We start from the raw sequence: 72,089 nt of genomic DNA on the forward strand, positions 1-72,089 counted from the left end.
GACTTTTTCTCCTCCTACTCCAGCCGAAACCTCTCCCCCTCTTTGTTTTATTTTTCTGTTTTAGGGTTTTATTTTCAGCTTTTATTTCTCTTGTAAGGTGAGCCAAATTCAGAGAGAGACTTAGAGAGAGGGTGGCGTGACAAGTGAGAGGGAAGGACCACCTGCTGCCGCAAGCCCAAGCTCACCTTGCCGTGAGCCAATTGCTTGTGTTAGGTGCCTCCTTCTTCCTCTCTCCTTGCCGCAGCCCCCATGTGCTTGCACCTCTGATTTTTGTTTTCTTTTTCATTCTAGTTTCAGATTTAATGTTGGATATTGGTTTCTGAATTTATTTAATTTAAGTTTCTGAATTTAATTAGTTTATAGCTTTGGTTCTGATTTTAGTTAGTTGTTATTTAATCTTTGCAATCTGATTTTATTTAGTTATCTCTTTATTGCTTTCAATTCATGTTGCTGAGTTCCATTTGTTTATGCTTTTAATTTCTTTAATTTTGCGTTTCTGATTTCCGTTAACAAGCATGAATTGGGATTTTATTTATTTGTTAGTTTCTGTTTTTATTTGTTTTATTTAATTATGTAGGTTAGTTATTCTATCTTGCATGTTAGTCGTAGGTCGATTAATGGATTCGTATGCTTTAACAAATCGTTTATCCGTCTCTTGGTCTGTTAGTTTGATGTTTGCGCATATTAAATTTCCACTATCTATTAGAACCCCCGTCACTAGTTGTTTGCATCCTTTGACTGGCCACCTTAGGGTAATTGCATCTAGTTTATCTGTTAGGTTTAGCTGTGAAATAGTCAAAGACACTAAACCACAAGTAACAAGGGAATAAGGGATTATTCTTGGTAGTGGGGTTGGGCGACCTCTATAAGGAAATAGTCAAAGCTTATATGTTGTGCATGTTTGACGTTCTCATAAAACTTAATGACTCCTGCATGGGTAACAGCTGCCTTAGCTTGAACTAGGAACATGTAGGTTAACTAGCTAAGGAAGGCCCAAGAAGCTCTTAGTTTATGCATTAGGAGAACAATGGCGAGAAAGTAACTAGCCAAACCTTTTTAACTGTCAAACTTTAATATGTTGTGTTCAAATTAACTGTCATTAGCCTTGGATGGTTATTGCATGCTTATCTGATTTGAAACTGAAAATTAACATTGCAAGATAGAATAAAGTGTGTGTGCGTGTGGTGATGTGTGCGTGTGTTTCCATCTTTCAAAACCCCCCATTTAGTTATTCTAGTGATTATTTGCACTGATTTGTTGTATATTAACCATTCCCTGTGGGATCGACCTCGTGCTTGTACGCTTTGCTACTGATGCGATTCGTGCACTTGCGAGTAAACTTAGAATGAGGTAATTGTTTATTTTGTTCTAAGAAAACACATCAACACTGACACACTACCAGAAGAAGAAGTTTTTGCATGATGTCAGACAATATGTGTGGGATGATCCTTTTTTGTTCAAATATGGGTCAGATCAGTTGATAAGACGGTGTGTATCGAAAATGGAGCAGAGGAATGTCATTGAGATGTGCCATTCTAAAGAATGTGGAGGCCATGGCGGAGGAACTAAGACCGCTTACAAGATCCTTCAAGCAGGTTTCTTTTGGCCCACTATTTTTCATGATTGTCATCAGTTTTATCTCACATGCGATAGATGTCAGAAGATGGGAAATATTTCTGCTCGTGATCAGATGCCGCTGAACTTCATGTTGGAAGTTGAGATCTTTGATGTTTGGGGTATAGATTTCATGGGGCCATTTCCATCTTCTTTTGGATACGAGTACATTCTGGTGGGAGTTGATTATGTGTCTAAATGGGTGGAAGCTGTTGCTTGTAGGACTAATGATGCTCGAGTGGTCTTGAATTTTCTTAAGACCAATATTTTTGCACGATTTGGTACCCCGAGAGCAATCATTAGTGATAGGGGGTCGCATTTTGATGAGTGTGCATTTTGCATCACTTTATGATACTAATTCCTTAACCTAGAGTATTAGAACTCGATATTTTGTGTTTCTTATCTTGTTTTTGTATTTTCAGGTCAAATGAAGCAGAAATGAGAAAAAGAAGAAAATGGAGCCATTTTAGGACATTTCCTGGTCAAACCAGGAAAACGAGTGAAATCCTGGTCAAACCAGGAAAAGTGCAGAAATCCTAGTCAAATGAGGATTCCTAGTCACACTAGGAAACATCAAGTCCAGAACCATTATTGCGGAGCCAGAAATGTGAAATCCTGATTCAAACAGGAAATCCTGGTTGAACTAGGAAACCTAACCCAACTAGGGAAAGGAGTCCTAATGACACTAGGAGACCCCAGGGGCAATATGGTCATTACGAGAAGTCGAAATGGATAAGGAATCTCTCATTTTCAAGGAATCCTAGTTGCACCAGGAAATGTTAGTCAAGGTTCCAGAAGCTTCCAGAAGGTGGTGGACATCCATGGAAATGAATGGAGGGAAGAAATGAATTTGATTCAAATGAAAATGAGGGGCAAAATGGGAAGTCAAAAGTGGAGGGCCCATGGGCCCTAGGGTTGCCGAACCAAGATGGGCCATGCATGCACATGCATGGGCCCAAACCCTAGCAGCCCAAAGGCCATGCGCAAGGAGGAAGATGGCAGCCCATGCATGCGCATGCATGCCATGCAAACTTTAGCAGCCAAGGGGGCCCATGCACAAGCCCAAGATGCAAGCCCAAGGTGGAAGCCCATGAAGTGAAACCCTAGCCCATCTTGTGCAAGCCACCTCAGCCCAACACATGTGAGCCCAAAGCACATCAAGGTCCAAGACCAGCAGCCCATGCGCCAAGGAGGGGGCCCTAGCTGACTTGCATGCGCCACTTAAGCCCAAAAGGAGCAGCCGCAAGTTTTCTCCTCCTTGCGTCTCAAGGAATGCACTTCTATATATACCCCTTTCATTCAGAACCCTAGGAATCACTTTTTCTCACCTCCTACTCCAGCCGAAATTCTCTTTTGTTCTCTAGTTTTATTTTTGCTGTTCTAGGTTAGTTTTAGTTTAATTCTTGTGAGGGCTAGCCGAAGGTAGAGAGAGAGAGAGGAGTGGCGTGGCTGCAAGGAAGGACACCCCTAAGCTGCAAGCCCTAGCTCACCATAGCCGTGAGCCAAATTGCTTGTGCAAGGTGCCTTCTCTTCCTTGTCTTGCCACAGCCCCTTCCCCTTCTTTTGATTTTCGTTCTAGTTTCTATTTTAATTGTTGGTTTATGCTACTGAAGTTAATTAGTTTATGATTCTGAATTTATTTAATGCATGGTTCTGATTTCATTTAGTTGTTTATGTTTATGCAATTTAATTTATGCAATTTAATTTAGTTGTTTAGTTGTGCCTTTAATTTTGCGTTTCTGATTTTCTTAAGCAAGCATGAATTGGGATTTTGTTTATTTGTTAGTTTCTGTTTTTATTTATTTCATTTAATTATGTAGGTTAGTTATTCTATCTTGCATGTTAGTTGTAGGTCGATTAATGGATATGCATGTTCTAACAAATCGTTTATCCGTCTCTTGGTCTGTTAGTTTGATGTTTACACGTATTAAATTTCCACTATCTATTAGAACCCCCGTCACTAGTTGTTTGCATCCTTTCACTGGCCACCTTTGGGTAATTGCATCTAGTTTATCTGTTAGGTTTAGCTGTGAAATAGTCAAAGACACTAAACCACAAGTAACAAGGGAATAAGGGATTATTCTTGGTAGTGGGGTTGGGCGACCTCTATAAGGAAATAGTCAAAGCTTATGTGTTGTGCATGTTTTACGTTCTCATAAAACTTAATGACTCCTGCATGGGTAACAGCTGCCTTAGCTTGAACTAGGGAACATGTAGGTTAACTGGCTAAGGAAGGCCCAAGAAGCTCTTAGTTTATGCATTAGGAGAACAATGGCGGGAAACTAACTAGCCAAACCTTTTTAGCTGTCAAACTTTAATATGTTGTGTTCAAATTAACTGTCATTAGCCTTGGATGGTTATTGCATGCTTATCTGATTTGAAACTGAAAACTTAACATTGCAAGATAGAATAAAGTGTGTGTGCGTGTGTTTCCATCTTCCAAAACCCCCCATTTAGTTATTCTAGTGATTAATTGCATTGATTTATTGTATATTAACCACTCCCTGTGGGATCGACCTCGTGCTTGTACGCTTTGCTACTGATGCGATTCGTGCACTTGCGAGTAAACTTAGAATGAGATAATTGTTTATTTTGTTCTAAGAAAACACATCAACAAGTTTTTGGCGCCGTTGCCGGGGAATGGTGTCTAATATCAATGAATTGGTGTAATTAGTCATTAGAATTAGGTTATATTAGCTAGATTTCAGTTTTTGTTAATTTTTAGTTTTTAATAAATGCCATGCCTTAATTTGCATTCTTTCTACTGATTGTGTGTTTTTCTCTTGATTAGGTGTGTTTTATGAACCCTGAACTTGTTGCTAGGTTGGAGAGGCTCAAGAACGAAGCTTTAGGTACATCAGAAGTCAGCCCGCAACCTAGTGCATCAGATTCGAGTAGTGAAGAGACTGAGAGTGTCGACATGGCTGAGACAAATGAGATTGTGCCGCAGCCCCTGAGCCATTTTTCAGCACCTTCGCTGCCCACTCAACCATCTTGTATTCGGTATGCCACCATAGACACTGATTTCGAAATCAAGAGTGGTCAGATACACTTGTTGCCGAGCTACCATGGACTGAATGGGGAGGATCCGATCCACTTTTTGAAGGAGTTTTCCGGGGTTTGTGAAGCCGCACAGTTGAGGGGCCTGAATGCCGATCAGTACCGTTTGAGGATGTTCCCTTTTGCGCTTAAGGACAAGGCAAAGAGGTGGTTGTATTCGCTGCCCAGTGGTTCCATTTCGACATGGGATGATCTTTCAAGCAAGTTCCTGAACAAGTTCTATTCCATTTCCAAGACAAATTCTATTCGGAAGGAGATCCTTGGATTTGTGCAGAAAGCGGACGAGCCATTCCATGAGACTTGGGACAGATTCAATGAGTTACTTACTAGCTGCCCACACCATAACCTATCTCCTTGGTATGTGATTTGTTGTTTTTATCAGGGATTATTGGAGAGAGACCAAGCCAAGGTGGATTCGGCATGTGGTGGTGCGTTTATGTCAAAAACGGAGGATGAGGCTACAGATTTGTTTGAGTCGCTCTCTTTGAGTTCTCAACAATGGGATTCCAATCGTGCAAGAGGAGGACCAAAGAGAGGATTGTATGAGGTAGCTGATGTGCCAAACACCATGGAGGGACAGATTTTGGAAATCAAGACTATGGTGCAGAAGTTATCTTTGGCTCAAGAGAAGATGATGGGTATGCAAGAACAAGGAGGTGATGTGGAACACGTGAATCAGGTTGGGAGTTATCCTAGGGTGCCATATGATCCATTTTCTAACACTTATAACCCTGGATGGAAGAACAACCCTAATTTCAGGTGGAGCAACAATAATGGACAGCAAGCTAGTGGGAGCACCAACAAGCCGTATGTGCACCCTAATGCCGAGAGGTCTAGTTTGGAGGACAAGATTGCTCAGATTGCTCAAAGCACCACTTCCCTTGCTCAGAGTACCAATGCCTTCATGAACCGTACCGAGCAGCAGATGCAAGCCAATTCGAAGGCTATTGCACATTTGGAGAGTCAAATGGGTCAGATTGCCACTACTTTGGGTTAGAGAGAGAAGGGGAAAGCCCATCGTCAACCCGAAGAATGAGGAGCATGTAAATGCTATTTTGAGGACTACTCCAAGAAAGAGAGTTAGAGTGGTAAAGACTAAGGAGGTGATTGAGATCATGGATAGTGAGGAAGAGGAGGATCCAGAAATGATAGAGGAGAAAGCTGATACACGTGTGATTCCCCTCATTCCGGACATTGACATCACCAAATTTCCAGCAACCATGAGGGAGTTGAAGTCTATTGAGAAGAAGGTTGAGGAGCAGCGGCATAGTCACAACGTTCCTAGGGAGATTTGTGGTTATCTCTTTGCATCTTTTCCAAGCAAGAAGAGGGATCCGGGCTCGTTGGTCATACCATGCAGCATAGGGGAGTATGAGATCGCCAATGCCTTAGTTGACAATGGCTCAGCTATCAATGTCATGCCGCTGGTTGTGTTCGAGAGGCTTGGATTTGTGGAGGCTGATTTGCAACCGTTTGATTTGGACATTCGCTTCGCCAACTCTTCAGTTGAGAAAGCCCGTGGTATGCTTGTGGATGTTTTGGTCGTAAATAATTAATTCCCTCTGATTTCATAGTGCTAGATGTGCCGAGACTTCCGGGTGACGTTTCGATTATTCTTGGGAGACCATTTTTGTGCACCTCTAACATGGAGTACAAAGCATTGGAGAGTACCATGAAGATTCGGCACTACACCAAGCAAGAGGTGTATTTGCTCACTTCCGAGATGCCAGAAAACGAGGAGATCACTTTTTATGGAGAGGAGAAGTCAGAGATGGAGAGCTTCTTCAGTTCGTTCTTAGGGAGTGCCGAGAGTAGCAATGGCAAGAGGAAGAGGAAAGGACGCAAGTAAAGGAGAAGGCAATGTCATGCTGAAGACAGAAAAACAAGCGCTTATTGGGAGGCAACCCAAGTTTTTGTTTCGAATAATGGAGGAGGAGTCATCGAGGACCAAGGAGGCCACGCCTACCCTTGGAGTGTCCACGATTGCGTACGCAAGTAAATAGTTTCTTTATTTCGCTTCATAAGACAATTTTTCATTTTGGTGTGTTTATTTGGTTTTGGATATTTGCAATTTCCCGTTTCGCTTAATTTGATCATGCTTGCATTTATTTCATATACTGATGAGTGTGCATTTTGCATCACTTTATGATACTAATTCCTTAACCTAGAGTGTTAGAACTCGCTATTTTGTGTTTCTTGTCTTGTTTTTGTATTTTCAGGTCAAATGAAGCAGAAATGAGAAAAAGAAGCAAATGGAGCCATTTTGGGACAATTCCTGGTCAAACCAGGAAAACGAGTGAAATCCTGGTCAAACTAGGAAAAGTGCAGAAATCCTAGTCGAATGAGGATTCCTAGTCACACTAGGAAACATCAAGTCCAACCATCATTGCGGAGCCAGAAATGTGAAATCCTGATTCGAACAGGAATTCCTGGTCGAACTAGGAAACCTAACCAAACTAGGGAAAGGAGTCCTGGTGACACTAGGAGACCCCAGGGGCAATATGGTCATTACGAGAAGTCGAAATGGATAAGGAATCTCTCATTTTCAAGAAATCCTAGTTGCACCAGGAAATGTTTTTCAAGGTTCCAGAAGCTTCCAGAAGGTGGTGGACATCCATGGAAATGAATGGAGGGAAGAAATGAATTTGAATTCAAATGGAAATGAGGGGCAAAATGGGAAGTCAAAAGTGGAGGGCCCATGGGCCCTAGGGATGCCGAACCAAGTGGGCCATGCATGCACATGCATGGGCCCAAACCCTAGCAGCCCAAAAGCCACACGCAAGGAGGTAGATGGCAGCCATGCATGCGCATGCATGCCATGCAAACCCTAGCAAGACAAGGGGCCATGCGCAAGCCCAAAGGTGACAAGCCCAAGATGGAAGCCCATGGAGTGAAACCCTAGCCCATTTTGTGCAAGCAACTGAAGCCCAACATGGAAGCCCAACATGCAAGCCCAAAGCCCAAGACTACCAGCCCATGCGCCAAGGAGGGACCCTAGCTAGGCTAGGCTTGAGCCACTTAAGCCCAAAGGGAGCAGCCCATCCCGCCAAGGCCTGATCAGCTAGCCCTAGCTGAAGCCGCATGCAACTAGGAGATGTAAACCCTAGCCAGCCGCAAGTTGCTTTTCCTTGCCTCTCAAGGAAGGCTTCTCCTATATAAATCCCTCTCATTCAGACTTTGAGAAGACTTTTTCTCCTCCTACTCCAGCCGAAACCTCTCCCCCTCTTAGTTTTATTTTTCTGTTTTAGGGTTCTAGTTTCAGACTTTTATTTTTGTAAGGTGAGCCGAATTCAGAGAGAGGTTTAGAGAGAGGGTGGCGTGACAAGTGAGAGGGAAGTACCACCTGCTGCCGCAAGCCCAAGCTCACCTTGCCGTGAGCCAATTGTTTGTGTTAGGTGCCTCCTTCTTCCTCTCTCCTTGCCGCAGCCCCCATTTGTTGCACCTCTGATTTTTGTTTTCCTTTTCCTTCTAGTTTCTATTCTTATTGTTGGATTATGTTACTGATTTTATTTAATTAATTTGCTGTTTTATTTAGTTGTCTCTTTATTTCTTTTATAGCTTTGGTTCTGAATTTATTTAGTTATTTATGTTTATGCAATTTAATTTATGTAATCTAATTTAATTGTGTAGTTGTTTCAGTTGCTTTATGTTTCTGATTTTTAATTAGTGCATGCGTTTAATCTTGTGTGTCTTGCGTTTCTGATTTCATTTAGTTTATGAACTTTAAATTAGTTGTTTAGTTTATGCTTCTAAGTTTGTTTAATTTGCGTTTCTGATTTCCGTTAACAATCATGAATTGGGATTTCATTTATTTGTTGCTGTTTTGTTTCTTTTATTTGTTTTATTTAATTATGTAGGTTAGTTATTCTATCTTGCATGTTAGTCGTAGGTCGATTAATGGATTCGTATGCTTTAACAAATCGTTTATCCGTCTCTTGGTCTGTTAGTTTGATGTTTGCGCATATTAAATTTCCACTATCTATTAGAACCCCCGTCACTAGTTGTTTGCATCCTTTGACTGGCCACCTTAGGGTAATTGCATCTAGTTTATCTGTTAGGTTTAGCTGTGAAATAGTCAAAGACACTAAACCACAAGTAACAAGGGAATAAGGGATTATTCTTGGTAGTGGGGTTTGTTGTATGTTTTCCTAGAGCAAATTAAGTAACCTTTTCTGAGCTCTAGGTTAACTCGCAAGTGCACGAATACGAGGTCGATCCCACAGGGAATTGTACTAGTGTACGATTACTAACTCAATTAAATTCAATTAACCCAACTCTGACTCACACACGCAAATGGGGGGTTTTGATTGGTTTTAAGGCTACACTAAACAAACAGAGAAATAACAAACTTTAAAATGAAAACTGAAAGATTTCGGGTAAAACAGTAATAAAGAAACACTAGGGGTCGGAATCCACCACTAACAGACCATTCACTTCACTATGGATATTAGCAATCAATAAATAAACATGTTGACAAAGTTCGTCTACTAAAAGGTTTGGCTAGTCACTTTTAGCAATTACTCCCCTTACTGTGCATAAACTAAGAGCTTCTTGGGCCTTCCTTAGCCAGTTAACTTGCATGTTCCCTAGTTCTAAGCTAAGGCAGCTGTTACCCATGCAAGAGTCGTTACGATCTGTGAGAGTGACAAACATATAGCGCATGGCTCCAAATTAATGTACTGTATGTCATCTATGATCTCTTTTCTCATGAATATTATCTTAGGATATCCACTTGTTGCCTATTGAAACTATCATCCTTTCGAGCTTATTTAGTTTCACAACAAATATCTAGATGCATGCAACCTAAGGTGATCAGTCAAAGATGCGAAACAAATAGATTCAATTTAAACAGAGATCCAAGATTTGTCAACATGTAAATAATTAAAAATCAATAATCCATAGTGAGAGTAAACAGCATTGCTAGGGGTTCATCCTAGCCCTAGCCCAATATTCAGCTACACATAATTAAATTCACAAATAAATAATGCATAATTAAAACAATGAAAATAAAAGAAAGGGAGAGAGATCAAGCCGGGGCAGCAAGGTGGAGGTGCGGCTGCAATGGTGGTGCGTAATGGGGCTGCTCGGCCTTGGGCTCCACGGCGAGGAGGCTGAGGTGCTCGGCAAGGTGGCAGCAAGGTGGTGATGGCGTGGCTGCTGGAGGTGGCTGCGGCTTGGTGGCGCAACTTGGTGGTGGTGGCTGCGGCTTCACTTGATCCTCCTTCTTCAGTTCAGCACAAAATAAAAGAAAGCACACAAGAAAAGGTGGCTGCTAGGTTCGGCCACAAAAGAAAAGAAGAAGAATAAAAAGGAAGGGAGAGAAGGTGGCTGCGGCACAAGAAAAACAGGGGAGAGGGAAGCTGCTAGGGTTTGCGGCAAGAGGAGAGGAGAGAGGCTGCTAGGGCTACGAAAATTAAAAGAAATAGAAGAGAACTTCAGAACAGAACCCCTTTTCTGATTTTTAGAGATTTATAGAGGGAAGTGGGGTTGAGATTTCTCTTTCTCTTCAATGTGGGATAAGTGCATTCCTTGCACACCAAGGCTTATAATTTTCGGCCAAGCATGGGCCTTGGGCTGATTTGGGCTCTTTTTGGGCGTAACTCCTTTTTCAGCTCGCGGAACTGCTGCGCTACCTCCACTAAAATGACCATATCTTGAGTTAGAAAACTCGGAATCGAAATCCATAAAATTCCCTGCGAAGCTAACATCCGTATCTTTCCAACCATATATGGCATGCTACCTGATTCATTCTGGAGAAGTACAGAATTGCTGTCGAAATTGGTGCTCTGTTTTCCAGGGTTTTGACTTTTTTTTTTCAGCTAAGATTCCTTGGGAGGCAAGAACAAGAAAGTGCAGCAGCAGCTAGGGTTAGGAGAGCATTGGGCTTGCGGCAAGGGCTTTGGCTTTGGGCTTAAGTGCCACACGCCAGCCCCCCTAGGGTTTCACTTCATGGCTGCCACCTTCAAGCTTGCGCATTGGGCTTCATCTTGGGCTGATGCATGCATGCATGCATGGCCCCTCAGATTTCGGCATTTGCATAGGCCCATGGCCCATTTGACTTGTTGACTTTTCATAGTTGACCCTTGACCATTAACTTTGACTTCCCATTTTGCCCCTCATTTCCATTTGAATTCGAATTCATTTCTTCCCTCCATTTATTCCCATGGATGTCCACCACCTTCTAGAAGCTTCTGGAACCTTGACTTTGTAGAGTTGACTTTGACCAACATTTCCTAGTGTGACTAGGATTTCTTGTAAATGAAGGATTCCTTATCCATTTCGACTTCTCGTAATGACCATAATGCCCCTGGGGTCTCCTAGTGTGACTAGGACTCCTTTCCTTAGTTGGGTTAGGTTTCCTAGTTCAACCAGGATTTCCTGTTCCAATCGGGATTTCTCATTTCTGGCTCCGCAATGATGGTTCTGAACTTGATGTTTCCTAGTGTGACTAGGAATCCTCATTTGACTAGGATTTCGGCCCCTTTCCTGGTTTGACCAGGATTTCTCTCGTTTTCCTAGTTTGACTAGGAAATGTCTAAAAATGGTCCTTTTGGCTCCTTTTCTCTTCTTTGCTCATTTTATCCTATAAGAACAAAAACAAACTAACAACACACAAAATATCGAGTTCTTGCACTCTGAGTTAGGGAGTTAGTATCATAAAATAGTGTAAAATGAGCACTCAACACACCTCCAAACTTAGATTTTGCTAGTCCTCGAGCAAAAAGAACAAAGAAAAGACTCAAGACAGCCTCAAAACATCCCAACACATGATTTCATAAGCACAGCCATAAATAGCATAGTCAAGCAGATACATATAGAATTTATTCCTCAATCTCTAACAATGCTTCAATTAACATACCTTACTCCTCCATGAAATATATAGACCATCCTTGACACAAACTCAAGTGGTTAGACAAACAAGACTAAATCAGCATACACAAAATAGATTCAACTTCAATTCTCACTAAGGCATACTCTCAATAATAAAACGCTCAGATATTTGGTCAATACGTGCACTCAAGTATATGTGAGAGATGATATGATAAACGAATACAAAAAGCTCACATAATAATCATGAAAGAAAGGCACAATGGAACAAAAACACTGATCTCAATAGAAGGAATTAAAATACTTGGAGCAGAATCAGTAACCATAAGCTTCCCTTTTGTCTAGACTCCACATAATGAACCACATTTCTCCCAAGATCAAATAGGACTTTTATGCGGGTTGTAATGGAGGCTTAGGTTAGGACAAGGTATTGAAATGAAAGGGATAACAAAGGGCTACAGACTATGGATTTGCACAAGGAAATCAATAGAGGCACTCTTTGCATAATTTGTACTCATAGCTCAAATTCGAACACCTTTCCACTTCCATCTTTTGAAATCGTCCCTTCCCTTTGATTTTTGATTTTTGATTTTTGATTTTTGATTTTTTTTTTAAGGGAATGACAAACACTCTTAAGCACAATTCATTTTCCTTTTTCATCAAGCTACGCATAGACATTTATTTTCAACCTCACATTTTCACCAACTCCATGCAAATTCATAGGTAAGGTAAACGGGTAGAGGAGTGAAACACCCCCAAACTTAGGGTTTGGTATAAGGGTAAACAAAGAAAAGGTCATTAGGCTCAAACTGTTTGACTAGGGTTATAACATAGGGTAGGCTTTAGGCTATGGGTTAAAAACAAACAAGGCCTAATATCATCTCCTAAGATTCATGTAGTTATATCCATGCTTTGAATAGATTAAGAGAGAAGTTCTAGCTCATTGATTCACAATTATACTCCAAGTACTTAATCAAAAGAAAGAATAATGAGATCACAACGACTTTATATGACCAGAAAATATTAGAGTAATGTCAACACTCAAGAATTGAAGTACAGGGCTCAAAAGCTCACTTAGGTCATACAAGTATACTCTATTAAGTATATGCATCTCTAAGCATGCAAGTCATCACTTAAGCTCATGAAAACAAGGCCACAAGTCCATAGAGTTGTAAAGCATGTTACGAAACAATACTAGATAAAGAAAAATACATACTATATATACAGGCTAGACATGCTCAAAATAACCATACATAATGAAATCAATTAGTTGGGGACTCAAGACTTAAAACAAACAAAAAGACTAAAAAAAAATTTTTTTTTTTTTTTTTTTACACACTAAAAACGAAAAATGCGCTGCATTCCCCACCCCCAAACTTAAAAGAAACATTGTCCTCAATGTTTAAATGAATGACAAATGTAATGCACAATGTAATGAAAAGAGGAAGGGAAAAACATCAAATAAAACAAAACTAATGAACGGAGCAAAGAGAGGGTGAAAACGTACCTTGGCTGATGTGAAAATGGCTCGCCCACGCATATGTACAAAATCACCTCCTCGTCGTCATCCATCCCTTGGGTTGCCTCCCAAGAAGCGCTAAGTTTCACGTCTTCAGCCAGACCTAGTCTTGTACTAGAAATCAATTTTCTCTTGGTTCAACTCAAAATCAGGTTCAAGGAAAGGTTTCACACGATGACCATTGACCTTAAATATGTTCCCATTCTTCGGGTTCTTGAGTTCAACTGTACCATAGGGAAACACTCTAATCACCTCATAAGGTCCGGTCCATCTCGAACGCAACTTGCCTGGGAAGAGACGTAATCTTGTATCATATAATAACACCTTCCCTCCAACAAAGAATTCTCTTGGGCGTAGCTTCTTATCATGGTACCTCTTGGTCCTTTCCTTGTACAACTTAGCATTCTCATATGCGAAATGTCGTATTTCCTCCAGCTCACTAAGTTGCAACTTCCTTTTCTCACCAGCGGCATGAATATCAAAATTGAACTTCTTAATCGCCCAATATGCCTTATGCTCAAGCTCAACTGGTAAATGACAAGCTTTCCCATAGATCAGTCGAAACGGAGACATTCCAATGGGCGTCTTGTAAGCAGTGCGATAAGCCCATAATGCATCATTAAGCTTGGTAGACCAATCCTTCCTATTGGCGAGCACTGTTCTTTCCAAAATGAACTTGATCTCACGATTCGATATTTCCACTTGCCCACTCGTCTGAGGATGGTAGGGAGTAGCCACTTTATGCCTTATTCCATATTTCTTCATCACGGCCTCAAACAGCTTATTGCAAAAATGCGACCCCCCATCACTAATGATTGCTCTCGGGGTACCAAATCGTGCAAAGATATTCGTCTTAAGGAAATTCAAGACCACCCGAGCATCATTAGTCCTACAAGCGACAGCTTCCACCCACTTAGACACATAATCAACTCCAACCAGAATGTACTCGTATCCAAAAGAAGATGGAAATGGCCCCATGAAATCTATACCCCAAACATCAAAGATCTCAACTTCCAACATAAAGTTCAGCGGCATCTGATCACGAGCAGAAATATTTCCCATCTTCTGACATCTGTCACATGTGAGATAAAACTGATGACAATCATGAAAAATAGTGGGCCAAAAGAAACCTGCTTGAAGAATCTTGTAAGCGGTCTTAGTTCCTCCACCATGGCCTCCACATTCTTTAGAATGGCACATCTCAATGACATTCCTCTGCTCTATTTCCGGTACACATCGTCTAATCAACTGATCTGACCCATATTTGAACAAATAAGGATCATCCCACACATATTGTCTGACATCATGCAAAAACTTCTTCCTTTGGTAGTGTGTCAGATCATTGGGCAACACTCCACTTGCTAAATAATTCGCTATGTCAGCATACCATGGAGTAGTCAAAATGGCGAAAAGCTGCTCATCCGGGAATGACTCTCGTAACGGTAGTGTGTCCTCTTCAGACTGTTCCTCATTGACGAGTCTACTCAAATGGTCTGCTACCACATTCTCACAACCTTTTTTATCCCTGATCTCAATATCAAATTCCTGTAGCAACAGAGTCCATCTAATCAACCTCGGCTTGGCGTCTTTCTTATTCAGCAGATACTTGAGAGCGGCATGATCCGTGTAGATGATAATCTTAGACCCAATCAAATAACTTCTAAATTTCTCCAAGGCAAAGATCACAGCAAGCAACTCCTTCTCTGTAGTAGAATAGTTCAACTGCGCATCATTCAGAGTCCTGCTTGCATAATAGATCACATGTGGCAGCTTCTCAACTCTCTGACCCAAAACAGCTCCAATAGCATAGTCACTTGCATCACACATAAGCTCAAACGGCAAGTTCCAATCGGGTGGCATGATGATCGGAGCGGAAGTGAGTAGCTTCTTCAATTTGTTAAAGGCAACCAAGCAATCCTCATTAAACTCGAAATTCACCTCTTTTTGCAATAAGGTACACAAAGGCCTGGAAATCTTGGAAAAATCCTTGATGAATCTCCTATAAAACCCAGCATGGCCTAGGAAACTTCTTACTTCCTTAACGCTCGATGGAGGCGGCAATCTCTGTATCACATCAATCTTGGCCTTATCAACTTGTATGCCCTCTTTTGAAATCACATGACCCAATACTATCCCTTGTTGAACCATGAAGTGACATTTCTCCCAATTAAGCACTAGATTGGCTTCTTGACATCTTTTCAGAACTAAAGACAAGTTATCCAGACATGCATCAAAAGACGAACCAAAAACAGAGAAATCATCCATAAATACCTCAATGATTCTTTCTACCATGTCGGAGAAGATAGACATCATGCATCTCTGAAATGTTGCGGGCGCATTGCACAATCCGAATGGCATCCTCCTATAAGCAAATGTACCAAATGGACATGTGAACGTGGTCTTCTCTTGATCCTCGGGCGCAATAGCAATCTGATTGTACCCACTATAACCATCCAAAAAGCAATAGTGACTATGGCCAGCCAACCTTTCCAACATCTGGTCAATAAATGGCAAAGGAAAATGATCTTTCCTTGTCGCGGTGTTCAGCTTCCGATAGTCAATACAAACACGCCAACCGGTTTGTGTCCTTTGGGGAACCAACTCATTATGCTCATTCTTCACCACAGTAATACCACTTTTCTTCGGCACCACTTGAACAGGACTAACCCACTTCGAATCACTGATAGGATAAATAATACCAACATCCAACAATTTGATTACCTTATTACGCACAACTTCCTTCAGAGTTGGATTCAGTCTTCTTTGGGCATCACGAGTAGGCTTGGATTCCTCCTCAAGTAAAACTCTGTGCATACACACTGTGGGTGAGATCCCCTTGATATCGGCTATGGTCCATCCCAATGCTAACCGATTTTCCTTCAGAACTCTCAAAAGTCTTTCTTCCTCGCCTGCACTCAAATTAGCTGCAATAATCACAGGCAAAGTCTCATTTTCTCCCAAAAATGCATATTTCAAGTGCTCCGGTAATGGTTTCAGCTCCAACTTAGGTGCTTGCTCAATAGAAGGAAGTGTCTTTTGATTCGTAGGCACTAACATTTCAAACTGGTTGAACCACTTATTTCTGAGAGGTCGGGTGCCTTCCAAACGTGTAGGAGTTGTTTCCATGATTTCATCTAATTCACTGGACTCTGGTGTTCCCAAAGCAACCTCCAATGTATCTTCTGCAAGGCTAGTTTCGCACACTTCCTCAACCAATGGGTCCAAACTATCAATCCTCAAGCAATCATCCTCCTCCTTTGGATACCTCATTGCACCAAAAACATCAAACTCAACTGTTTCACCAAGTACAGACATTGTCAACTTCCCATTACTCACATCAATCTTGGTGTTCGCTGTGGCCATGAACGGTCTTCCCAATATGATCGGTAGCTCATTCCCTCTAATTGGGGTATCCTCCATTTCAAGAATGATAAAATCAGCGGGCATGATCAAATCTGCAACCCGAACCAGCACATCTTGTTGAGTGCTCATTTTACACTATTTTATGATACTAACTCCCTAACTCAGAGTGCAAGAACTCGATATTTTGTGTGTTGTTAGTTTGTTTTTGTTTTTATAGGATAAAATGAGCAAAGAAGTGAAAAGGAGCCAAAAGAGCCATTTTTAGACGTTTCCTAGTCAAACTAGGAAAAGTGGAGAAATCCTGGTCAAACCAGGAAAGGGGCCGAAATCCTAGTCGAATGAGGATTCCTAGTCACACTAGGAAACATCAAGTCCAGAACCATCATTGCGGAGCCAGAAATGAGAAATCCTGATTGAAACAGGAAATCCTGGTTGAACTAGGAAACCTAACCCAACTAGGGAAAGGAGTCCTAATGACACTAGGAGACCCCAGGGGCAATATGGTCATTACGAGAAGTCGAAATGGATAAGGAATCCTTCATTTACAAGAAATCCTAGTCACACTAGGAAATGTTGGTCAAAGTCAACTCTACAAAGTCAAGGTTCTAGAAGCTTCTAGAAGGTGGTGGACATCCATGGGAATAAATGGAGGGAAGAAATGAATTCGAATTCAAATGGAAATGAGGGACAAAATGGGAAGTCAAAGTGAATGGTCAAGGGTCAACTATGAAAAGTCAACAAGTCAAATGGGCCATGGGCCTATGCAATGCCGAAATCTGAAGGGGCCATGCATGCATGCATGCGCCAGCCCAAGAGGAAGTCCATGCGCAAGCCCAAGCCTATCAGCCATGCGCAAAACCCTAGGGGGCTGGTGTGTGTCACTTAAGCCCAAGTCATGCAGCCCACAAGCCAAAGCCCAAGAAATCCTAGCTGAAAAAGAAGTCAAAACCCTGGAAAATAGAGCACCAATTTCGACAGCAATTCTGTAATTCTCCAGAATGAATCAGGTAGCATGCCATATATGGTTGGAAAGATACGGATGTTAGCTTCGCAGGGAATTTTACGGATTTCGATTCCGAGTTTTCTAGCTCAAGATATGGCCATTTTAGTGGAGGTAGCGCAGCAGTTCCGCGAGCTGAAAAAGGAGTTACGCCCAAAAAGAGCCCAAATCAGCCCAAGGCCCATGCTTGGCCGAAAATTATAAGCCTTGGTGTGCAAGGAATGCACTTATCCCACATTGAAGAGAAAGAGAAATCTCAGCCCCACTTCCCTCTATAAATATATCTCTAACAATCAGAAAAGGGGTCTGTTCTGAAGTGTTGTCTCTCCTCTTTAATTTTCAGAAACCCTAGCTAGCCTCCTTCTCTTTATTTTATTTTTCTGAAGCAAACCCTATCAGCCACCATCTTTTTGTTTTCTTCTTGTGCCGCAGCCACCATCTCCTTCTCTCTTTTTATTTTTCTTCTTTTCTTTTGTGGCCGAAACCTACCAGCCACCTTTATTTGTGTGTCTTCTATTTTCGCGCTGAGTTGACAGAGGGAAAGGAAGCCAAGCCGCAGCCACCAACCTTCAGCCGTGCCACCTTCTTGCTGCCACCATCTTGCCGAGCACCTCCACCTCTTCGCCGTGGAGCCCAAGGCCGAGCAGCAGCCCATCACGCCATCACCTTGCAGCCGCACCTCCACCTTGCTGCCCCGGCTTGATCTCTCTCCCTTTCTTTTATTTTCATTGTTTTAATTATGCATTATTTATTTGTGAATTTAATTATGTGTAGCTGAATATTGGGCTATGGCTAGGATGAAGCCCTAGCGATGCTGTTTACTCTCACTATGGATTATTGATATTTTAATTATTTACATGTTGACAAATCTTGGATCTCTGTTTAAATTGAATCTATTTGTTTCGCATCTTTGACTGATCACCTTAGGTTGCATGCATCTAGATATTTGTTGTGAAACTAAATAAGCTCGAAAGGATGATAGTTTCAATAGGCAACAAGTGGGTATCCTAAGATAATATTCATGAGAAAAGAGATCATAGATGACATACAGTACATTAATTTGGAGCCATGCGCTATGTGTTTGTCACTCTCACAGATCGTAACGACTCTTGCATGGGTAACAGCTGCCTTAGCTTAGAACTAGGGAACATGCAAGTTAACTGGCTAAGGAAGGCCCAAGAAGCTCTTAGTTTATGCACAGTAAGGGGAGTAATTGCTAAAAGTAACTAGCCAAACCTTTTAGTAGACGAACTTTGTTGACATGTTTATATATTGATTGTTAATATCCATAGTAGAGTGAATGGTATGCTAGTGGTGGATTCTGACCCCTAGTGTTTCTTTATTATTGTTTTATCCAAATTCATTCAGTTGTTATTTTAAAGTTTTGTCATTTCTCTGTTCGTTTAGTTAGCCTTAAAAACCAATCAAAACCCCCCATTTGCGTGTGTGAGTTAGAGCTGAGTTAATTGAATTTAATTGAGTTAGTAATCGTACACTAGTACAATTCCCTGTGGGATCGACCTCGTATTTGTAAGCTTTGCTACTTAGCGATTCGTGCACTTGCGAGTTAACCTAGAGCTCAGAAAAGATTATTTAATTTGCTCTAGGAAAACATACAACAAGTTTTTGGCGCCGTTGCCGGGGAATTGTTATTTGTGTTGATTGCTAGTTTAATTATCTTTAGTTAAGTCATTTTAGTTAGGTTTTATTTTCTGTTTTTATTTTTGGTTCTCACTGATTTCTCTTGTTTCTAAGGTACAATGGAAGAATCAAATTCGAAGATCACTCCTCTTTCACGCGTAGAAGGCCAGAAGGTGTTGAGTGCGTACAAGGGAAGGCCGAGACTCAATTGGACACCATTACGGATGAGGTCAACTCTTGTGTCGCCGAAAGGAAGTGAATCTGAAGAAGCATACGAAGAGGAGAAATCAGAAGAGGAAGTCGAGGAGACCTTGCAGCCGAATGCATCTCAAATGAGAATACCTTTGAGTGATTATTCGTCTCCAACGCTTCTAGCTCAACCTACGTGCATTGTTTATTCTCAAGTGGAAGCTGATTTTGAACTTTCAAGTGGGACAATCAAACTTCTTCCATTATTTCATGGGTTAGAAGGAGAGGATCCCTACGTGCATATCAAGGAATTTCATGCAATATGCGAGATTGGCAAGCTGAGGGGGTTGAGCGATGATCAAAGAAAGTTAAGGTTATTTCCATTCTCTCTTAAAGATAAAGCTAAACAGTGGTTGTTTTCCTTGCAGGTCGCTTCAATTACAACATGGGAGGAACTGGCATCTAAGTTTCTTCTGAGGTTCTATCCAGTTAGCAAGACTATCATCATGAGGAAGCAGATCTTAGGGTTTACACAATCAGAGGACGAAGTGTTTCATGAGAGTTGGGAAAGGTATCAAGAGCTTCTGACTTCGTGTCCGCACCATAATCTTGCCCCGTGGATGCAGATTGAGTATTTTTATGAGGGTCTGTTAGATCAAGATCGTAATATGGTGGATATGACATGTGGAGGAGCACTGAAAAAGAAGACTTTTGAGGAAGCATGGACACTCTTTGACACATTGGCATTGAGTTCACAGCAGTGGAATAGACGGAAAAGAGTGGAAAAGAAATCAGCTATGGAAGCTGAGATGTCTGAGCTTAAGCAGATGATGCAAGTTCTGATGGCAAATCAGGAAGCTAGGCCATCACATGGAGAGCCGTGTTTTGAGATTGAAAAAGTTCAAGTTAGACCGAGTGTACAGTCCCCTGTTGAGCAGCGAAGTACTTATTTGGAGGACATGATGGCTGCATTAGCCCAGAGTACAACTTCGATGTCTAATGATACTAAGACATTCATGAATAAGACTGAGGAGCAGTTGAGTGTCACAGCTAAAGCTATCTCGAATTTGGAAGCCCAATTGGAACAAGTGACTTTGACTTTGGACAAAGTGGTAAAGGGTGCACCAATTCAGGATAGGGCAGAAGCAATCACTACTTTGAGAAGTGGGAAAGTAATCGACAACAAAGTGGGCACCACTAGAGATGATAATTCAGGAAATGAGGATGAAGTTGAGATTTTAGAGCCCGAACAAGTGGAAAAGTACAAGAGGGATAAAGTTAAGGTTAAGGATGAGGAAGAGGAGGAAAGAAAGAAGCAAGAAAAGCACATTGCTACGCGTGCTAGCAAGAAGGCCGAGACTACCTCCTCTATCCCAAGAGCTCCATTGCCTTTCCCTCAACGTCAATGGAAGCAGAATAAAGATGAGCAAGCCAAGGAAATTTTAGAGATGTTTAAGAAAGTGGAAATCAACATTCCTTTGCTTGATGCTATTCAGCAGATTCCTAAGTATGCCAAGTTTTTGAAGGAATTGTGCACACACAAGAGGAAATTTAAAGAACATGAGCAGGTGTGTCTGAGTGAAGAAGTAAGTGCGGTTTTGCAAAGGAAGTTGCCGCCCAAGTTGAAGGACCCTGGCAGTTTTACGATTCCATGTTTGGTTGGAGATCATAAGTTTGAGAAGGCATTGCTGGATTTGGGAGCAAGTATAAATTTGATGCCGTATTCAGTTTTCGCACAGTTGGGCATAGGAGATCTTAAACCTACTAGTGTTACTCTTCAATTGGCAGATCGTTCAGTTAAGGTTCCAAAAGGTGTGGTTGAAGATGTGCTGGTCCGGGTTGCAGATTTGATCATGCCCGCTGATTTTATCATTCTTGAAATGGAGGACACCCCAATTAGAGGGAATGAGCTACCGATCATATTGGGAAGACCGTTCATGGCCACAGCGAACACCAAGATTGATGTGAGTAATGGGAAGTTGACAATGTCTGTACTTGGTGAAACAGTTGAGTTTGATGTTTTTGGTGCAATGAGGTATCCAAAGGAGGAGGATGATTGCCTAAGGATTGATAGTTTGGACCCATTGGTTGAGGAAGTGGGCGAAACTAATCTTGCAGAAGATACATTGGAGGTTGCTTTGGGAGCACTCGAGTCTAGTGAGTTGGAAGAAAACGTGGAAACAACTCCTACACGTTTGGAAGGCACCCGACCTCTCAGAAATAAGTGGTTCAACCAGTTTGAAATGTTAGTGCCTACTAATCAAAAGACGCTTCCCTCTATTAAGCAAGCACCTAAATTGGAGCTGAAACCGTTACCTGAGCACTTGAAATATGCATTTTTGGGAGAGAATGAGACCTTGCCTGTGATTATTGCAGCTAATTTGAGTGCAGGCGAGGAAGAAAGACTTTTGAGAGTTCTGAAGGAAAATCGGTTAGCATTGGGATGGACCATAGCCGATATCAAGGGGATCTCACCCACAGTGTGTATGCACAGAATTTTACTTGAGGAGGAATCTAGGCCTACTCGTGATGCTCAAAGAAGACTGAATCCAACTCTGAAGGAAGTTGTGCGTAATGAGGTAATCAAATTGTTGGATGTTGGTATTATTTATCCTATTAGTGATTCGAAGTGGGTTAGTCCTGTTCAAGTAGTGCCAAAGAAAAGTGGAATTACTGTGGTGAAGAATGAGCATAATGAGTTGGTTCCCCAAAGGACACAAACCGGTTGGCGTGTTTGTATTGACTATCGGAAGCTGAACACCGCGACAAGAAAGGATCATTTTCCTTTGCCATTTATTGACCAGATGTTGGAAAGGTTGGCTGGCCATAGTCACTATTGCTTTTTGGATGGTTATAGTGGGTACAATCAGATTGCTATTGCGCCCGAGGATCAAGAGAAGACCACGTTCACATGTCCATTTGGTACATTTGCTTATAGGAGGATGCCATTCGGATTGTGCAATGCGCCTGCAACGTTTCAGAGATGCATGATGTCTATTTTCTCTGACATGGTGGAACGAATCATTGAGGTATTTATGGATGATTTTTCTGTTTTTGGTTCGTCTTTTGATGCATGCCTGGATAACTTGTCTTTAGTTCTGAAAAGATGTCAAGAAGCCAATCTAGTGCTTAATTGGGAGAAATGTCATTTTATGGTCCAACAAGGGATAGTATTGGGTCATGTGATTTCGAAGGAGGGCATACAAGTTGATAAAGCTAAGATTGATGTGATACAAAGATTGCCACCTCCATCGAGTGTTAAGGAAGTAAGAAGTTTCCTAGGCCATGCTGGGTTTTATAGGAGGTTCATTAAGGACTTTTCTAAGATTTCTAGGCCTTTGTGCACCTTATTGCAAAAAGAGGTGAATTTCGAGTTTGATGAGGATTGCTTGGTTGCATTTAACAAGTTGAAGAAGCTACTCACTTCTGCTCCAATCATTATGCCACCTGATTGGAACTTGCCATTTGAGCTCATGTGTGATGCAAGTGATTATGCTGTTGGAGCTGTTTTGGGTCAGAGAGTCGATAAGCTCCCACATGTGATTTATTATGCAAGCAGGACTCTGAATGATGCACAGTTGAACTATTCTACTACAGAGAAGGAGTTGCTTGCTGTGATCTTTGCCTTGGAGAAATTTAGAAGTTATTTGATTGGGTCTAAGATCATCATCTACACGGATCATGCCGCTCTCAAGTATCTGCTGAATAAGAAAGACGCCAAGGCGAGGTTGATTAGATGGACTCTGTTGCTACAGGAATTTGATATTGAGATCAAGGATAAGAAAGGTTGTGAGAATGTGGTAGCAGACCATTTGAGTAGACTCGTCAATGAGGAACAGTCTGAAGAGGACACACTACCGTTACGAGAGTCATTTCCGGACGAGCAGCTTTTCGCCATTTTGACTACTCCATGGTATGCTGACATAGCGAATTATTTGGCAAGTGGAGTGTTGCCCAATGATCTGACACACTACCAAAGGAAGAAGTTTTTGCATGATGTCAGACAGTATGTGTGGGATGATCCTTATTTGTTCAAATATGGGTCAGATCAGTTAATAAGACGATGTGTACCGGAAATGGAGCAGAGGAATGTCATTGAGATGTGCCATTCTAAAGAATGTGGAGGCCATGGTGGAGGAACTAAGACCGCTTACAAGATTCTTCAAGCAGGTTTCTTTTGGCCCACTATTTTTCATGATTGTCATCAGTTTTATCTCACATGTGACAGATGTCAGAAGATGGGAAATATTTCTGCTCGTGATCAGATGCCGCTGAACTTTATGTTGGAAGTTGAGATCTTTGATGTTTGGGGTATAGATTTCATGGGGCCATTTCCATCTTCTTTTGGATACGAGTACATTCTGGTTGGAGTTGATTATGTGTCTAAGTGGGTGGAAGCTGTCGCTTGTAGGACTAATGATGCTCGAGTGGTCTTGAATTTCCTTAAGACCAATATCTTTGCACGATTTGGTACCCCGAGAGCAATCATTAGTGATGGGGGATCGCATTTTTGCAACAAGCTGTTTGAGGCCGTGATGAAGAAGTATGGAATAAGGCATAAAGTGGCCACTCCTTATCATCCGCAGACAAGTGGACAAGTGGAAATTTCGAATCGTGAGATCAAGTTCATTTTGGAAAGAACAGTGCTCGCCAATAGGAAGGATTGGTCTACTAAGCTTAATGATGCATTGTGGGCTTATCGCACCGCTTACAAGACACCCATTGGAATGTCTCCGTTTCGACTGATCTATGGGAAAGCTTGTCATTTACCAGTTGAGCTGGAGCATAAGGCATATTGGGCGATTAAGAAGTTCAATTTTGATATTCATGCCGCTGGTGAGAAAAGAAAGTTGCAACTTAGTGAGCTGGAGGAAATACGACATTTCGCATATGAGAATGCTAAGTTGTACAAGGAAAGGACCAAGAGGTACCATGATAAGAAGCTACGTCCGAGAGAGTTCTTTGTTGGAGGGAAGGTGTTATTATATGACACACGATTACGTCTCTTCCCAGGCAAGTTGCGTTCGAGATGGACCGGACCTTATGAGGTGATTAGAGTGTTTCCCTATGGTACAGTTGAAATCAAGAATCCGAAGAATGGGAACATATTTAAGGTCAATGGTCATCGTGTGAAGCCTTTCCTTGAACCTGATTTTGAGCTGAACCAAGAGAAAATTGATTTCTAGTACAAGACTAGGTCTGGCTGAAGACGTGAAACTTAGCGCTTCTTGGGAGGCAACCCAAGGGATGGATGACGACGAGGAGGTGATTTTGTACATATGCGTGGGCAAGCCATTTTCACATCAGCCAAGGTACGTTTTCACCCTCTCTTTGCTCAGTTCAGTAGTTTTGTTTTATTTGTTGTTTTTCCCTTCCTCTTTTCATTACATTGTGCATTACATTTGTCATTCATTTAAACATTGAGGACAATGTTTCTTTTAAGTTTGGGGGTGGGGAATGCAACGCATTTTTCGTTTTTAGTGTGTAAAAAAAAAAAAAAAAAAATTTTACTTTTGTTGTAAATTAAGGGTATCAAACCCACATTAAAATGCATCTGTTCTTAAGATTTCATTCACCATAGTGATGGATTCGAATCTTTAGAAGCATGCAACAGTGTTTTTGAGTCTTTTTGTTTGTTTTAAGTCTTGAGTCCCCAACTAATTGATTTCATTATGTATGTTATTTTGAGCATGTCTAGCTTGTATATATAGTATGTATTCTTCTTTATCTAGTATTGGTTCGTAACATGTTTTACAACTCTATGGACTTGTGGCCTTGTTTTCATGAGCTTAAGTGATGACTTGCATGCTTAGAGATGCATATACTTAATAGAGTAGACTTGTATGACCTAAGTGAGCTTTTGAGCCCTGTACTTCAATTCTTGAGTGTTAACGTTACTCTAATATTTTCTTGTCATATAAAGTCGTTGTGATCTCATTATTCTTTCTTTTGATTAAGTACTTGGAATATAATTGTGAATCAAAAAGCTAGAACTTCTCTCTTATTCTATTCAAAGCATGGATATAACTACATGAATCTTAGGAGATGATATTAGGCCTTGTTTGTTTTTAACCCATAGCCTAAAGCCTACCCTGTGTTATAACCCTAGTCAAACATTTTGAGCCTAATGACCTTTTCTTTGTTCACCCTTATACCAAACCCTAAGTTTGGGGGAGTTTCACTCCTCAACCTGTTTACCTTACTGATGGATTTGCATTGAGCTAATGAAGCTGTGAGGTTAAAAAGAAATGTGTGTGCATAGCTTGGAAGAGAATGAATTGTGCTTAAGAGTGTTTGTCGTTCCCTTTCCACAAAAAAAAAAAAAAAAAAAAAAAAAATCAATCAATCAAGAATCAAAAATCAAAGGGAAGGGACGATTTCAAAAGATGGAAGTGGAAAGGTGTTCGAATTCGAGCTATGAGTGCAAAATTATGAAGGAATGTCTCCATTATTGTTTGGTGCAAATCCATAGTCTGTAGCCCTTTGTTATCCGTTTCATTTCAATACCCTATCCTAACCTAAGCCTCCATTACAACCCTTATTAAAGCCCTACTTGATCTTGGGAGAATTGTAGTTCATTATGTGGAGTCTAGATAAAAGGGAAGCTTATGGTTATTGATTCTGTTCCAAGTATTTTAATTCCTTCTATTGAGATCAGTATTTTTGTTCATGGTGCCTGTCTTTCATGATTAATATGTGAGCTTTTTGTATTTATTTATCATATCATCTCTCACATATACTTGAGTGCACGTATTGACCCAATATCTGAGCGTTTTATTGTTGAGAGTATGCCTTAGTGAGAATTAAAGTTGAATCTATTTTGTGTATGCTGATTTAGTCTTGTTTGTCTAACCACTTGAGTTTGTGTCAAGGATGGTCTATATATTTCATGGAGGGTAAGGTATGTTAATTGAAGCATTATTAGAGATTGAGGAATAAATTCTATATGTATCTTGCTTGACTATGCTATTTATGGCTGTACTTATGAAGTCATGTGTTGGGATGTTTTGAGTCTGTCTTGAGTCTTTTCTTTGTTCTTTTTGCTCGAGGACTAGCAAAATCTAAGTTTGGGGGTGTGTTGAGTGCTCATTTTACACTATTTTATGATACTAACTCCCTAACTCAGAGTGCAAGAACTCGATATTTTGTGTGTTGTTAGTTTGTTTTTGTTTTTATAGGATAAAATGAGCAAAGAAGTGAAAAGGAGCCAAAAGAGCCATTTTTAGACGTTTCCTAGTCAAACTAGGAAAAGTGGAGAAATCCTGGTCAAACCAGGAAAGGGGCCGAAATCCTAGTCGAATGAGGATTCCTAGTCACACTAGGAAACATCAAGTCCAGAACCATCATTGCGGAGCCAGAAATGAGAAATCCTGATTGAAACAGGAAATCCTGGTTGAACTAGGAAACCTAACCCAACTAGGGAAAGGAGTCCTAATGACACTAGGAGACCCCAGGGGCAATATGGTCATTACGAGAAGTCGAAATGGATAAGGAATCCTTCATTTACAAGAAATCCTAGTCACACTAGGAAATGTTGGTCAAAGTCAACTCTACAAAGTCAAGGTTCTAGAAGCTTCTAGAAGGTGGTGGACATCCATGGGAATAAATGGAGGGAAGAAATGAATTCGAATTCAAATGGAAATGAGGGACAAAATGGGAAGTCAAAGTGAATGGTCAAGGGTCAACTATGAAAAGTCAACAAGTCAAATGGGCCATGGGCCTATGCAATGCCGAAATCTGAAGGGGCCATGCATGCATGCATGCGCCAGCCCAAGAGGAAGTCCATGCGCAAGCCCAAGCCTATCAGCCATGCGCAAAACCCTAGGGGGCTGGTGTGTGTCACTTAAGCCCAAGTCATGCAGCCCACAAGCCAAAGCCCAAGAAATCCTAGCTGAAAAAGAAGTCAAAACCCTGGAAAATAGAGCACCAATTTCGACAGCAATTCTGTAATTCTCCAGAATGAATCAGGTAGCATGCCATATATGGTTGGAAAGATACGGATGTTAGCTTCGCAGGGAATTTTACGGATTTCGATTCCGAGTTTTCTAGCTCAAGATATGGCCATTTTAGTGGAGGTAGCGCAGCAGTTCCGCGAGCTGAAAAAGGAGTTACGCCCAAAAAGAGCCCAAATCAGCCCAAGGCCCATGCTTGGCCGAAAATTATAAGCCTTGGTGTGCAAGGAATGCACTTATCCCACATTGAAGAGAAAGAGAAATCTCAGCCCCACTTCCCTCTATAAATATATCTCTAACAATCAGAAAAGGGGTCTGTTCTGAAGTGTTGTCTCTCCTCTTTAATTTTCAGAAACCCTAGCTAGCCTCCTTCTCTTTATTTTATTTTTCTGAAGCAAACCCTATCAGCCACCATCTTTTTGTTTTCTTCTTGTGCCGCAGCCACCATCTCCTTCTCTCTTTTTATTTTTCTTCTTTTCTTTTGTGGCCGAAACCTACCAGCCACCTTTATTTGTGTGTCTTCTATTTTCGCGCTGAGTTGACAGAGGGAAAGGAAGCCAAGCCGCAGCCACCAACCTTCAGCCGTGCCACCTTCTTGCTGCCACCATCTTGCCGAGCACCTCCACCTCTTCGCCGTGGAGCCCAAGGCCGAGCAGCAGCCCATCACGCCATCACCTTGCAGCCGCACCTCCACCTTGCTGCCCCGGCTTGATCTCTCTCCCTTTCTTTTATTTTCATTGTTTTAATTATGCATTATTTATTTGTGAATTTAATTATGTGTAGCTGAATATTGGGCTATGGCTAGGATGAAGCCCTAGCGATGCTGTTTACTCTCACTATGGATTATTGATATTTTAATTATTTACATGTTGACAAATCTTGGATCTCTGTTTAAATTGAATCTATTTGTTTCGCATCTTTGACTGATCACCTTAGGTTGCATGCATCTAGATATTTGTTGTGAAACTAAATAAGCTCGAAAGGATGATAGTTTCAATAGGCAACAAGTGGGTATCCTAAGATAATATTCATGAGAAAAGAGATCATAGATGACATACAGTACATTAATTTGGAGCCATGCGCTATGTGTTTGTCACTCTCACAGATCGTAACGACTCTTGCATGGGTAACAGCTGCCTTAGCTTAGAACTAGGGAACATGCAAGTTAACTGGCTAAGGAAGGCCCAAGAAGCTCTTAGTTTATGCACAGTAAGGGGAGTAATTGCTAAAAGTAACTAGCCAAACCTTTTAGTAGACGAACTTTGTTGACATGTTTATATATTGATTGTTAATATCCATAGTAGAGTGAATGGTATGCTAGTGGTGGATTCTGACCCCTAGTGTTTCTTTATTATTGTTTTATCCAAATTCATTCAGTTGTTATTTTAAAGTTTTGTCATTTCTCTGTTCGTTTAGTTAGCCTTAAAAACCAATCAAAACCCCCCATTTGCGTGTGTGAGTTAGAGCTGAGTTAATTGAATTTAATTGAGTTAGTAATCGTACACTAGTACAATTCCCTGTGGGATCGACCTCGTATTTGTAAGCTTTGCTACTTAGCGATTCGTGCACTTGCGAGTTAACCTAGAGCTCAGAAAAGATTATTTAATTTGCTCTAGGAAAACATACAACACATCTTCAACCACACCTTTCGGAACCTTTACTGAACGATCTGCCAATTGAAGAGTAACACCAGTAGGTTTAAGATCTCCTATGCCCAACTGTGCGAAAACTGAATACGGCATCAAATTAATACTTGCTCCCAAATCCAGCAATGCTTTCTCAAACTTATGATTCCCCACCAAACATGGAATTGTGAAACTACCAGGGTCTTTCAACTTGGGCGGCAACTTTCTTTGCAAAACAGCACTTACTTCTTCACTGAGACACACTTGCTCATGTTCTTTGAATTTCCTCTTGTGTGTGCACAATTCCTTCAAGAACTTGGCATACTTAGGAATCTGCTGAATAGCATCAAGCAAAGGAATGTTGATTTCCACTTTCTTAAACATCTCTAAAATTTCCTTGGCTTGCTCATCCTTATTCTGCTTCCATTGACGTTGAGGGAAAGGTAATGGAGCTCTTGGAATAGAAGAAGTGATCTCGGCCTTCTTGCTAACACGCGTAGCAATGTGCTTTTCTTGTTTCTTTCTTTCCTCTTCTTCCTCATCCTTAACCTTAACTTTATCCCTCTTGTACTTTTCCACTTGTTCAGGCTCTAATATCTCAACTTCATCCTCATTTCCTGAATTATCATCTTGAGTAGTGCCCACTTTGTTGTCAATCACTTTCCCACTTCTCAACGTAGTGATTGCTTCGGCCTTATCCTGAATTGGTGCACCCTTTACCACTTTGTCCAAGGTCAAAGTCACTTGTTCCAATTGGGCTTCCAAACTTGAAATAGCTTTAGCTGTGACATTCAACTGCTCCTCAGTTTTGTTCATGAATGACTTGGTATCATTAGACATAGAAGTTGTACTCTGGGCTAATGTAGCAATCATGTCCTCCAAATAAGTACTTCGCTGCTCCACTGGGGACTGTACACTCGGTCTAACTTGAACTTTTTCAACATCGAAACATGGCTCTCCATGTGATGACCTAGCTCCTTGATTCGCCATCAGAACCTGCATCATTTGCTTAAGTTCAGACATCTCAGCTTCCATAGCTGATTTCTTTTCCACTCTTTTCCGTCTATTCCACTGTTGTGAATTCAACGCCAATGTGTCAAAGAGTGTCCATGCTTCCTCAAAAGTCTTCTTTTTCAGTGCTCCTCCACATGTCATGTCCACCATACTACGATCTTGATCCAACAAACCCTCATAAAAGTACTCAATCTGCATCCATGGGGCAAAATTATGGTGTGGACACGAAGTCAGAAGCTCTTGGTACCTTTCCCAACTTTCATGAAACACTTCGTCCTCTGATTGTGTAAACCCTAAGATCTTCTTCCTCACAATGGTAGTCTTGCTAACTGGATAGAACCTCAACAGAAACTTAGATGCCAGTTCTTCCCATGTTTTAATAGAAGCGACCTGCAAGGAAAACAACCAATGTTTAGCTTTATCTTTAAGAGAGAATGGAAATAACCTTAACTTTCTTTGATCATCGCTCAACCCCCTCAGCTTGCCAATCTCGCATATTGCATGAAATTCCTTGATATGCACGTAGGGATCCTCTCCTTCTAACCCATGAAATGATGGAAGAAGTTTGATTGTCCCACTTGAAAGTTCAAAATCAGCTTCCACTTGAGAGTAAACAATGCACGTAGGTTGAGCTAGAAGCGTTGGAGACGAATAATCACTCAAAGGTATTCTCATTTGAGATGCATTCGGCTGCAAGGTCTCCTCGACTTCCTCTTCTGATTTCTTCTCTTCGTATGCTTCTTCAGATTCACTCCCTCTCGGCGACACAAGAGTCGCCCTCATCCTTAATGGTGTCCAATTGAGTCTCGGCCTTCCCTTGTACGCACTCAACACCTTTTGGCCTTCTGCACGTGAAAGAGGAGTGATCTTCGAATTTGATTCTTCCATTGTACCTTAGAAACAAGAGAAATAAGTGAGAACCAAAAATAAAAACAGAAAATAAAACCTAACTAAAATGACTTAACTAAAGATAATTAAACTAGCAATCAACACAAATAACAATTCCCCGGCAACGGCGCCAAAAACTTGTTGTATGTTTTCCTAGAGCAAATTAAATAATATTTTCTGAGCTCTAGGTTAACTCGCAAGTGCACGAATCGCTAAGTAGCAAAGCTTACAAATACGAGGTCGATCACACAGGGAATTGTACTAGTGTACGATTACTAACTCAATTAAATTCAATTAACTCAGCTCTAACTCACACACGCAAATGGGGGGTTTTGATTGGTTTTTGAGACTAGACAAACTAACAGATAAATGACAAAACTTAAAAAGAACAACTGAATGAATTTGGATAAACCAATAATAAAGAAACACTAGGGTTCAGATTCCACCACTAGCATACCATTCACTCTTCTATGGATATTAACAATCAATATATAAACATGTCAACAAAGTTCGTCTACTAAAAGGTTTGGCTAGTTACTTTTAGCAATTACTCCCCTTACTGTGCATAAACTAAGAGCTTCTTGGGCCTTCCTTAGCCAGTTAACTTGCATGTTCCCTAGTTCTAAGCTAAGGCAGCTGTTACCCATGCAAGAGTCGTTACGATCTGTGAGAGTGACAAACACATAGCGCATGGCTCCAAATTAATGTACTGTATGTCATCTATGATCTCTTTTCTCATGAATATTATCTTAGGATATCCATTTGTTGCCTATTGAAACTATCATCCTTTCGAGCTTATTTAGTTTCACAACAAATATCTAGATGCATGCAACCTAAGGTGATCAGTCAAAGATGCGAAACAAATATATTCAATTTAAACAGAGATCCAAGATTTGTCAACATGTAAATAATTAAAAATCAATAATCCATAGTGAGAGTAAGCAGCATCGCTAGGGCTTCATCCTAGCCCTAGCCCAATATTCAGTTACACATAATTAAAACCATAAATAAATAAAGCATAATTAAGACAATGAAAATAAAAGGAAGGGAGGAAGAAATCAAGCCACGGATGACGAGGTGGAGGCGGCTCCACCCTTGGACGGTGTGGCTGCAAGGTGGCGGCGTGATGGGCTGCTGCTCGGCCTTGGGCTCCACGGCAAGGAGGCTGAGGTGCTCGGCAAGGTGGCAGCAAGGTGGTGATGCGTGGCTGAATGTGGTGGCTGTGGCTCGGCTTCCTTCTCCGTCTTCAACTCAGCGCAAAAATAGAAGGCACACAAACAAAGGTGGCTGGTAGGTTTCGGCCACAAAAGAAAAGAAGAAAAATAAAGAGAAGAGAGATGGTGGCTGCGGCACAAGAAGAACAAGAAAGAGATGGTGGCTGCTAGGGTTTGCTTCAGAAAAATAAAAGAAAGAGAAGGAGGCTAGCTAGGGTTTCTGAAAATTAAAGAGGAACAAAGAGAACAGACCCCTCTCCTTGAGTTGTAAAGATGTATTTATAGAGGAGAGTGGGGCTGAGATTTCTCTTTCTCTTCAATGTGGGATAAGTGCATTCCTTGCACACCAAGGCTTATAATTTTCGGCCCAGCATGGGCCTTGGGCTGATTTGGGCTCTTTTTGGGCGTAACTCCTTTTTCAGCTCGCGGAACTGCTGCACTACCTCCACTAAAATGGCCATATCTTGAGCTAGAAAACTCGGAATTGAAATCCGTAAAATTCCCTGCGAAGCTAACATCCGTATCTTTCCAATCATATATGGCATGCTACCTGATTCGTTCTGGAGAATTACAGAATTGCTGTCGAAATTGGTGCTCTTTTTTCCAGGGTTTTGACTTCTTTTTCAGCTAGGATTTCTTGGGCTTTGGCTTGTGGGCTGCATGACTTGGGCTTAAGTGACACACACCAGCCCCCTAGGGTTTTGCGCATGGACTTCCTCTTGGGCTGGTGCATGCATGCATGCATGGCTCCTTCAAAATTCGGCATTGTATAGGCCCATGGCCCATTTGACTTGTTGACTTTTCATAGTTGACCCTTGACCATTCACTTTGACTTCCCATTTTGTCCCTCATTTCCATTTGAATTCGAATTCCTTTCTTCCCTCCATTTATTTCCATGGATGTCCACCACCTTCTAGAAGCTTCTGGAACCTTGACTTGTAGAGTTGACTTTGACCAACATTTCCTAGTGTGACTAGGATTTCTTGTAAATGAAGGATTCCTTATCCATTTCGACTTCTCGTAATGACCATATTGCCCCTGGGGTCTCCTAGTGTCATTAGGACTCCTTTCCCTAGTTGGGTTAGGTTTCCTAGTTCAACCAGGATTTCCTGTTCCAATCGGGATTTCTCATTTCTGGCTCCGCAATGATGGTTCTGAACTTGATGTTTCCTAGTTTGACTAGGAATCCTCATTCGACTAGGATTTCGGCCCCTTTCCTGGTTTGACCAGGATTTCTCTCGTTTTCCTAGTTTGACTAGGAAATGTCTAAAAATGGTCCTTTTGGCTCCTTTTCTCTTCTTTGCTCATTTTATCCTATAAAAACAAAAACAAACTAACAACACACAAAATACCGAGTTCTTGCACTCTGAGTTAGGGAGTTAGTATCATAAAATAGTGTAAAATGAGCACTCAACACATGTCCTCCAAATAAGTACTTCGCTGCTCAACTGGGGACTGTACACTCGGTCTAACTTGAACTTTTTCAACCTCAAAACATGGCTCTCCTTGTGATGACCTAGCTCCTTGATTCGCCATCAGAACCTGCATCATTTGCTTAAGTTCAGACATCTCAGCTTCCATAGTTGATTTCTTTTCCACTCTTTTCCGTCTATTCCACTGCTGTGAACTCAATGCCAATGTGTCAAAGAGTGTCCATGCTTCTTCAAAAGTCTTCTTTTTCAGTGCTCCTCCACATGTCATGTCCACCATACTACGATCTTGATCCAACAAACCCTCATAAAAGTACTCAATCTGCATCCATGGGGCAAAATTATGATGTGGACACGAAGTCAGAAGCTCTTGGTACCTTTCCCAACTCTCATGAAACACTTCATCCTCTGATTGCGTAAACCCTAAGATCTGCTTCCTCACAATGGTAGTCTTACTAACTGGATAGAACCTCAACAGAAACTTGGATGCCAGTTCTTCCCATGTTTTAATAGAAGCGACCTGCAAGGAAAACAACCAATGTTTAGCTTTATTTTTAAGAGAGAATGGAAATAACCTTAACTTCCTTTGATCATCGCTCAACCCCCTCAGCTTGCCAATCTCGCATATTGCATGAAATTTCTTAATATGCACGTAGGGATCCTCTCCTTCTAGACCATGAAATGATGGAAGAAGTTTGATTGTCCCACTTGAAAGTTCAAAATCAGCTTCCACTTGAGAGTAAGCAATGCATGTAGGTTGAGCTAGAAGCGTTGGAGACGAATAATCACTCAAAGGTATTCTCATTTGAGATGCATTCGGCTGCAAGGTCTCCTCGACTTCCTCTTCTGATTTCTCCTCTTCGTATGCTTCCTCAGATTCACTTCCTTTCGGCGACACAAGAGTTGACCTCATCCTTAACGGTGTCCAATTGAGTCTCGGCCTGCCCTTGTACGCACTCAACACCTTTTGGCCTTCTGCACGTGAAAGGGGGGTGATCTTCGAATTTGACTCTTCCATTGTACCTTAGAAATAAGAGAAATCAGCAAGAACCAATAATGAAAACAGAAAATAAAACCTAACTAAAATGACTTAACTAAAGATAATCAAACTAGCAATCAACACAAATAACAATTCCCCGGCAACGGCGCCAAAAACTTGTTGTATGTTTTCCTAGAGCAAATTAAATACCCTTTTCTGAGCTCTAGGTTAACTCGCAAGTGCACGAATCGCGGAGTAGCAAAGCTTACAAATACGAGGTCGATCCCACAGGGAATTGTACTAGTGTTATGATCACTAACTTAATTAAATTCGATTAAATCAACTCTAACTCACACACGCAAATGGGGGGTTTTGATTGGTTTTTGAGACTAGAAAAACTAACAGATAAATGACAAAACTCTAAAATAACAACTGAATGAATTTGGATAAAACAATAATAAAGAAACACTAGGGGTCAGAATCCACCACTATCATACCATTCACTCTACTATGGATATTAACAATCAATATATAAACATGTCAACAAAGTTCGTCTACTAAAAGGTTTGGCTAGTTACTTTTAGCAATTACTCCCCTTACTGTGCATAAACTAAGAGCTTCTTGGGCCTTCCTTAGCCAGTTAACTTGCATGTTCCCTAGTGCTAAGCTAAGGCAGCTGTTACCCATGCAAGAGTCGTTACGATCTGTGAGAGTGACAAACACATAGCGCATGGCTCCAAATTAATGTACTGTATGTCATCTATGATCTCTTTTCTCATGAATATTATCTTAGGATACCCACTTGTTGCCTATTGAAACTATCATCCTTTCGAGCTTATTTAGTTTCACAACAAATATCTAGATGCATGCAACCTAAGGTGATCAGTCAAAGATGCGAAACAAATAGATTCAATTTAAACAGAGATCCAAGATTTGTCAACATGTAAATAATTAAAATATCAATAATCCATAGTGAGAGTAAACAGCATCGCTAGGGCTTCATCCTAGCCCTAGCCCAATATTCAGCTACACATAATTAAATTCACAAATAAATAATGCATAATTAAAATAATGAAAATAAAAGAAAGGAAGAAGAAATCAAGCCACGAATGATGGGGTGGAGGTGCGGCTGCAAGGTGACGGCGTGATGGGCTGCTGCTCGGCCTTGGGCTCCACGGCGAAGAAGTAGAGGTGCTCGGCAAGGTTGCAGCAAGGTGGTGATGCGTGGCTAATGTTGGTGGCTGCGGCTTGGCTTCCTTCTCTTTTGTCAACTCAGCGCAAAAATAGAAGACACACAAACAAAGGTGGCTGGTAGGGTTCGGCCACAAAAGAAAAGAAGAAAAATAAAGAGAGAGAAGGAGATGGTGGCTGCGGCACAAGAAGAACAAGAGAGAGAGGGTGCTGCGGCTAGGAAAGAGAAGAAACACTAACTAGGGTTTTCGAAAATTGAAGAGAAGAGAAAAGACCAAACTTCAGAACCCTTTTTCTGATTTTTAGAGATATATTTATAGGGATCAGTAGGAGAGGAATCCTTGGGAGGCAAGGAAAAGAGAGATGCGGCTGCTGCTAGGGTTAGGGAAAGCTTTGGGCTTGCGGCAAGGCTTTGGCTTTGGGCTTAAGTGCCACACGCCAGCCCCTTAGGGTTTCACTTCAAGGCTGCCACCTTCAGGCTTGCGCATTGGGCTTCATCTTGGGCTGGTGCATGCATGCATGCATGGCCCCCCAGATTTCGGCATTTGCATTGGCCCATGGCCCATTTGACTTGTTGACTTTTCATAGTTGACCCTTGACCATTAACTTTGACTTCCCATTTTGCCCCTCATTTCCATTTGAATTCGAATTCATTTCTTCCCTCCATTTATTCCCATGGATGTCCACCACCTTCTAGAAGCTTCTGGAACCTTGACTTTGTAGAGTTGACTTTGACCAACATTTCCTAGTGTGACTAGGAATTCTTGTAAATGAAGGATTCCTTATCCATTTTGACTTCTCGTAATGACCATATTGCCCCTGGGGTCTCCTAGTGTCATTAGGACTCCTTTCCCTAGTAGGGTTAGGTTTCCTAGTTCAACCAGGATTTTCTGTTTCAATCAGGATTTCTCATTTCTGGCTTCGCAATGATGGTTCTGGACTTGATGTTTCCTAGTGTGACTAGGAATCCTCATTCGACTAGGATTTCGGCCCTTTTCCTGGTTTGACCAGGATTTCTCTCGTTTTCCTAGTTTGACTAGGAAATGTCTAAAAATGGTCCTTTTGGCTCCTTTTTTCCTCTTTGCTCATTTTATCCTGTAAAATCAAAAACAAACTAACAACACACAAAATATCGAGTTCTTGCACTCTGAGTTAAGGAGTTAGTATCATAAAGTAGTGTAAAATGAGCACTCAACACACCCCCAAACTTAGATTTTGCTAGTCCTCGAGCAAAAAGAACAAAGAAAAGACTCAAGACAGACTCCAAACATCCCAACACATGATTTTATAAGCACAGCCATAAATAGCATAATCAAGCAAGATACATATAAAATTCATTCTTCAACCTCTAATAATGTTTCAATTAACATACCTTACTCCTCCCTGAGAAATATAGACCATCCTTAACGCAAACTCAAGTGTTTAGACAAACAAGACTAAATCAGCATATCCAAAATAGTATCAACTCCAATTCTCACCAAGGCATGCTCTCAACAATAAAACACTCAGAGATTGGGTTGATATGTGCACTCAAGTATATGTGAGAGATGTTATGATAAACAAATGCAAACAGCTCACATATTAATCATGAAAGACAGGCACCATGAACAAAAACACTGATCTCAAGAAAAGGATTTAAAATACTTGAAACAGAATCAATAACCATAAGCTTCCCTTTTATCTAGACTCCACATAATGAACTACAATTCTCTCAAGATCAAGTAGGGCTTTACTCGGGGTTGTAATGGAGGCTTAGGTTAGGATAAGGTATTGAAGTGAAACGGATAACAAAGGGCTACAGACTATGGATTTGCTCAAAAGTAGAGGCATTCCTTGCATAATTTGTAATCATAGTCTTGAATTCTAACACTTTTCTTTTTCATCCTTTGAAATCGTTCGTTCCCTTAACAACACTTCCTTTTTTTTTTTTTTTTTTTTTTCATTTCAGGGAACGACACATTCTTAAGCACGATTCCTTCTTTTCCAAGCTATTCACACACATTTCTTTTTAACCTCACAGCTTCATTAGCTCAATGCAAATCCATCAGTAAGGTACACAGGTTGAGGAGTGAAACTCCCCCAAACTTAGGGTTTGGTATAGGGGTAAACAAAGAAAAGGTCATTAGGCTCAAATTGTTTGACTAGGGTTATAACACAGGGTAGGCCTTAGGCTATGGGTTAAAAACAAACAAGGCCTAATATCATCTCCTAAGATCCATGTAGTTATATCCATGCTTTGAATAGAATAAGAGAGAAGTTCTAGCTTATTGATTCACAATTATATTCCAAGTACTTAATCAAAAGAAAGAATAATGAGATCACAACGACTTTATATGACACGAAAATATTAGAGTAATGTCAACACTCAAGAAATGAAGTACAGGGCTCAAAAGCTCACTTAGGTCATACAAGTCTACTCTATTAAGTATATGCATCTCTAGTCATGTAAGTTATCACTTAAGTTTATGAAAACAAGGCCCACTTCATAGAGTTGTAAAGCATGTTATGAACCAATACTAGAGATAGAAAAATTCATACTATATAGTCAAGCTAGACATGCTCATAATAGCCATGCATAATAAAATCAATCAGTTGGGGACTCAAAACAACAAAATAAACAAAAAGACTCAAAAAAAAAAAATTTTTTTTTTTTTTTTTAATTTCAAAAATGCAATGCATTCCCCACCCCCAAACTTAAAAGAAACATTGTCCTCAATGTTAAATGAAAGACAAATGTAATGCACAATATAATAAACAGAGGAAGGGAAAAACAATAAATAAAACAAATCTACTTAAATGAGCGAAAAGAGGGTGAAAACGTACCTTGGCTGGTGTGAAAAAGCTCGCCCATGCACAAGTACCAAATCACCTCCTCGTCGTCATCCATCCCTTGGGTTGCCTCCCAAGAAGCGCTAAGTTTCACGTCTTCAGCCAGACCTAGTCTTGTACTAGAAATCAATTTTCTCTTGGTTCAGCTCAAAATCAGGTTCAAGGAAAGGTTTCACACGATGACCATTGACCTTAAATATGTTCCCATTCTTCGGATTCTTGATTTCAACTGTACCATAAGGAAACACTCTAATCACCTCATAAGGTCCGGTCCATCTTGAACGCAACTTGCCTGGGAAGAGACGTAATCTTGTATCATATAATAACACCTTCCCTCCAACAAAGAATTCTCGCGGACGTAGCTTCTTATCATGGTACCTCTTGGTCCTTTCCCTGTACAACTTAGCATTCTCATATGCGAAATGTCGTATTTCCTCCAGCTCACTAAGTTGCAACTTCCTTTTCTCACCAGCAGCATGAATATCAAAATTGAACTTCTTAATCGCCCAATATGCCTTATGCTCAAGCTCAACTGGTAAATGACAAGCTTTCCCATAGATCAGTCGAAACGGAGACATTCCAATGGGTGTCTTGTAAGCGGTGCGATAAGCCCACAATGCATCATTAAGCTTAGTAGACCAATCCTTCCTATTGGCGAGCACCGTTCTTTCCAAAATGAACTTAATCTCACGATTCGAAATTTTCACTTGCCCACTCGTCTGAGGATGGTAGGGAGTAGCCACTTTATGCCTTATTCCATATTTCTTCATCACGGCCTCAAACAGCTTATTGCAAAAATGCGATCCCCCATCACTAATGATTGCTCTCGGGGTACCAAACCGTGCAAAGATATTGGTCTTAAGTAAATTCAAGACCACTCGAGCATCATTAGTCCTACAAGCGACAGCTTCCACCCACTTAGACACATAATCAACTCTTACCAGAATGTACTCGTATCCAAAAGAAGATGGAAATGGTCCCATGAAATCTATACCCCAAACATCAAAGATTTCGACTTCCAACATGAAGTTCAATGGCATTTGATCACGAGCAGAAATATTTCCCATCTTCTGACATCTGTCACATGTGAGATAAAACTGATGACAATCATGAAAAATAGTGGGCCAAAAGAAACCTGCTTGAAGAATCTTGTAAGCGGTCTTAGTTCCTCCACCATGGCCTCCACATTCTTTAGAATGGCACATCTCAATGACATTCCTCTGCTCCAATTCCGGTACACATCGTCTTATCAACTGATCTGACCCATATTTGAACAAATAAGGATCATCCCACACATATTGTCTGACATCATGCAAAAACTTCTTCCTTTGGTAGTGTGTCAGATCATTGGGCAACACTCCACTTGCTAAATAATTTGCTATGTCGGCATACCATGGAGTAGTCAAGATGGCAAAAAGCTGCTCGTCCGGGAATGACTCTCGTAACGGTAGTGTGTCCTCTTCAGACTGTTCCTCATTGACGAGTCTACTCAAATGGTCTGCTACCACATTCTCACACCCTTTCTTATCCTTGATCTCAATATCAAATTCCTGTAGCAACAGAGTCCATCTAATCAACCTCGGCTTGGCGTCTTTCTTATTCAGCAGATACTTGAGAGCTGCATGATCCGTGTAGATGATGATCTTAGACCCAATCAAATAACTTCTAAATTTCTCCAAGGCAAAGATCACAGCAAGCAACTCCTTCTCTGTAGTAGAATAGTTCAACTGTGCATCATTCAGAGTCCTGCTTGCATAATAAATCACATGTGGCAGCTTATCAACTCTCTGACCCAAAACTGCTCCAATAGCATAGTCACTTGCATCACACATGAGCTCAAACGGCAGGTTCCAATCAGGTGGCATGATGATCGGAGCGGAAGTGAGTAGCTTCTTCAATTTGTTAAAGGCAACCAAGCAATCTTCATTAAACTCGAAATTCACCTCTTTTTGCAATAAGGTGCACAAAGGCCTGGAGATCTTGGAAAAATCCTTGATGAATCTCCTATAAAACCCAGCATGGCCTAGGAAACTTCTTACTTCCTTAACACTCGATGGAGGCGGCAATCTCTGTATCACATCAATCTTGGCCTTATCAACTTGTATGCCCTCTTTTGAAATCACATGACCCAATACTATCCCTTGTTGAACTATGAAGTGACATTTATCCCAATTAAGCACTAGATTGGCTTCTTGACATCTTTTTAGAACTAAAGACAAATTATCCAGACATGCATCAAAAGACGAACCAAAAACAGAAAAATCATCCATAAATACCTCAATGATTCGTTCCACCATATCCGAGAAAATAGACATCATGCATCTCTGAAATGTTGCGGGCGCATTGCACAATCCGAATGGCATCCTTCTATAAGAAAATGTACCAAATGGACATGTGAATGTGGTCTTCTCTTGATCCTCGGGCGCAATAGCAATCTGATTGTACCCACTATAACCATCCAAAAAGTAATAGTGACTATGGCCAGCCAACCTTTCTAACATCTGGTCAATAAATGGCAAAGGAAAATGATCCTTTCTTGTCGCGGTGTTCAGCTTCCGATAGTCAATACAAACACGCCAACCGGTTTGTGTCCTTTGGGGAACCAACTCATTATGCTCATTCTTCACCACAGTAATACTACTTTTCTTTGGCCCTACTTGAACAGAACTAACCCACTTCGAATCACTGATAGGATAAATAATACCAACATCCAACAATTTGATTACCTCATTACGCACAACTTCCTTCAGAGTTGGATTCAGTCTTCTTTGAGCATCACGAGTAGGCCTAGATTCCTCCTCAAGTAAAATTCTATGCATACATACTGTGGGTGAGATTCCCTTGATATCGGCTATGGTCCATCCCAATGCCAACCGATTTTCCTTCAAAACTCTCAGGAGTCTTTCTTCCTCGCCTGCACTCAAATTAGCTGCAATAATCACAGGCAAAGTCTCATTTTCTCCCAAAAATGCATATTTCAAGTGCTCCGGTAACGGTTTCAGCTCCAACTTAGGTGCTTGCTCAATAGAAGGAAGCGTTTTCTGATTAGTGGGTACTAGCATTTCAAACTGGTTGAACCACTTATTCCTGAGAGGTCGGTTGCCCTCCCAACGTGTAGGAGTTGTTTCCACGTTTTCTTCCAACTCACTAGACTCGAGTGCTCCCAAAGCAACCTCCAATGTATCTTCTGCAAGGCTAGTTTCGCACACTTCCTCAACTAATGGGTCCAAACTATCAATCCTCAAGCAATCATTCTCCTCCTTTGGATACTTCATCGCACCAAAAACATCAAACTCAACTGTTTCACCAAGTACAGACATTGTCAACTTCCCATTACTCACATCAATCTTGGTGTTCGCTGTGGCCATGAACGGTCTTCCCAATATGATCGGTAACTCATTTCCTCTAATTGGGGTATCCTCCATTTCAAGAATGATAAAATCAGCGGGCATGATCAAATCTGCAACCCGAACCAGCACATCTTCAACCACACCTTTCGGAACCTTTACTGAACGATCTGCCAATTGAAGAGTAACACTAGTAGGTTTAAGATCTCCTATGCCCAACTGTGCGAAAACTGAATACGGCATCAAATTAATACTTGCTCCCAAATCCAGCAATGCCTTCTCAAACTTGTGATCCCCAACCAAACATGGGATCGTAAAACTGCCAGGGTCTTTCAACTTTGGTGGCAGCTTCCTTTGCAAAACCGCACTGACTTCTTCACTCAAACACACCTGCTCATGCTCTTTGAATTTCCTCTTGTGTGTGCACAATTCCTTCAAAAACTTGGCATACTTAGGAATCTGCTGAATAGCATCAAGCAAAGGAATGTTGATTTCCACTTTCTTAAACATCTCCAAAATTTCCTTAGCTTGCTCGTCCTTACTTTGCTTCCTTTGGCGTTGAGGGAAAGGTAATGGAGCTCTTGAAATAGAAGAAGTAATCTCGGCCTTCTTGCTAGCACGCGTAGCAATGTGCTTTTCTTGTTTCTTTCTTTCCTCCTCTTCCTCATCCTTAACCTTAACTTTATCCCTCTTGTACTTTTCCACTTGTTCAGGATCTAGCATCTCAACTTCATCCTCGTTGCCTGCATTATCACCTTGAGTAGTGCCCACTTTGTTGTCAATCACTTTCCCACTTCTCAAAGTAGTGATTGCTTCGGCCTTGTCCTGAATTGGTGCACCCTTTACCACTTTGTCCAAGGTCAAAGTCACTTGTTCCAATTGGGCTTCCAAATTCGAGATAGCTTTAGCTGTGACACTCAACTGCTCCTCAGTTTTGTTCATGAATGACTTGGTATCATTAGACATCGAAGTTGTACTCTGGGCTAATGTAGCAATCATGTCCTCCAAATAAGTACTTCGCTGCTCAACTGGGGACTGTACACTCGGTCTAACTTGAACTTTTTCAACCTCAAAACATGGCTCTCCTTGTGATGACCTAGCTCCTTGATTCGCCATCAGAACCTGCATCATTTGCTTAAGTTCAGACATCTCAGCTTCCATAGCTGATTTCTTTTCCACTCTTTTCCGTCTATTCCACTGCTGTGAACTCAATGCCAATGTGTCAAAGAGTGTCCATGCTTCTTCAAAAGTCTTCTTTTTCAGTGCTCCTCCACATGTCATGTCCACCATACTACGATCTTGATCCAACAAACCCTCATAAAAGTACTCAATCTGCATCCATGGGGCAAAATTATGATGTGGACACGAAGTCAGAAGCTCTTGGTACCTTTCCCAACTCTCATGAAACACTTCATCCTCTGATTGCGTAAACCCTAAGATCTGCTTCCTCACAATGGTAGTCTTACTAACTGGATAGAACCTCAACAGAAACTTGGATGCCAGTTCTTCCCATGTTTTAATAGAAGCGACCTGCAAGGAAAACAACCAATGTTTAGCTTTATCTTTAAGAGAGAATGGAAATAACCTTAACTTCCTTTGATCATCGCTCAACCCCCTCAGCTTGCCAATCTCGCATATTGCATGAAATTTCTTAATATGCACGTAGGGATCCTCTCCTTCTAGACCATGAAATGATGGAAGAAGTTTGATTGTCCCACTTGAAAGTTCAAAATCAGCTTCCACTTGAGAGTAAGCAATGCATGTAGGTTGAGCTAGAAGCGTTGGAGACGAATAATCACTCAAAGGTATTCTCATTTGAGATGCATTCGGCTGCAAGGTCTCCTCGACTTCCTCTTCTGATTTCTCCTCTTCGTATGCTTCCTCAGATTCACTTCCTTTCGGCGACACAAGAGTTGACCTCATCCTTAACGGTGTCCAATTGAGTCTCGGCCTGCCCTTGTACGCACTCAACACCTTTTGGCCTTCTGCACGTGAAAGGGGGGTGATCTTCGAATTTGACTCTTCCATTGTACCTTAGAAATAAGAGAAATCAACAAGAACCAATAATGAAAACAGAAAATAAAACCTAACTAAAATGACTTAACTAAAGATAATCAAACTAGCAATCAACACAAATAACAATTCCCCGGCAACGGCGCCAAAAACTTGTTGTATGTTTTCCTAGAGCAAATTAAATACCCTTTTCTGAGCTCTAGGTTAACTCGCAAGTGCACGAATCGCGGAGTAGCAAAGCTTACAAATACGAGGTCGATCCCACAGGGAATTGTACTAGTGTTATGATCACTAACTTAATTAAATTCGATTAAATCAACTCTAACTCACACACGCAAATGGGGGGTTTTGATTGGTTTTTGAGACTAGAAAAACTAACAGATAAATGACAAAACTCTAAAATAACAACTGAATGAATTTGGATAAAACAATAATAAAGAAACACTAGGGGTCAGAATCCACCACTAGCATACCATTCACTCTACTATGGATATTAACAATCAATATATAAACATGTCAACAAAGTTCGTCTACTAAAAGGTTTGGCTAGTTACTTTTAGCAATTACTCCCCTTACTGTGCATAAACTAAGAGCTTCTTGGGCCTTCCTTAGCCAGTTAACTTGCATGTTCCCTAGTGCTAAGCTAAGGCAGCTGTTACCCATGCAAGAGTCGTTACGATCTGTGAGAGTGACAAACACATAGCGCATGGCTCCAAATTAATGTACTGTATGTCATCTATGATCTCTTTTCTCATGAATATTATCTTAGGATACCCACTTGTTGCCTATTGAAACTATCATCCTTTCGAGCTTATTTAGTTTCACAACAAATATCTAGATGCATGCAACCTAAGGTGATCAGTCAAAGATGCGAAACAAATAGATTCAATTTAAACAGAGATCCAAGATTTGTCAACATGTAAATAATTAAAATATCAATAATCCATAGTGAGAGTAAACAGCATCGCTAGGGCTTCATCCTAGCCCTAGCCCAATATTCAGCTACACATAATTAAATTCACAAATAAATAATGCATAATTAAAATAATGAAAATAAAAGAAAGGAAGAAGAAATCAAGCCACGAATGATGGGGTGGAGGTGCGGCTGCAAGGTGACGGCGTGATGGGCTGCTGCTCGGCCTTGGGCTCCACGGCGAAGAAGTAGAGGTGCTCGGCAAGGTTGCAGCAAGGTGGTGATGCGTGGCTAATGTTGGTGGCTGCGGCTTGGCTTCCTTCTCTTTTGTCAACTCAGCGCAAAAATAGAAGACACACAAACAAAGGTGGCTGGTAGGGTTCGGCCACAAAAGAAAAGAAGAAAAATAAAGAGAGAGAAGGAGATGGTGGCTGCGGCACAAGAAGAACAAGAGAGAGAGGGTGCTGCGGCTAGGAAAGAGAAGAAACACTAACTAGGGTTTTCGAAAATTGAAGAGAAGAGAAAAGACCAAACTTCAGAACCCTTTTTCTGATTTTTAGAGATATATTTATAGGGATCAGTAGGAGAGGAATCCTTGGGAGGCAAGGAAAAGAGAGATGCGGCTGCTGCTAGGGTTAGGGAAAGCTTTGGGCTTGCGGCAAGGCTTTGGCTTTGGGCTTAAGTGCCACACGCCAGCCCCCTAGGGTTTCACTTCATGGCTGCCACCTTCAGGCTTGCGCATTGGGCTTCATCTTGGGCTAGTGCATGCATGCATGCATGGCCCTTCAGATTTCGGCATTTGCATAGGCCCATGGCCCATTTGACTTGTTGACTTTTCATAGTTGACCCTTGACCATTAACTTTGACTTCCCATTTTGCCCCTCATTTCCATTTGAATTCGAATTCATTTCTTCCCTCCATTTATTCCCATGGATGTCCACCACCTTCTAGAAGCTTCTGGAACCTTGACTTTGTAGAGTTGACTTTGACCAACATTTCCTAGTGTGACTAGGAATTCTTGTAAATGAAGGATTCCTTATCCATTTTGACTTCTCGTAATGACCATATTGCCCCTGGGGTCTCCTAGTGTCATTAGGACTCCTTTCCCTAGTAGGGTTAGGTTTCCTAGTTCAACCAGGATTTCCTGTTTCAATCAGGATTTCTCATTTCTGGCTTCGCAATGATGGTTCTGGACTTGATGTTTCCTAGTGTGACTAGGAATCCTCATTCGACTAGGATTTCGGCCCCTTTCCTGGTTTGACCAGGATTTCTCTCGTTTTCCTAGTTTGACTAGGAAATGTCTAAAAATGGTCCTTTTGGCTCCTTTTTTCCTCTTTGCTCATTTTATCCTGTAAAATCAAAAACAAACTAACAACACACAAAATATCGAGTTCTTGCACTCTGAGTTAAGGAGTTAGTATCATAAAGTAGTGTAAAATGAGCACTCAACACACTACCAAGAATAATCCCTTATTTCCTTGTTACTTGTGGTTTAGTGTCTTTGACTATTTCACAGCTAAACCTAACAGATAAACTAGATGCAATTACCCTAAGGTGGCCAGTCAAAGGATGCAAACAACTAGTGACGGGGAAGAGACGGATAAACATCAAACTAACAGGCCAAGAGACGGATAAACGATTTGTTAGAACATGCAAATCCATTAATCGACCTACAACTAACATGCAAGACAGAATAACTAACCTACATATTTAAATAAAATAAAACAAAACAGAAACGATAAACAAAATCCCAATTCATGCTTGCTAAAGGAAATCAGAAACGCAAAACTAAAAGCATAAACTAAACGACTAAATTAAATTGCATAAATTAAATGAAATCAGAATCATGCATTAAATAAATTCAGAAACTTAATTAAATAAATTCAGTAGCATAAACCAACAATTAAAATAGAAACTAGAAGGAAAAAGAAGCAAAATCAGAGATGCAAACACTAGGGTGGCTGCGGCAAGGAGAGAGGAAGAAGGAGGCACCTAGCAAGCTAGCAGGAGGAACTCACGGCAAGGTGAGCTAGGGCTTGCGACAGCAGGCTGGTCCTTCTCTCTCTCACTTGTCACGCCACCTTCTCTCTCTAGAACCCTCTGAATTCGGCTCCCCTCACAAGAGTTAAACTAAAATAATAACCTAGAACAGAAAAATAAAACTAAAGACCTAAAGAAATTTCGGCTGGAGTAGGAGGTGAGAAAAAGTGATCCTAGGGTTCTGAATGAAAGGGGTATATATAGGAGTGCATTCTTTGAGAGGCAAAGAGGAGAAAACTTGCGGCTGCTAGGTTTCCTTCTCCTTGTTGCTTGCGGCTTCAGCTAGGGTTAGGTGCATCAGGGCCTTGCGGCATGGGCTGCTCCTTTTGGGCTTAAGTGGCGCATGCAAGTCAGCTAGGGCCCCCTCCTTGGCGCATGGGCTGCTGGTCTTGGACCTTGATGTGCTTTGGGCTCACATGTGTTGGGCTGAGGTGGCTTGCACAAGATGGGCTAGGGTTTCACTCCATGGCCTTCCACCTTGGGCTTGCGTCTTGGGCTTGCGCATGGGCCTCTTGGCTGCTAGGGTTTGCATGGCATGCATGCGCATGCATGGGCTGCCATCTTCCTCCTTGCGCATGGCCTTTGGGCTGCTAGGGTTTGGGCCCATGCATGTGCATGCATGGCCCATCTTGGTTCGGGATCCCTAGGGCCCATGGGCCCTCCACTTTTGACTTCCCATTTTGCCCCTCATTTCCATTTGAATTCAAATTCATTTCTTCCCTCCATTCATTTCCATGGATGTCCACCACCTTCTGGAAGCTTCTGGAACCTTGAACAACATTTCCTGGTGCAACTAGGATTCCTTGAAAATGAAAGATTCCTTATCCATTTCGACTTCTCGTAATGACCATATTGCCCCTGGGGTCTCCTAGTGTCATTAGGACTCCTTTCCCTAGTTGGGTCAGGTTTCCTAGTTCAACCAGGATTTCCTGTTCGAATCAGGATTTCACATTTCTGGCTCCGCAATGATGGTTATGGACTTGATGTTTCCTAGTGTGACTAGGAATCCTCATTTGACTAGGATTTCTGCACTTTTCCTGGTTTGACCAGGATTTCACTCGTTTTCCTGGTTTGACCAGGAAATGTCCCAAAATGGCTCCATTTGCTTCTTTTTCTCATTTCTGCTTCATTTGACCTGCAAACACAAAAACAAGACAAGAAACACAAATTATCGAGTTCTAACACTCTAGGTTAAGGAATTAGTATCATGTTGAATGTTTTCTTAGAACAAAATAAACATTTATTTCATTCCAAGAATACTCGCAAGTGCACGAATCGCATCAGTAGCAAAGCGTACAAGCACGAGGTCGATCCCACAGGGAATGGTTAATACACAACAAATCAATTCAATTAATCAATAGAAGAACTAAATGGGGGGTTTTGGAAAGATGGAACACACGCACACATCACCACACGCACACACCCTTTATTCTATCTTGCAATGTTAAGTTTTCAGCTTCAAATCAGATAAGCATTCAATAACCATCCAAGGCTAATGACAGTTAATTGGAACACAACATATTAAAGTTTGACTGCTAAAAAGGTTTGGCTAGTTACTTTCTCGCAATTGTTCTCCTAATGCATAAACTAAGAGCTTCTTGGGCCTTCCTTAGCCAGTTAACCTACATGTTCCCTAGTTCAAGCTAAGGCAGCTGTTACCCATGTAGGAGTCATTAAGATTTGTGAGAACGTCAAACATGCACAACATATAAGCTTTGACTATTTCCTTATAGAGGTCGCCCAACCCCACTACCAAGAATAATCCCTTATTCCCTTGTTAATTGTGGTTTAGTGTCTTTGACTATTTCACAGCTAAACCTAACAAATAAATTAGATGCAATTACCCTAAGGTGGCCAGTCAAAGGATGCAAACAACTAGTGACGGGTTCAAATAGATAATGAAAATTTAATACGTGCAAACATCAAACTAACAGACCAAGAGACGGATAAACGATTTGTTAAAGCATGCAAATCCAATAATCAACCTACAACTAACATGCAAGATAGAATAAATAAACCTACATAATTAAAATAGAAAAGAAAATCATAATAATATAAATAAATTCCCAATCCATGTTGGAAAGCAAATTAATTAAAAAAAAACAATTAAAAACTAGAATTCCAAAAGAAAAACAAAGAGAACATCCTTAGAGAGTGGCAGCGGCGGCGGCACAAGGTGGCAGCAGCGGCGGCGCAAGGTGGCAGCGGCGGCACAAGGTGGCAGCGGCTCGACACCTTCCTCCTCCTTCGGTTCAGCAAAAAAATAAAGAGAGAGAGATGGTGGTGGCTGCGGCAAGGGAAGAGAAATAATGGGGGCTGCTAGGGTTCCTAGGGTGTGTGAGTAAAGAAAGAGAGAGAAAGGAGGCTAGGGTGTGCGGCAAGAAGAGAGAGACTAGGCTAGGGTTTCTGAAATTTCAGAGAGAACTCCCTCTCTTTGAGCTATAAAGATGTATTTATAGAGGAGAGTGAGGCTGAGATTTCTCCTTCTCTTCAATGTGGGATAAGTGCATTCCTTGCACACCAAGACTTATAATTTTCGGCCAAACATGGGCCTTGGGCTGATTTGGGCTCTTTTTGGGCGTAACTCCGTTTTCAGCTCGCGGAACTGCTGCGCTACCTCCACTAACTGACCATATCTTGAGCTAGAAAACTCAGAATCGAAATCCGTAAAATTCCCTGCGAAGCTAACATCCGTATCTTTCCAACCATATATGGCATGCTACCTGATTCGTTCTGGAGAATTACAGAATTGCTGTCGAAATTGGTGCTCTATTTCCAGGGTTTTGACTTCTTTTTCAGCTAGGATTCCTTGGGCTTTCTCTTTGTAGGCGTGATGGGCTAGGGTTTCCTTTAAAAGAACATGGGCTGGCTGCAACAAGCAAGTGGCGTGATGGGCTTTAGGGATGCATGGCTTGCATGGCTTGGGCTCTAGAGTTGGCGCATGGCTTGCATGGCATGCGCATGCATGCCTGGGCTGCCACCTCACCATTCTTGTGGATTTCGACTTCACCTAGGCCCAAAGCCAAATTGACTTCATGACATGATATGGTTGACCCTTGACCATTGACTTTGACTTCCAATTTTACCCCTCTCTCCCTCTTGGATTCGAATTCATTCCTCCATCTGATTCCATGGATGTCCACCACCTTCTAGAAGCTTCTGGAACCTTGACTTGATTGAGTTGACTTTGACCAACATTTCCTAGTCCAACTAGGATTTCTTGTAAATGAAAGATTCCTTATCCATTTTGACTTCTCGTAATGACCATATTGCCCCTGGAGTCTCCTAGTGTCATTAGGACTCCTTCCCCTAGTAGGGTTAGGTTTCCTAGTTCAACCAAGAATTCCTGTTCCAATCAGGATTTCTCATTTCTGGCTCGACAATTATGGTTCTGGACTTGATGTTTCCTAGTGTGACTAGGAATCCTCATTTGACTAGGATTTCAGCTCTTTTCTTGGTTTGACCAGGAATTGACCCATTTTCCTAGTTTGACCAGAAAATGTCCCAAAACGGCTCCATTTGCTCCTATTTCCTATTTATGCTTCATTCGACCTAAAAACACAAAAACAAGACAACAGACACAAAAAGATCGAGTTCTAACACTCTAGGTTAGGGAGTTAGTATCATAAAATAGCGTAAAATGAACACTCATCATATCATAAAGTGATGCAAAATGCACACTCATCAAGGACCAAGAGGTACCATGATAAGAAGTTACGTCCAAGAGAATTCCTTGTTGGAGGGAAGGTGTTATTATATGATACAAGATTACGTCTCTTCCCAGGCAAGTTGCGTTCGAGATGGACCGGACCTTATGAGGTGATTAGAGTGTTTCCCTATGGTACAGTTGAACTCAAGAACCAAAAGAATGGGAACATATTTAAGGTTAATGGTCATCGTGTGAAGCCTTTCCTTGAACCTGATTTCGAGCTGAACCAAGAAAAAATTGATTTCTAGTACAAGACTAGGTCTGGCTGAAGACGTGAAACTTAGCGCTTCTTGGGAGGCAACCCAAAGGATGGATGACGATGAGGAGGTGATTTGGTACTTGTGCATGGGCGAGCCATTTTCACACTAGCCAAGGTACGTTTTCACCCTCTTTTTGCTCATTTAAGTAGTTTTGTTTTATTTATTGTTTTCCCCTTCCTCTTTTCATTACATTGTGCAGTACATTTGTCTTTCATTTAAACATTGAGGACAATGTTTCTTTTAAGTTTGAGGGTGGGGAATGCAATGCATGTTTCGAAAAAAAAAAAATAGTTTTTGAGTTTTTTTTTTCTTTGTTTTTGTGTCCCCAACTAATTGATTTTATTATGTATGGTTGTTATGAGCATGTTTAGCTTGGATGTATAGTATGAATTCTTCTATCTCTAGTATTGGGTCATAACATGCTTTACAACTTTATGAAGTGGGCCTTGTTTTCATGAACTTAAGTGATAACTTGCATGTTTAGAGATGCGTACACTTAATAGAGTAGACTTGTATGACCTAAGTGAGCGTTTGAGCCCTGTACTTCAATTCTTGAGTGTTAACATTACTCTAATATTTTTCTTGTCATATAAAGTCGTTGTGATGTCATTATTCTTTCTTTTGATTAAAGTACTTGGAATATAATTGTGAATCAATGAGCTAGAACTTCTCTCTTATTCTATACAAAGCATGGATTTAACTACATGAATCTTAGGAAATGATATTAGGTCTTGTTTGTTTTAACCGTTAGCCTAAGGCCTACCCTATGTTATAACCCTAGTCAAACATTTTGAGCCTAATGACCTTTTCTTTGTTTACCCCTATACCAAACCCTAAGTTTGGGGGAGTTTCCCTCCTCTACCTGTTTACCTTACTGATGGATTTGCATTGAGCTAATGAATTGTGAGGTGGAAAAGAAATGTGTGTGCATAGGTTGGAAGAGAAGGATTTGTGCTTAAGATTGTTTGTCGTTCCCTTTGACCAAAAAAAAAAAATTTAATTAAAGGGAAAAGACGATTTCAAAGATTGAAGAAGAAAAGTGTTCGAATTCAAGCTATGAGTGCAAATTATGCAAAGAATGCCTCTGTGATTTCCTTGTGCAAATCCATAGCCTGTAGCCTTTGTTATCCCTTTAATTTCAACACTTTATGACAGGACCGCCCCCAGATTCCACCCTGAAACCCGGAGAGGTCCTGCAGGAATCCAAAATCAAGGAAAATTCTACCGAAAATTCGGCAGAACCTCCCCTGAAAATGGACTAACCCCGAAATTTCAAACCTGTTAAAAAGCACTTCTAAAACAGCAACCACCTCTACCACAACCAAAAGGGTCTCAGACCCAACAATTTCACAGAGAAATGAACTTAATATTTAAAGTAGTTATCAGAGCCTCTATTCTATTACAAGAAATTTCTACAAAAATTAAATGGTGCCTACAGGGTCCGAGTCGGAAGATGGACACAAACGCCTCGACGTTACTGGCTCGACCTCCACCAAAGCTACTACCTGGGGGGACAATTTAAGACAAAACAAGATAACTTGTGAGATAACTCAATGAGTGGACAGTTTATAAAAATGAAATCAAAAGTAACCATTCTGTTTCAGAAAAATCTTCAGAACCACACTTAGCTCTAAGACCTCACGTCACTCTTTGAAATCCCCCAGTTTTTAAAAACTATTTTTAAAATCATTTCCGAAAATCATCTCAATAGACCTCAATATACTGAAAAAGCAATAAAACTTTCCAAGCTGAGAAATAGCAAATTTGAACTGAAATTATCTTATAAACTGATATCTCAAAAACACTTATACTTAAAACTCACACCATACTTGTACCCGTACTGTAGACAATGTCCTGGCCACAATCCCACACACGGGCAGGCTCAAATCCTGGCCACAATCTCGTACGGAGGGTCGCTCCGCCAAGCAGGCTCACATCTTGGCCACAATCTCGTACGGAGGGTCGCTCCGCCAAGCAGGCTCAAATCCTGGCCACAATCCCGTGCATTTAACACAGGCAGGCTCGACTGGTCAACACGTGCATTTACACAGCAGTTTTTAAATACTCTTTTCACAATTCCCTTTAACAACCCAACTCATCAAACATGTATCTTTCCTCAAATCACAACGTCTCACTCTTTTAAAGTCATTAGTCTAAAAGGATATCATTTGAAAAAACTTTAAATAACAATTCTCAACACAAATCCACCATTAAATAAATGAAATCATAGACATTTAGAAACATAAACTTTTATAAAAATAAAGTCCACTCACAAATTGGGAAGTCTAGTTTTGATCCTCCACCGGATCGTCACGAGCCACGGTCGCCTCGCCTGAAACAAGAAAATCATCCAAGGATAGCTTCATAATCTAAAAAGTGTCCAAATTCAATCTCAATATAAACTTTGGTTCACCCGAACAGCCTCCACCTACCCTAAATCGATAACCAACTAAAAAAAACATTTAAATTGTTGCTAGATAATTAATATGACAGCGGGGTGGTTAGAGCCACTGCCGTCATCACTCAAGTGGTGACATCAATATCAAATTCCAAAATTTCTCCAAAATCCACACCCTTTTCGATTCTAAACTTCGATTGGGGTTTCATATGAATAAAAATTACCCGACAATGGTCCAAAATAAACTCCAAAACAAAATGTACAAGGCCAACCCGAAATGACCCATAATTCCTCAAAATTAAGTTCCTAAATACTCAAAAACTATCAATTCTCCAAGATTTTCTTCGAACCATTAGTTCTAAACTTAAATTAAAGATTATTAGGGATGAGAATTGTACAAAAATACATACAACATCATCAAATTTTGAATATTTGATAGGAACCCGAAATGAGCCCTAAACCCCAATTTTCCAAAATCACAATTGTTCAAAATTGACAGGTAACACCATATGGGTTTGGAAGCCCATGAAGAAAGGAAGAAAACCCACTAACCAATTTCTTGATCGGAGCTCGAAGATGGCCGGAATCGGCAAGAGAAACTGGCGGCTGGGGGAGTTTTCTCCGGCGATTTCCTGCGCACAGGGGTGGCGGGCCGGCAAGGGGTGGCACAGAAAGGAACGGCCGGCTCACAGGGGTCACGACGGTGGTCTCATGTCGCCGGGAAAGTGGCCGGAGGCTGTCCTCCAGTGTCGGTGTCGCACGCACAGAGGGGAAGAGAGAAATGGGTGCGGGGAGAGAGAGAGATCGGGGGAGACGAGAGAGAGAAGGGGGAGGCTGAGGTGGTGCCGTCGCCGTCTCCTGGCCGGACGGCGAGGGAAGCAGGCCGGAGAGGAGAGTGTGCCAGGGGAGGGGCGTCGGGGAGAGATAACAGGGAGAGAGAGTGAGGCGTGAGAGGAGAGAGAAAGTCCAGAATTTTCTGGACCTTTGGGGTTTTAAAACCCACTTTTATAAATTTACAAAATTGCCCCTCACTTCACATGTCCGTATCTTCCAAACCGTAACTCGGATCGAAGCGTGCTACGTGTCTATGAAATCGTGGGATCGAAACCTATCTAACGGACCCAAAGTCAAAATCAAAAGCCCTTTTATTTTAAAAGTCAACTTTGGGTCAAGACCAATAAAAAAAATTTTAACCCAAAACCCTTTTTTATTTCTCAATTAAATTCCCAAATTATTTAGAATAAAAACTTGAAAAGATACGAGTCTCTCAAATCCATTTCCCAATATGCCTCTACATGGCCAAAACGAATAAAAATTAAAATTTCTCCTGAATTTTGGGTCGGGTCGTTACACCTTATCCTAACCTAAGCCTCCGTTACAACCCTTATTAAAGCCCTACTTGATCTTGGGAGAATTGTAGTTCATTATGTAGAGTCTAGATAAAAGGGAAGCTTATGGTTATTGATTCTGTTGCAAGTATCTTAATTCCCTTTCTTGAGATCAGTGTTTCTGTTTCAAGTGCCTTTCTTTCATGATTAATATGTGACATTTTTGTATTTGTTTAGCATATCATCTCTCACATATACTTGAGTGCACGTGTCAACCCAATCTCTGAGTGTTTTATTGTTGAGAGTATGACTTAGTGAGAATTTGAGTTGATGTTATTTTGGATATGCTGACTTAGTCTTGTTTGTCTGAACACTTGAGTTTGTGTCAAGGATGGTCCATTTAGTTCATGGAGGAATAAAGTATGTTAGCTGAAGCGTTATTAGAGGTTGAAGAATGAATTCTATATGTATCTTGCTTGACTATGCTATTTATGGCTGTACTTATGAAATCATGTGTTGGGATGTTTTGAGTCTGTCTTGAGTCTTTTCTTTGTTCTTTTTGCTCGAGGACTAGCAAAATCTAAGTTTGGGGGTGTGTTGAGTGCGCATTTTACACTATTTTATGATACTAACTCCCTAACTCAGAGTGCAAGAACTCGATATTTTGTGTGTTGTTAGTTTGTTTTTGTTTTTATAGGATAAAATGAGCAAAGAAGAGAAAAGGAGCCAAAAGAGCCTGTTTTAGACGTTTCCTAGTCAAACTAGGAAAAGTGGAGAAATCCTGGTCACACTAGGAAATGTTGAATCTCAGTCAAACTAGGATTCTTAGTCTCACAAGGAAAGATCAAACTTGAAAAAGAAGGAATCATAACGATCCAAAGCCAGAAATGAGAAATTCTAGTTGGAGCAGGAAATCCTGTTTCAACTAGGAAACCTAATCCGAGTAGGAAATGGAGTCCTAATGAAGATAGTTGTCATGAGGGGCAAAATGGTAATTGTAAAATTCCAAGTGAGATAGAAATCCTAAGTCAACAAAGATTCCTAGGTGGACAAGGAGAAGTGGTCAACAAGTCAAAGTCAACAAGTCAAAGGTTCTAGAAGCTTCTGGAACACATTGGGCCAAAGCACAAATGGATGAGATGAATTTCAGCCAAGGGATTGGACTTGGGCCAGGCGTGAAACCCTAAGGAGGGTGCGGCATGGGCTTAAGTGAAACCCTAAGGAGGGTGCGACATGGACTTAAGTGATGGGCCATGCAATTGGCGCATGGGCTGAAGGAGAAAAATCTAAGTGACTTGCGCAAGGGGCTGCTGTTATGTGTATTGGGCTTAAGTGAGTATGGCCTTGGTCCATTAGGTCAAGTTACATCAATCCCACATTGGAGAGGAATAGAAAATGCAGCCCCACTCACCTCTATAAATATATCTTTAAAAATCAGAAAATGGGTTCTGAAGTGGTGCTCTCTTCTTTTAATTTTCGGAAACCCTAGCAGCCTCCATCACCTTTCTCTTGCCGCACACCTTAGCAGCCCCATCTCTCTTTCTTTTCTTTCTTTCTTTTCTCCTCTTGCCGCACACCCTAGCAGCCACCTCCAGCAGCCATCTTCTATTCTTATTTTCTTTTATGTTGGTGCCGACTTGAAGAGGAGGAAGGAGTCGAAGCTGCAGCCATATCCACCAGCCACACCATCACCACCTTGCTGCCACCTTGCTGAGCACTTCAGCCATCTTGCCGTGGAACCCAAGGCCGAGCAGCAGCCATCACGCCACTCTTGCAGCCGCACCATCTCATGCTGCCATCTCACCTCCACCTTGCTACCCCGGCTTGATCTCTCTCCCTTTTATTTTAATTTCCATTGTTTTAATTATGCATCGTTTATTTGTGGATTTAATTATGCATAGCTAAATATTGGGCTAGGGCTAGGATGAAGCCCTAGCAATGCTGTTTACTTTCACTATGGATTATTGATATTTTAATTATTTACATGTTGACAAATTTTTGATCTCTGTTTAAATTGACTCTATTTGTTTCGCATCTTTGACTGATCACTTTAGGTTGCATGCATCTAGATTTATGTTGTGAAACTAAACAAGCTCGAAAGGATGATAGTTTCAATAGGCAACAAGTGGGTATCCTAAGATAATATTCATGAGAAAAGAGATCATAGAGGACATATGTTGAATGTTTTCTTAGAACAAAATAAACAATTATCTCATTCTAAGTTTACTCGCAAGTGCACGAATCGCATTAGTAGCAAAGCGTACAAGCACGAGGTCGATCCCACAGGGAATGGTTAATAAACAACAAATCAGTGCAATTAATCACTAGAATAACTAAATGGGGGGTTTTGGAAAGATGGAACACACGCACACATCACCACACGCACACACACTTTATTCTATCTTGCAATGTTAAGTTTTCAGTTTCAAATCAGATAAACATGCAATAACCATCCAAGGCTAATGACAGTTAATTTGAACACAACATATTAAAGTTTGACAGCTAAAAAGGTTTGGCTAGTTACTTTCTCGCCATTGTTCTCCTAATGCATAAACTAAGAGCTTCTTGGGCCTTCCTTAGCTAGTTAACCTACATGTTCCCTAGTTCAAGCTAAGGCAGCTGTTACCCATGCAGGAGTCATTAAGTTTTATTAGAACGTCAAACATGCACAACATATAAGCTTTGAGTATTTTCTTATAGAGGTCGCCCAACCCCACTACCAAGAATAATCCCTTATTCCCTTGTTACTTGTGGTTTAGTGTCTTTGACTATTTCACAGCTAAACCTAACAGATAAACTAGATGCAATTACCCTAAGGTGGCCAGTTGATGAGTGTTCATTTTACGTTATTTTATGATACTAACTCCCTAACCTAGAGTGTTAGAACTCGATACTTTGGTGTTTGTTATCTTGTTTTGTGTTTTTAGGTCTAATGAAGCAAAAATAGGAATAGGAGCAAATGGAGCCGTTTTGGGACATTTCCTGGACAAACTAGGAAACGAGCAGAAATCCTAGTCAAATGAGGATTCCTAGTCACAAGAGGAAACATCAAGCCCATAACCATCATTGCCAAGCCAGAAATGAGAAATCCTAATTGAAGCAGGAATTCTTGGTTGAACTAGGAAACCTAATCCTACTAGGAAAAGGAGTCCTGATGAGACTAGGAGTCACTAGGGGCAATATGGTCATTATGAGAAGTTGAAATGGACAAGGAATCCTACATCTACAAGGAATCCTAGTGGGACTAGGAAAGGTTGGTCAAAGTCAACTCTATCAAGTCAAGGTTCCAGAAGCTTCTAGAAGGTGGTGGACATCCATGGAAATGAGGGGCGAAATGGAAAGTTAAAGTCAATGGTCAAGGGTCAACTATGACATGTCATCAAGTCAAATGGGCCATGGGCCTATGTGGAAGTTAATGGCCAGGTGGCAGCCCATGCATACATGCGCATCCCATGCAAGCCCATGCGCCTAAACCTAGCAGCCCAAGTCCATCACGCCATGCAAGGTGGCAGCCCATGCACTGAAACCCTAGGGCCTATGTGCAACCCATTCCGCCCAAGTCATGCAGTCATGCGCAAGCCATGCAGCCCAAGTCCATCACGCCATGCAAAGAGAAAGCCCAAGGAATCCTAGCTGAAAAAGAAGTCAAAACCCTGGAAAATAGAGCACCAATTTCGACAGCAATTCTGTAATTCTCCAGAGAGAACCAGGTAGCATGCCATATATGGTTGGAAAGATACGGATGTTAGCTTCGCAGGGAATTTTACGGATTTCAATTCCGAGTTTTCTAGCTCAAGATATGGCCATTTTAGTGGAGGTAGCGCAGCAGTTCCGCGAGCTGAAAATAAGTTACGCCCAAAAAGAGCCCAAATCAGCCCAAGGCCCACTTTTGGCCGAAAATTAGAAGTCTTAAGGAGCAAGAAATTCACTTAAGCCCATGTTCTTTTAATGAAACCCTAGCCACACCTTGTCTTCTCCTTGCCTCCAAAGGAATCCTCACCTCACCTCTATAAATATATCCTATTCTCTCATTGTTTAGGGTTTCCATATTTTTATATTTTCAGAATTCAGAGAGAGAGGGGGAGGCCGAATTTCAGAGAGTGAGAGTGAGAGGGTGGCGCCACTTGAGGGAGAATGAGAGACCATGTGCCGCAGCCCTAGCTCACCTTTTCCGTGAGCCTCCTTGCTGCTATGTCTCTCCTCTTCTTCTCTCTTGTGCCGCTGCCACCCTCTTGTGATGTTCTTTGTTTTTCTTTTGATTTTCTTCTTTTTCTTTAGTTAATTAGCTTGTTCTTGCTTTCATTGTGGATTTAATTATTATAATGGAAGTTAGAACTTTTATTTTCTTTATTATTATGTTTTGAGTTTTTTTTATTGCTTTGCTAAGTTGGATGATGAAACTTTAATTGTGAGTTATGCAATGGTGACACTTGTGATTTAATTTGATGCATGTAGTAAATCCTTGATCTCTATTTAAATTGACTTTATTTGTTTTGCATCTTTGACTGATCACCTTAGGTTGCATGCATCTAGATTTATGTTGTGAAACTAAACAAGCTCGAAAGGATGATAGTTTCAGTAGGCAACAAGTGGGTATCCTAAGATAATATTCATGAGAAAAGGGATCATAGATGACATACAGTACATTAATTTGGATCCATGCGCTATGTGTTTGTTGTTGATGTGTTTTCTTAGAACAAAACAAACAATTATGTCATTCTAAGTTTACTCGCAAGTGCACGAATCGCATCAGTAGCAAAGCGTACAAGCACGAGGTCGATCCCACAGGGAATGGTTAATATACAACAAATCAGTGCAAATAATCACTAGAAAAACTAAATGGGGGGTTTTGAAAGATGGAAACACACGCACACATCACCACACGCACACACACTTTATTCTATCTTGCAATGTTAATTTTCAGTTTCAAATCAGATAAGCATGCAATAACCATCCAAGGCTAATGACAGTTAATTTGAACACAACATATTAAAGTTTGACAGCTAAAAAGGTTTGGCTAGTTACTTTCTCGCCATTTTTCTCCTAATGCATAAACTAAGAGCTTCTTGGGCCTTCCTTAGCTAGTTAACCTACATGTTCCCTAGTTCAAGCTAAGGCAGCTGTTACCCATGCAGGAGTCATTAAGTTTTATGAGAACGTCAAACATGCACAACATATAAGCTTTGACTATTTCCTTATAGAGGTCGCCCAACCCCACTACCAAGAATAATCCCTTATTCCCTTGTTACTTGTGGTTTAGTGTCTTTGACTATTTCACAGCTAAACCTAACAGATAAACTAGATGCAATTACCCTAAGGTGGCCAGTCAAAGGATGCAAACAACTAGTGACGGGGGTTTTAATAGATAGTGGAAATTTAATAAGTGCAAACATCAAACTAACAGACCAAGAGACGGATAAACGATTTGTTAAAGCATACGAGTCCATTAATCAACCTACGACTAACATGCAAGATAGAATAACTAACCTACATAATTAAATAAAACAAATAAAAGAAACAAAACAGCAACAAATAAATGAAATCCCAATTCATGATTGTTAACGGAAATCAGAAACACAAATTAAACAAACTTAGAAGCATAAACTAAATGAAATCAGAAACGCAAGACACACAAGATTAAACGCATGCACTAATTAAAAATCAGAAACATAAAGCAACTAGAACAACTACACAATTAAATGAGATCACATAAATTAAATTGCATAAACATAAATAGCTAAATAATTTCAGAACCAAAGCTATAAAAGAATTAAAGAGACAACTAAATAAAACAGCAAACTAATTAAATAAAATCGGTAACATGATCCAACAACAAGAATAGATACTAGAAGGAAAAGGAAAACAAAAATCAGAGGTGCAACAAATGGGGGCTGCGGCAAGGAGGGAGGAAGAAGGAGGCACCTAGCACAAGCAATTGGCTTACGGCAAGGTGAGCTTGGGCTTGCGGCAGCAGGTGGTCCTTCCCTCTCACTTGTCACGCCACCCTCTTCCTAAACCTCTCTCTGAATTCGGCTCACCTTACAAGAATAAAAGTCTGAAACTAAAACCCTAAAACAGCAAAATAAAACTAAGAGGGAGAGAGAGTGATTTCGGCTGGACGAGGAGAGAAAATAATGTTCTCTAAAAGTCTGAATGAGGGGATTTAAATAGGAGAAGCCTTCTTTGAGAGGCAAGGAAAAGACTTGCGGCTGCATAGGGTTTTCCTTCTCCTAGTGCCTTACGGCTTCAGCTAGGGTTAGCTGACTAGGGCCTTGGCGTGATGGGCTGCTCCCTTATGGGCTTGAGTGGCTCACGCCTAGCCTAGCTAGGGTCCCTCCTTGGCGCATGGGCTGGTAGTCTTGGGCTTTGGGCTTGCATGTTGGGCTTCCATGTTGGGCTTCAGTAGCTTGCACAAGATGGGCTAGGGTTTCACTCCATGGGCTTCCACCTTGGGCTTGTCACCTTGGGCTTGCGCATGGCCCCTTATCTTGCTAGGGTTTGCATGGCATGCATGCGCATGCATGGCTGCCATCTACCTCCTTGCGTGTGGCTTTTGGGCTGCTAGGGTTTGGGCCCATGCATGTGCATGCATGGCCCACTTGGTTCGGCATCCCTAGGGCCCATGGGCCCTACACTTTTGACTTCCCATTTTGCCCCTCATTTCCATTTGAATTCAAATTCATTTCTTCCCTCCATTCATTTCCATGGATTTCCACCACCTTCTGGAAGCTTCTGGAACCTTGAAAAACATTTCCTGGTGCAACTAGGATTTCTTGAAAATGAGAGATTCCTTATCCATTTCGACTTCTCATAATGACCATATTGCCCCTGGGGTCTCCTAGTGTCACTAGGACTCCTTTCCCTAGTTGGGTTAGGTTTCCTAGTTCAACCAGGATTTCCTGTTCGAATCAGGATTTCACATTTCTGGCTCCGCAATGATGGTTCTGGACTTGATGTTTCCTAGTGTGACTAGGAATCCTCATTTGACTAGGATTTCTACACTTTTCCTGGTTTGACCAGGAATTGTCCCAAAATGGCTCCATTTGCTTCTTTTTCTCATTTCTGCTTCATTTGACCTGAAAACACAAAAACAAGACAAGAAACACAAAATAGCGAGTTCTAACACTCTAGGTTAAGGAATTAGTATCATAAAGTGATGCAAAATGCACACTCATCATTTGTCACTCTCACAGATCGTAACGACTCTTGCATGGGTAACAGCTGCCTTAGCTTAGAACTAGGGAACATGCAAGTTAATTGACTAAGGAAGGCCCAAGAAGCTCTTATTTTATGCACAGTAAGGGGAGTAATTGCTAAAAGTGACTAGCCAAACCTTTTAGTAGATGAACTTTATTACATTTATGCATTATCTTGAATTGCTTGGTTGTATTTCCATCAATTGGTGTGGATTCTGAATTCTTAGCATTGCAATTGTGTGTGTGTGTGTGTGTGTATGTGGTGTGTGTGAGTTTAACAATCTACAAACCCCCCTGCCGTGTGTGTGTGTTTGGTTATTCTAGTGGTAAGTTGAATTGGTTTGATGTGTATTTACCTATTCCTCGTGGGATCGACCTCGTACTTATACGCTATGCTTACATGAGCGATTCGTATACTTGCGAGCTACAACTTGGTATTCGTTTCTAAATTCCAAGTAAAACAAGTTGTACAAAAAGGAGCAACACCAGTCAAAGGATGCAAACAACTAGTGACGGGGGTTCTAATAGATAGTGGAAATTTAATACGCGCAAACATCAAACTAACAGACCAAGAGACGGATAAACGATTTGTTAGAACATGCAAATCCATTAATCAACCTACAACTAACATGCAAGATAGAATAACTAACCTACATAATTAAATTAAATAAATAAAAACAAAACAGCAACCAATAAATAAAATCCCAATTCATGCTTGCTAACGGAAATCAGAAACGCAAATTAAACAAACTTAAAAACATAAACTAAACAACTAAATCAAATTGCATAAATTAAATGAAATCAGAACCATGCACTAAAAGAAATAAAGAGACAAACTAAATAAATCCAGCAAATTAATTAAATAGATTCAGAGGCACAATCCAACAATAAAAGAGGAAACAAGAACAAAAATCAAAAGAAGCAAGGGGAAGGGGTTGCGGCAAGACAAGGAAGAGAAGGCACCTTGCACAAGCAATTGGCTCACGGCTATGGTGAGCTAGGGCTTGCGGCTTAGGGGTGTCCTTCCTTGCAGCCACGCCACTTCTCTCTCTCTCTTTACCTTCGGCTAGCTCTCCCTAAAACAAAACTAAATTCTGAAATTAAAAACCTAGAACAGAAAAATAAAACTAGGAGAAGAGAAGAATTTCGGCTGGAGTGTAGGTGAAAAAAGTGATGCTAGGGTTCTGAATGAAGGGGGTTTATATAGAGGAGCATTCCTTGAGAGGCAAGGAGGATAAAGCTTGCGGCTGCTAGGGTTTCCCTTTCCTAGTTGCTTGCGGCTTCAGCTAGGGCTAGCTGAACTAGGGCCTTGCGTGTTGGGCTTCTTCCTTTGGGCTTAAGTGGCTCACGCCTAGCCTAGCTAGGGTCCCTCCTTTGCGCATGGGCTGGTAGTCCTGGGCTTTGGGCTTGCATGTTGGGCTTCCATGTTGGGCTTCAGTTGCTTGCACAAGATGGGCTAGGGTTTCACTCCATGGGCTTCCCTCTTGGGCTTGTCACCTTGGGCTTGTGCATGGCCTTTGGGCTGCTAGGGTTTGGGCCCATGCATGTGCATGCATGGCCCATCTTGGTTCGGCATCCCTAGGGCCCATGGGCCCTCCACTTTTGACTTCCCATTTTGCCCCTCATTTCCATTTGAATTCAAATTCATTTCTTCCCTCCATTCATTTCCATGGATGTCCACCACCTTCCGGAAGCTTCTGGAACCTTGAAAAACATTTCCTGGTGCAACTAGGATTCCTTGAAAATGAGAGATTCCTTATCCATTTCGACTTCTCGTAATGACCATATTGCCCCTGGGGTCTCCTAGTGTCACTAGGACTCCTTTCCCTAGTTGGGTTAGGTTTCCTAGTTCAACCAGGATTTTCTGTTCGAATCAGGATTTCACATTTCTGGCTCCGCAATGATGGTTCTGGACTTGATGTTTCCTAGTGTGACTAGGAATCCTCATTCGACTAGGATTTCTGCACTTTTCCTGGTTTGACCAGGATTTCACTCGTTTTCCTGGTTTGACCAGGAAATGTCCCAAAATGGCTCCATTTGCTTCTTTTTCTCATTTCTGTTTCATTTGACCTGAAAACACAAAAACAAGGCAAGAAACACAAAATAGCGAGTTCTAACACTCTAGGTTAAGGAATTAGTATCATAAAGTGATGCAAAATGCACACTCATCAACATAGGGTACATTAATTTGGAGCTATGCGCTATGTGTTTGTCACTCTCACAGATTGTAATGACTCTTGCATGGGTAACAGCTGCCTTAGCTTAGAACTAGGGAATGTGCAAGTTAACTGGCTAAGGAAGGCCCAAGAAGCTCTTAGTTTATGCACAGTAAGGGGAGTAATTGCTAAAAGTAACTAGCCAAACCTTTTAGTAGACAAACTTTGTCGGCATGTTTATATATTGATTGTTAATATTCATAGTAAAGTGAATGGTATGCTAGTGGTGGATTCTGACCCCTAGTGTTTCTTTATTATTGTTTTATCCAAATTCATTCAGTTTGTTATTTTAAAAAGTTTTGTTATTCATCTGTTAGTTTAGTCTAGCCTTAAAAACCAATCAAAACCCCCCATTTGCGTGTGTGAGTTAGAGTTGAGTTGAGTTAATTTAATTTAATTGAGTTAGTAATCATAACACTAGTACAATTCCCTGTGGGATCGACCTCGTATTTGTAAGCTTTGCTACTTAGCGATTCGTGCACTTGCGAGTTAACCTAGGGCTCAGAAAAGGTTATTTAATTTGCTCTAGGAAAACATACAACACTTGGTAATGGTTTTGTAGGACCTCTACAAGGAAATAATCAAAGCTTGTATATTGTGCATGTTTGACGTTCTCATAGATCTTAATGATTCTTGCATGGATAATAGTTGCCTTAAGTCCGCTTAGGGAACATGTAAGTTAACTGGTTAAGGGAGGCCTAAGAAGCTTTTAATTTATGCCAAAGGAGAACTATTGCAAGAAAGTTACTAATCAAACCTTTTTAGCAGTCAAACTTTGATATATTGTGTTTGAATTGATTTGTCATTAGCCATGGATGGTTAGAGTATGCATATTTGATTTGATGGCTGAAAGCTTAACATTGCAAGATAGGGTAATAGGTGTGTGTGTGTGGTGTGGTGTGCGTGAGTTATTCTATTGATTTATTGTTTATTAACCATTCCCTGTGGGATCGACCTCGTGCTTGCATGCTTTTCTACTGATGCGATTCGTGCACTTGCGAGTATACTTAGAATGACATATATTTTTATTTTGTTCTAAGAAAACAATCAACAACCACCTTCTAGAAGCTTCTGAAACCTTGATTAGATAGAGTTGACTTTGACCAATCTTTCCTAGTCCAACTAGGATTTCTTGTAGATGCAAGATTCCTTGTCCATTTTGACTTCTCGTAATGACCATATTGCCCTTGGAATATCCTAGTCTCATTAGGACTCCTTTCCCTAGAAGAATTAGGTTTCCTAGTTCAACTAGGAATTCCTACTCCAATTAGGATTTCTCAATTCTGGCTCAACAATGATGGTTCTGGGCTTGATGTTTCATCTTGTGAATAGGAATCCTCATTTGACTAGGATTTCAGCTCTTTTCCTGCTTTGACCAGGAATTGACCCATTTTCCTAATTTGACCAGGAAATGTCCCAAAACGGCTCCATTTGTTCATTTTTCCTATTTATGCTTCATTTGACCTGAAAAGACAAAAACAAGACAATAAACACAAAATCTCGAGTGCTTCCCCCATGTCTTTCTTGCCCTCCGGGCACGTTTTAGTACCATTTGGACAAAATGGGATCAAGAATGCACCAAAATGATGTTTCGGTGCGTTCTTAACGCCAAATGTGGATGAAATTGAACCAAGTATGCACCGAAATTGTCCATATTGCACCAAATTGTCCAATTCGATACGTACCAAATTGTCCATATTGCACCAAATGTGGTTCAATTGGTCAATAACGCTAATCTTAAAATGAGAAAGTGTTTCCCCATGTCTTTTTCACCAATCGTGCTCGTTTTGGTAGAATTTAGACGAAATTGGACCTAGTTTATTCCGAAATGACGATTTTGTGCGGTCATAACATCCAATGTAGTTCAATTAGTCTAGAACGCTAATCCTAACATGAGAAAGTGCTTCCGCATGTCTTTCTTGCCAACCAGGCACGTTTTGGTATAATTTTAACGAAATTGGACCAAGTATGTACCGAAATAACATTTTCTTCTGTTCTTAATACCTAATGTGGTTCAATTGGACTAGAACGCTAACCCTAAGATGAAAAGGTGCTTACCCGTGTCTTTCTTGCCAACCGGGCATGTTTTGTTACAATTTAGACGAAATTGGACCAAGTATGTACCGGAATGATGATTTCGTGCATTTGTAACATTAAATGTGGTTCAATAGGTGTAGAACGGTAATCCTAACATGAGAAACTGTTTCCCCATGTTTTTCTTACCAATCGTGCTCATTTTGGTACAATTTAGACGAAATTGTACCTATTTTGTACCGAAATGACGATTTCGTGTGTTCTCAACACCCAATGTGGTTCAATTGGTCTAGAACGCTAATTCTAACATGAGAAAGTGCTTCCGCATGTCCTTCTTGCCAACCGGGCATGTTTTGGTATACTTTTAACGAAATTAGACCAAGTATGTACCCAAATAACATTTACTTGAGTTCTTAATACCTAATGTGGTTCAATAGGTCTAGAACGCTACTCCTAACATGAGAAAGTGTTTTCCCTTGTCTTTCTTACCAATCATGCTCGTTTTGGTACAATTTAGACAAAATTGGACCTAGTTTGTACCAAAATGAAGATTTTATGCGTTCTTAATACCCAATGTGGTTGAAATTGGACCAAATCTGCACCGAAATTATCCATAGTGTACCAAATTGTCCAATTCGGTACGTACCAAATTGTCCATATTGCACCAAATGTGGTTCAACTGGTCAATAACGCTAATCCTAACATGAGAAAGTGTTTCTCCATGTCTTTCTTGCCAACCGGGCATCTTTTGGCGCCATTTGGACGAAATGGGATCTAGTATGCACCAAAATGACGTTCTGGTTCGTTCTTAACATCAAATGTGGATAAAATTGGACCAAGCATGCACCGAAATTATCCATATTGCACCAAATTGTCCAATTCGGTACGTACCAAATTGTCCATATTGCACCAAATGTGGTTCAACTGGTCAATAACGCTAATCCTAACATGAGAAAGTGATTCTCCATGTCTTTCTTGCCAACCGGGCATGTTTTGGCGCCATTTGGACGAAATGGGATCAAGTATGCACCAAAATGAAGTTCCGATGCGTTTTTAACACCAAATGTGGATGAAATTGGACCAAGCATGCACCGAAATTATCCATATTGCACCAAATTGTCCAATTCGGTACGTACTAATTGTCCATATTGCACCAAATGTGGTTCAATTGGTCAATAACGCTAATCCTAACATGAGAAAGTGTTTTCCCATGTCTTTTATACCAATCGTGCTAGTTTTGGAAGAATTTAGACGAAATTGGACCTAGTTTGTTCCAAAATGACGATTTCGTGCGATCTTAACACCGAATGTGGTTCAATTAGTCTAGAACGCTAATCCTAACATGAGAAAATGCTTCCGCATGTCTTTCTTGCGAACCGGCCACGTTTTGGTATAATTTTAATGAAATTGGACCAAGTATGTACCGAAATAACATTTTCTTGTGTTCTTAATACCTAATGTGGTTCAATTGGACTAGAACGCTAACCTTAAGATGCGAAGGTGCTTCCCCATGTCTTTCTTGCTAACTGGGCACGTTTTTTTACAATTTATACAAAATTGGACCAAGTATGTACTGAAATGATGATTTCGTGTGTTTTTAACATTAAATGTGGCTCAATAGGTATAGAACGCTAATCCTAACATGAGAAAGTGTTTCCTCATGTCTTTCTTACCAATCGTGCTCATTTTGTTACAATTTAGACGAAATTGGACCGATTGTGTACCGAAATGACAATTTCGTGAGAACAAGATGAGAAGGTGCTTGCCCATGTCTTTCTTGCTAACCGGGCACGTTTTCTTTACAATTTATACAAAATTGGACCAAGTATGTACCGAAATGATGATTTCGTGCGTTTTTAACTTTAAATGTGGCTCAATAGGTATAGAACGCTAATCCTTACATGAGAAAGTGTTTCCCCATGTCTTTCTTACCAATCGTGCTCATTTTGTTACAATTTAGACGAAATTGGACCTTGATGAGTGTTCATTTTACGCTATTTTATGATACTAACTCCCTAACCTAGAGTGTTAGAACTCGATCATTTTGTTTCTATTGTCTTGTTTTTGTGTTTTTAGGTCGAATGAAGCATAAATAGGAAATAGGAGCAAATGGAGCCGTTTTGGGACATTTCCTTGTCAAATTAGGAAAATGGGTCAATTCCTGGTCGAACCAGGAAAAGAGCTGAAATCCTAGTCAAATGAGGATTCCTAGTCACACTATGAAACATCAAGTCCAGAACCATCATTGTCGAGCCAGAAATGAGAAATCCTGATTGGAACAGGAATTCCTGGTTGAACTAGGAAACCTGACCCTATTAGGGAAAGGAGTGCTAATCACACTGGGAGACTCCAGGGGCAATATGGTCATTACGAGAAGTCAAAAAGGATAAGGAATCTTTCATTTACAAGAAAACCTAGTTGGACTAGGAAAGGTTGGTCAAAGTCAACTCAATCAAGTCAATGTTCCAAAAGCTTGTAGAAGGTGGTGAGCATCCATGGAATCAAATTGAGGGAAGAAATGAATTTGAATCCAAGAGGAAGAGAGGGGCAAAATTGGAAGTCAAAGTTAATGGTCAAGGGTGAACCATATCATGTAATGAAGTCAATTGGGCTTCGGGCCTAGGTGAAGTCGAAATCCACAAGAATGGTGAGGTGGCAGCTGAACACATTATTTACATCCTTGCAGCTTATTCAGCCCAAGTCATACAGCCATGCGCAAGCCATGCATCCCTAAAGCCCATCACGCCACTTGCTTGTTGCAGCCAGCCCATGTTCTTTTAAAGGAAACCCTAGCCCATCACGCCTACAAAGAGAAAGCCCAAGGAACCCTAGTTGAAAAAGAAGTCAAAACCCTGGAAAATAGAGCACCAATTTCGACAGCAATTCTGTAATTCTCCAGAACGAATCAGGTAGCATGCCATATATGGTTGGAAAGATACGGATGTTAGCTTCGTAGGAAATTTTATGGATTTTGATTCCGAGTTTTCTAGCTCAAGATATGGTCATTTTAGTGGAGGTAGCGCAGCAGTTCCGCGAGCTAAAAAGGGAGTTACGCCCAAATAGAGCCCAAATCAGCCCAAGGCCCATGCTTGGCCGAAAATTATAAGTCTTGATGTGCAAGGAATGCACTTATCCCATGTTGATGTGTTTTCTTAGAACAAAATAAACATCTATTTCGTTCCAAGTATACTCGCAAGTGCACGAATCGCATCAGTAGCAAAGCGTACAAGCACGAGGTCGATCCCACGGGGAATGGTTAATATACAATAAATCAATGCAATTAATCACTAGAATAACTAAATGGGGGGTTTTGGAAGATGGAAACACACGCACACATCACCACACGCACACACACTTTATTCTATCTTGCAATGTTAAGTTTTCAGTTTCAAATCAGATAAGCATGCAATAACCATCCAAGGCTAATGACAGTTAATTTGAACACAACATATTAAAGTTTGACAGCTAAAAAGGTTTGGCTAGTTACTTTCTCGCCATTGTTCTCCTAATGCATAAACTAAGAGCTTCTTGGGCCTTCCTTAGCCAGTTAACCTACATGTTTCCTAGTTCAAGCTAAGGCAGCTGTTACCCATGCAGGAGTCATTAAGTTTTATGAGAACGTCAAACATGCACAACATATAAGCTTTGACTATTTCCTTATAGAGGTCGCCCAACCCCACTACCAAGAATAATCCCTTATTCCCTTGTTACTTGTGGTTTAGTGTCTTTGACTATTTCACAGCTAAACCTAACAGATAAACTAGATGCAATTACCCTAAGGTGGCCAGTCAAAGGATGCAAACAACTAGTGACGGGGGTTCTAATAGATAGTGGAAATTTAATACGTGCAAACATCAAACTAACAAACCAAGAGACGGATAAACGATTTGTTAGAACATGCAAATCCATTAATCGACCTACAACTAACATGCAAGATAGAATAACTAACCTACATAATTAAATGAAATAAATAAAAACAGAAACTAACAAATAAACAAAGTCCCAATTCATGCTTGCTAAAGAAAATCAGAAACGCAAAATTAAAGGCACAACTAAACAACTAAATTAAATTGCATAAACATAAACAACTAAATGAAATCAGAACCATGCATTAAATAAATTCAGAATCATAAACTAATTAACTTCAGTAGCATAAACCAACAATTAAAATAGAAACTAGAACGAAATTCAAAAGAAACAAGGGGAAGAGGCTGCGGCAAGACAAGGAAGAGAAGGCACCTTGCACAAGCAATTTGGCTCACGGCTATGGTGAGCTAGGGCTTGCGGCTTAGGGGTGTCCTTCCTTGCAGCCACGCCACTCCTCTCTCTCTCTCTACCTTCGGCTAGCCCTCACAAGAATTAAACTAAAACTAACCTAGAACAGCAAAAATAAAACTAGAGAACAAAAAGGAATTTCGGCTGGAGTTGGAGGTGAGAAAAAGTGATCCCTAGGGTTCTGAATGAAGGGGGTATATATAGAGGAAGCATTCCTTGAGAGGCAAGGAGGAGAAAACTTGCGGCTGCTAGGTTTCCCTCTCCTTGTTGCTTGCGGCTTCAGCTAGGGTTAGGTGCATCAGGGCCTTGGGGCATGGGCTGCTCCTTTTGGGCTTAAGTGGCGCATGCAAGTCAGCTAGGGCCCCCTCCTTGGCGCATGGGCTGCTGGTCTTGGACCTTGATGTGCTTTGGGTTCACATGTGTTGGGCTGAGGTGGCTTGCACAAGATGGGCTAGGGTTTCACTTCATGGGCTTCCACCATGGGCTTGCGCATGGGCCCCCTTGGCTGCTAGGGTTTGCATGGCATGCATTGTTGATGTGTTTTCTTAGAACAAAATAAACAATTATCTCATTCTAAGTTTACTCGCAAGTGCACGAATCGCATCAGTAGCAAAGCGTACAAGCACGAGGTCGATCCCACAGGGAATGGTTAATATACAATAAATCAATGCAATTAATCACTAGAATAACTAAATGGGGGGTTTTGAAAAGATGGAACACACGCACACATCACCACACGCACACACACTTTATTCTATCTTGCAATGTTAAGTTTTCGGTTTCAAATCAGATAAGCATGCAATAACCATCCAAGGCTAATGACAGTTAATTTGAACACAACATATTAAAGTTTGACAGCTAAAAAGGTTTGGCTAGTTACTTTCTCGCCATTGTTCTCCTAATGCATAAACTAAGAGCTTCTTGGGCCTTCCTTAGCTAGTTAACCTACATGTTCCCTAGTTCAAGCTAAGGCAGCTGTTACCCATGCAGGAGTCATTAAGTTTTATGAGAACGTCAAACATGCACAACATATAAGCTTTGACTATTTCCTTATAGAGGTCGCCCAACCCCACTACCAAGAATAATCCCTTATTCCCTTGTTACTTGTGGTTTAGTGTCTTTGACTATTTCACAGCTAAACCTAATAGATAAACTAGATGCAATTACCCTAAGGTGGCCAGTCAAAGGATGCAAACAACTAGTGACGGGGGTTCTAATAGATAGTGGAAATTTAATACGCGCAAACATCAAACTAACAGACCAAGAGACGGATAAACAATTTGTTAGAGCATACGAATCCATTAATCGACCTACGACTAACATGCAAGATAGAATAACTAACCTACATAATTAAATTAAACAAATAAAAACAAAACAGCAACCAATAAATAAAATCCCAACTCATGCTTGCAAAAGGAAATCAGAAACGCAAATTAAACAAACTTAAAAAAAACATAAACTAAACAACTAAATCAGATTGCATAAATTAAATTGCATAAACATAAACAACTAACTAAAATCAGAACCAAGGCTATAACTAATGAAATTTAGAAACTTAATTAAATAAATTCAGAGTCACAAGATAATGAATTCAGAAACATAAACTAACTTGAAATAAGAAAACTAGACGGAAAATCAAAGAAACCAAGTGAGAGGGCTGCGGCAAGGCAAGAGAGAAGGCAACCTCCACAAGCATATGGCTCACGGCTGGGGTGAGCTAGGGCTTGCGGCAATGGGGTCCTCCTTCCTTGCTTCCACGCCTCTCTTCTCTCTCTCTCTCACCCTTCGGCTAATCCTCACAAAAATAATGGCTGAAACTAAAAACCTAAAACAGAAAAATAAAACTAGGAGAAGAGAAGGGAATTTCGGCTGGAGTGTGTAGGTGCACAAAGTCCTTCTAGGGTTCTGAATGAAGGGATTTAAATAGAGGAACATTCCTTGAGAGGCAAGGAGGCTGAAGCTTGCGGCTGCTAGGGTTTCCCTTTCCTAGTTGCTTGCGGCTTCAGCTAGGGCTAGCTGACTAG

At 40.9% G+C, this 72,089-nt stretch overlaps 2 protein-coding genes across 2 annotated transcripts; both read right to left on the reverse strand.

Annotated features, from left to right (window-relative positions):
- Nucleotides 1-12,145: 12,145 nt before the first annotated feature.
- Nucleotides 12,146-30,480, reverse strand: LOC147292879 (uncharacterized). Its single transcript, XM_086230950.1, has 5 exons — nt 29,395-30,480; nt 28,796-29,271; nt 15,755-16,508; nt 14,324-15,661; nt 12,146-12,166 (listed from the first exon to the last, which is right to left on the reverse strand). Exons 1-5 carry the CDS (start codon nt 30,478-30,480, stop codon nt 12,146-12,148), a joined length of 3,675 nt encoding a protein of 1,224 aa, XP_086087076.1.
- Nucleotides 30,481-33,423: 2,943 nt separating this feature from the next.
- Nucleotides 33,424-43,606, reverse strand: LOC147292880 (uncharacterized). The gene is made up of 5 exons (XM_086230955.1): nt 42,661-43,606; nt 41,075-41,553; nt 39,644-40,981; nt 33,725-33,857; nt 33,424-33,449 (listed from the first exon to the last, which is right to left on the reverse strand). Exons 1-5 carry the CDS (start codon nt 43,604-43,606, stop codon nt 33,424-33,426), a joined length of 2,922 nt encoding a protein of 973 aa, XP_086087081.1.
- Between the last annotated feature and the right edge of the window lie 28,483 nt (nt 43,607-72,089).

This window comes from Dryas octopetala, chromosome 2 (assembly GCF_963921425.1).
Source record: "Dryas octopetala chromosome 2, drDryOcto1.1, whole genome shotgun sequence".
Lineage (NCBI taxonomy): Eukaryota > Viridiplantae > Streptophyta > Magnoliopsida > Rosales > Rosaceae > Dryas > Dryas octopetala.

Coding starts and splice junctions, on each gene's coding strand:
- LOC147292880 (XM_086230955.1), bottom strand. CDS start 43,606: ATGAGGTCAACTCTTGTGTCGCCGAAAGGAAGTGAATCTGAGGAAGCA. Junction 33,858..39,643: donor GGAAGAAGTTTTTGCATGAT/GTCAGACAATAT, acceptor TTTTCCTTGCAG/GTCGCTTCTATTAAAACATG. Junction 33,450..33,724: donor GGATGAAGTGTTTCATGAGA/GTTGGGAAAGGT, acceptor CAAATGATGCAG/GTTCTGATGGCGAATCAAGG.
- LOC147292879 (XM_086230950.1), bottom strand. CDS start 30,480: ATGAGAATACCTTTGAGTGATTATTCGTCTCCAACGCTTCTAGCTCAA. Junction 29,272..29,394: donor ATTCAGGAAATGAGGATGAA/GTTGAGATATTA, acceptor GTTAGCAAGAAG/GCCGAGATCACTTCTTCTAT. Junction 12,167..14,323: donor GGAAGAAGTTTTTGCATGAT/GTCAGACAATAT, acceptor GTCTATGCGTAG/CTTGATGAAAAAGGAAAATG.